Source organism: Henckelia pumila, chromosome 4 (genome assembly GCF_033568475.1).
Source record: "Henckelia pumila isolate YLH828 chromosome 4, ASM3356847v2, whole genome shotgun sequence".
In the NCBI taxonomy this organism is placed as follows: Eukaryota; Viridiplantae; Streptophyta; class Magnoliopsida; order Lamiales; family Gesneriaceae; genus Henckelia; species Henckelia pumila.
Window position 1 is genome coordinate 28,929,405 of NC_133123.1, and position 72,089 is coordinate 29,001,493.

Below are 72,089 nucleotides of genomic sequence, written 5' to 3' on the forward strand. Positions count from 1 at the left end.
AATTTTAAAATAAAAAAATTAACCCATGAGTTAATCTTCAGTCGTAAGAGATTATGCATATCTATTCAAATCAGAATATAACTACGTACCATGTCTACCATCATGATTTTGAATTTAAAGTATAATATGTAGTATTTATTCTTCAAAACAACATTTTTTTGGCTCAGGAATACACACTCTCAACTTGCATTCACAATGAAGATGAACAAAAACATTTTGTTCCAGCAGCTGAAGCCATTCCTATTAGTATTTTTATTGCAAGCATGGCTTGCGGGAGTTGATGGATATCATTTCCAAGATTGCGTTGAACAAAAACATGAGCATATCTATGTGTTCGTCGTTTATCGGCATGTGATCGCCATGTTCGTCATTGGGCCTTTCGCTCTTGTTCTACAAAGGTTAAGCTTATGCATCTCCATTTTCGATTTCTAATATATATATATACTAGGTTATGAACACCTCAAATGTTGAGGTGTTTAGTCAAGTTTGTAGATTAATAAATGGCTATCTACTATTTTGTTATTAGAATGTACATGCATGCAATATGTCTACAATCGAAAGTGGTTATGCATATATTTTATCGCATTGAACACACACACCATGTTATATTTTATATATATGTTTACTAAATCTTGTAATACTAAATTAAATATACGCTTACTTTTATAAACCATAAAAAATAGTGTTAAAGGTAACAAACATTCTTTCACTATTTACTGAGTTATAATAATTGAGAGTAAGTTCATCCATGAGGATGATTATTTTATAATTTTTAAGGTAGTTGCAGTTAAATTTTTTCCTCATCGTAAAAAATGTTGCAGAAAACATGAGAATATTATGGTTTACAAGTAAAATGTCAATCAAACTATTTACCGGGACAATATATAGCCATAATGATATGAAAAAATAATAATAATAATAATAATAATAATAATAATAATAATAATATAGCTTCTGATCAACCAAAAAAGCAAGCAAAGCTTTATATATTTTAACCTCAACTTCCGTAACTGAGAATTCCAACCATCTCCTCAAATACGTACTAAAATCTCCAAGAATTAAGGTAAGCAATCAGTACACGAATTTTACGGAATAAGTTATAAACAACACGAGTAGATTTAACTTTCGGTTCACAAAAGCAAGGCAGGAAAGTGATACAAAGCATGTCCATTTAGACACGTAATTGGTAAACAGAAATCGTCGAGTATTGTGTCATAATGCATACATCAACTGGGCCAACAGTAAATATTTTTAACAATAACCAAAATCAAAGAATGCCCATCTACATCTACATAAAATAATTGATACCAATGTCAATTCATAGATATAGAAAGGAAAAGCTCACAATCAATCATTACACGAGCAAATATTCAGATATGCAATCCCCTGTTCAATGTCATGTATAATCAAGCATTTACAGGAAAGAATGAAATCTACTACTGATTATATAAAAAAATTAATGAAGTCCATTTCTGGTAATAATCATGCACATAAATTCATTTGAAAGAGGAAATCTAGCCACACCATCATTATTGTTAAACAGAATGACATTTGACTAACATGATATAATGCAGGAGAAAGGGAATGCCCAAACAATTTAAGCATTCTTAATGATAAAATGTATTACGTATAGTGTGAATAAGAAATCAAATATAGCTGAGTAGGCTCATCTTCATCTTTGCAAGAATCCTTGATCCCATCATTTTCCAAATCTTCATCATGCCAATTATTCTTCGAATGCTTCTTCTTAAGAAGATCAGGAATATGCTTGTCTTCTGAAAAGTACGTCCCATCCTTTACTGGTGCTGTATTATGTGCATCCCATTTATATTCCATTTTCAAGTCAACCCATAGACTCGTTAAGTCTAATGCATACATATTACACACTATGCATCGATTAGGTTTTGAACAGTTAACCAACCTGAACTAAAACAGGTTGGCAGTTCATAGTTTTATCTACTGTAAGCATTGCACAATTTTTATACATGCAACTATGCCATGCATTTGACTTTCCAGATTGTTGGATCCTTGGCAGATGTCATATACATGTTCCCTCAAACAATCTCTTGCGAGCATAAGTGTTTCTTGCGTGAGTAACGAAACCAGTTCCTGGTTTATATCGCCCTTCCATCATTCTTTCAAACTCCCACTCACCACCTCCTCTCTGGGAATTAAAGAACCGATAACAGCTTTCCCAGATTCATTCTTGTCATTGGGCCCCAAGGATATTCATCTTCAAGAAAATTTGTTCCATGCAAAACATTAAGTATTTGAATAGGAGAAAAAAATGTCAGATATAACAATTTTATTTCATCACATACACTAACCAACTTTAATGTGTTACAGCCAGCATCCTCTTCTTTGGCTCTCCGTTCAGTGGCAGCTAGTTCCTCCCTCAAAGGCTGATGTTACTAGCAACATTAAAACTCTACTATAAGCAGTCTCCTTACACGAGCTAATTGCATCCACACCCCCTGTGAAAAGTCTAAAAGGCATAAAACCCCTTAAGAAATATTAATAGGCTAATACATTCCTCAGTTTTTTAAAATGTAGCACATTTCACCCCTATGTTATACAAATTCGGGCACATTTATACCCTCTCATAGGGGTTTTTATGCTAATTTTTTTAAAACATAGGATCTAACATGCTATTAATTTTACACAGGGGGTTTTATGCCTTTTAGACTTTTCACAGGGGGTGTGGATGCAATTAGCCCCTCTTTACACCATTGAATTATCAATAACATCGATTTCAGATACATGTCATAGGTAAAACCTCTAAAACTCTCTTTATACCTTCCCATAATTCATTTATAAAGTATCTAGTATCTCATTTTGATTTTGGTGCTAAAAATTAGCTGAAGATGTTCTTAACTATTGAACTAAATAAATTGATAACAAATAAAAGCTTGAACAAATCAGCTCACATCAACTAAATGCACGTGCTTGCTTATTTCTGTATTGATAACTACTAATTCCACAAAAACTCGATGTCTACTTGGGGGATTTTTACAAGGACTTGGGGGCTTGTATTTCCAGATTTTATATATCGATAATATTCATCAAGCCACCATCTGTATTTCACAAAACATTCGAACTTTAACAGAAGATTAGGCAGCAAACAACAATTTGATCATCACATTTCAAGAATACATCATATACATATAATTACCATTCCCGACAAAACCGAACTATACTTCGGCACATAAAAAATTGAATTCAAGTTTTAACTTCTAACTCTATCAATTTAATAATTAAAGATTACCTCATATACACATAGACGCACACACGCGCGTACATTGGAACTTAAACGATGGTTTGAAGCCGGTTTAACTTACCCCTGGAACGATGGTTTGGTTCACAAATGTCCTTCCTTCGTTTCTGAATGAAAAAGTAACAGAGATATGTAACCAGAGAACAAAATAAAATAAAATAAAAAAGCTTTTCAAACTTCATAGTATAATGTTGACAAAATCTGTGTAAGAATAAACAAATCCAGCCCATTAGACTGGATCCAATTCACATATGTATGTGATTACAAGAAATAATTAACGTAATGTTTATCTTAAATTGAGTTCACACTCACTGGCACAAAGGCAATCTTTCCCCTTATAGGTAGCCTTTCACTAACACAAGGAACAAGTTCGCGGAAAATCAAGGATTACCAAAAAAGTCAACATAAAAGGAAAACATACCATAACCATGCGTGGATTTACTGGTTTTACTATAGCCAATAAAGAAAATTAAATATTGATGTATATTCTTTCAATGAAAAAATTAAAAAAGGGAAGTAATTTAGAGATTAATCGAGCATTTATTCTTTTTAGTATTTTCCATTTTGTTAACCTTTTATCAACACTCACTACTCATCGTTCTCAACATTTAATAAAGATAAGTGACAAAATATTGTGCAGGCACTAAAGAAAGTGAGAATCGGAGTGTCCTTCAATACACGCATGCAGCTCCCCCAATTTCAGTTTCTTATTTGGCTCGACAAATTTCGGTTATATACCAGCTCTCACCTTGGCAAATGTAGTAGCCAAACCATCCATATCAGATAATGATCCAAGTCCTGATCCCTGGGAAATGTAAATATATATAACATGTAAAAATGTTAGAAAGATGCAGGAACCCCAAGAGACATGATTTACTTTCAGAAGTCTTCCAAATGATTTAATTTCAGAAGTCTTCCAAGCTTGTAACATCATGTGGGAAAAACAAAAGGGAAAAAGTCTACCGTAACAAATTGGTATGAAGGTTTCCACTGCGAGGAAGAAGCAGAAAGGCGGAAGAGAAGAGGGGAGAACGCCTGATTTACGGAAGGGAAACACAAACAAGAGTCAACGGAAAGGTAGATCTGGCCAACAAGAACAACGATTTACCAAAACAAGACTGTAATAACAAAGCGAAACAATAAAATTTCAAATCCCGTCACAAAACAAAACAAAGCAAAACAAAAGACATTAAAACTTTGCATTAACGGAGAAGGAGATGACATTCAGGTTGTCAAACCTTGAAACAAAGAGCCGATAAAACAACAAGCACTTGTGGAAAGCAGCATGTGGTTAAAAAAAACCAAAAAAACGATGAAACCATACCTGCACCAAGCTTTGCAATCCCAAACAGGGGAATTGGAGCAGATTCAATAAAACGCGAAAATCTCTGAAATCCCAACCAGATTCAAATACTGTTGATACTCTGTCCGAAGAAAATTCTTCCTTGCTTTACGTGATCCAAGAGTTACAGCAAGAGGAAGAACCCGAGGAAGACCCTGAAGATCCAGAGGAAGAGCCTGTGGAGATGGAACTTGAAGAAAGCCATGTGGAAGGACAAGAAGAATTAGTAGAAGTCTTAGAAATTTAGGGTTTTTATTCTTTTAATTTAATTTAATTAATTATTATTATCATCGAAAACTCCTTTTCAGTCATTTATTAATTATTATCACCGAAAATTGTTCTTTGCATGGAAACCATAAATACTTGAAAATAATGACAATTTTTCTTTGAGATTATTTTATAACGTTTAACCATTTTTAAAATTTATATTGTCATTAAGGATCATTATAATAATATTAAAATTTAAATGTTAATAATTTATACCATAACGTTTTTTTATTTTAATTATATGAAAATTATATAAAGTATTTTATTCAGATTAATGATTTTGATTTGATATTTCAATTTAATTTACTTATTTCAATGTATTGAGTTAATCTAAGCTTGCAAATATTGATTTGTATCCGAAAATGATAAAACTATCAGAGATGATACTTATTTTTTAAAAAAAATATTAATTTATTTCAATGACTGATAAAATATTTAAATTTCAAATAATTCAATTATGATATTAATTTTTTCAATATATTAAAATAACATATTATATATATACATTATATTTTTAAATGTATTATTTAAATTATGATATTAATTATTTCAATATATTAAAATAACAAATTATATAAAATAATATATGTTGGATTCTTCAGTTTTGATGATATATATATATATATATATATATATATATCAAGAAAAATGCTCATCAACAACAGCTAAACACCGTTGTCGTAGGTCCCAAAAAACTGTTGTTAAATGCAGTGTTGTTAAAAGTGACACTCATAAACAAGTAGACAACGATGAAAAAACATTGTCTTTTTGTCTACGATAATGCAAAAGACAATGATTTTGCAATAGTTTTTCACCGTTGTGTTTTTGCGCATTTGACAACAGTTTGACAACAACTTTAAATTGTTGTCTTTGAGTGATATAGACAACAGTTTTGCAACGTTTTTAAACTGATGTCTTTGGGTGCAATAAACAACACTTTTACAACAAATAAAAACCGTTGTCTTTTTCCGGATAAAAAAAAAATTAAAATTAAATACACAATTTTTCTGTATTATAAATCATTTAAAATATAAAATTAAAATTAAAGTTTAATACATAATTTTTCAATATTTGAAAATAATATTTACAACATTTTACAGTTGAATCATTTAAATTTTTTGGAACATTTTCCAACTCTACGTGAACTTGGAATTAACTTCTTGTCCTCCATGGATTCCAAGTTCTTCGGCAGACACCTCCTCTTCAAGATCCCCCCAAGCTTGGATTCCACTCCCTGGCTTGTCGGGTACTGCCAAGGTTGTGCCACCACTATCGTCGCGTGTGGCCTTATCATCTGGGGACTCTGCTTCCTTCTTTTGATGTGTTTCAGAAAATGCTTCATGCTTCTCTGGAAACCTTCGTTGGCAAATCCGAATCAATATTCCTGAATCTCTGTAAAATAGTTGCCAAATCAAAAGCTCCGTGAGCCAAAACTGACACTTAGCTTATAAGAAAATACGGTCCTTACAAAATTATAGTCAACACAAACTTATTCCAATTTAAACATGGATAATCAAACTTCGACTAATGTCTCTCACTTTTCATGGGAAAACAGAAAAATAAAAAAACTCAGCAACTCTAAGACAGGAACGCATCATAACAATCTTTTCTCAGTTGTATTAACAATCTTGAATATAAGTTTGACAATAACCCGAGACAGGAAGACATGGGTGAACAAAAAACAAACAACAGCTCATTCTTTGCTTGGTAAACTCAGAAATTTACAATTCTCCAAACAAAGATAACTATGATACCAAACAATAGGATCGACCCATGCAATCAACAGATTTCAACTTATGAATCTAGAAGTTCAATCATTTCACAAACAATGCTTACCTTTGACTTTGTATATCCTATTTAATATCCAAGAGTATAATACAAATACATGGCATCATTACGTGCAACAAATAAATAGGTAGTCCTTATTTTTTCTAATAATTTTGTGATCTTTATGCAACTCTTAAATTTCGAATATAAGTTATAAATATAAAAAAACTAGACACATCTCATGAATGCTGCCATCACATTTCAAAAATAAGAAATTTGTCTCTTGGGATGGAACAGATTTATCGAATACAACTTGCATTACGATAGCATGATTTATATATTACCATGACAATTCAGCTGTAAATTGTCTCACCTCTCTGGTCTCTTTTTCATTTTTTATCAAATCATCGAGACAATCATTGATATATTTGAGGTCATTCTGGAACTTCCGCTGCTGAGAAACTAACCATTTGGCCAATGAAATTTTTCGATAAGGAAAGTAAAATGTAGAACGATTCTCAACTTCAAAAAGTGTACCATATGCAGCCTGCAAGTAAATGTAACGACAATTATCACTAATTGACAATTAACCAGCAAGGGATGAAAGGAAGGCAGATGCAAGAGACAATTACCACTAAATAACTTATCAGTCTGATCCCAAGAAATAAACGAACATTAACCTCATTGTTTAATTACATAAAGAATTATTTATTTGTACAGGTAGTGATCGTAAGTAAAGTTATTTAATCATATTTTGAATATTTGTTAAATATATTTTTGAAAAGCAAGGTAAAAAATAAACAAATAAATAAATAAGGCCACAAATAATTATGATCGATATAATGCCGAGTTTATAATAACCAATGTTTCATCTAAACTTTGTTGTACTATAGGCATAGAATTATGTCGAAATGTATTGTTATTATATGAAAAAGGAGTTGGACAAATCAAATGCATGCTTAGCCTTATATAATAAAATGTGTTCACGGTTTCTTAGATAAAATAGGATAAGTTTAATGTGGTGAGGTCGGTTAAGATGACAGCATAGTGCTACAGACTTTAATTGACTAAAAAAATATCCATGGAGGTGGAAAAAGGTTTAAAAACTTAAATCATATTATTTTATTTTACTTTATTCTTATTATCATTATCATATATATATATAATATGGCAATAATTTATAATATTTTTTTAAAACAAAAAGAACTCAACGGATCAGGGGAATTAGGATGACAAGCAAGAATCACTGCAAAAACCAACACTGGTTCAATGGTGGTAATTAAGTTGATATAATAACCAAAAGAACCAATCTTAAGATAAATATTTAGATGTAAAATCGTTCTTGCTAAACTAAAAACCTACTAATATTTACAAATGTTAATGATTTGTGTGTGGCACAATCAAGTTTAAACTTGCAAAAACCAAAAACCCAAGCAAAAAATCAGTAGCTTTCTGGATATTGGGGACTCAAACGAAACATAAGGTTAGTTGAAACATAGTGCAGAACTCAATTATAGATGGCATCACCGGTTAAGAGGCAGAACCAGAAGCCGGAATTCTTGATGGCGAGCTTGATTCCTAGAGGGCATTTATACAAGAAGTTCCAATTCGCAAGCATGTTCATTTACACATTCAAGCAGCAACATAAGCCTAAATACAATTGAACAAAAAAAGGAGGAAGAGCACACTAGGATCAACAACTCAAGAGATGGAAAGACATAATTCTCTCATTCATATTCAGAAGAGCTGGAACTATATAAACAAAATCTGACAACCAGATTAAGCTAGAAAAACTGATAATGTGTTAACTTCTTCATAGACAAGGTGAACCCGAGAATAAACATTTTTCTTCTACCAAGAGGCAGCAAGCCTTAACTGCTCCAACTGCCCTACCATTTCAAACCATCTAAACAAAACTGCACAAATCCACAGTCTGTCAAATCTCCATCCAAACTTCTATATGAAAATCAAGAGCAAAAGGCCCAACCAAAGATTAAACAACAAGAAATAACAGAGAAATCAAAAGAGTTTATATCTCCGTCCCAAGACATATTTAACTTATAACAAGCTCGGGTTCTCGATTACACCGTATATTTTTAGCTTTACACATGGAAGCAAAAATTATGAAGCATGCCAGTTAAATAAATAGAATTCCATAACTCTGGTTGGATTAGTTCAAAATATAGGCACTTCATCACAGACCTAATGTTCAAATTGAAAGTTTTCCAGCAAAACAACATGAACATAAGATGTCCATAAAAAACATACATCTTCCAAAAGAATTTCGTGAGAAAGGATAAATATTAAAAAAAAAAAAAAAGATAACAAAATAACACTCCAAACTGGATTGTTAGTTTTGCTTATTGAAGACCCTTTCCTGCTCTTGAGCTCCAGAACACAAACTTACAAAGAGTACACAACCTATTATTAGTAAAATACCCAAAACAATCAATTAATCTTAAACACCAAGCAAAGAAAGAACCAAAATCAAACATTAACGTTCGAAAACAAAACAAATAAAAGAGCAAATAGATCAGACACTCGGAAGCTTACTGAGTCCATCCTCGACGAGATAATTGAAGGTGCGACTATCGTAGTTGTAGGTGAATTTATTGTTAGTAGCAGGGAGTTTCTGAAGGCACTGCACCGCGATTCCTGTTAAATTCCCCGTGAACTTATTGTTATGCTACCTCGAATTCCCTCCTAAGCTCGAAGTGAAGCAAATCAACAATAAAAATATCAGGTTAAGGTGGAGGTTTTTGGGTTTGGGTTGAATCGGTTTGACCCGAAAGCTAATGCGAAAAAATTAATCGGGTTTGGATAGGGTTTGGATCAAGTCGCGTTGACCCGAAACTTTTAATTATTATTATAATTTTTATACAAAATTAAGATAGATTTACTACATTTTTTATATATTGTATGTTTAAAAAAATTATTGTATATTGATATAATAGATTTTCGTCATTTAATATTTATTTTGTACAATTTTTATGTTTAAAAATAATTTTTTAATTTTTGTAATAAGTATACTTAAAATTTTATATAACTAAAAGTTCAAATTTAAATTATATATAAGTTTAGATTTTGTTATTATGTGATTAAATTAAATATTAATATTATTATTATGTGTTTTGAATTTTTATTTAATTATTTTGTTAAAAAATAAAAAATAATAAAATCGGGTTCGTTCGGGTTGATTGGGTTAGGCGGGTTATCCGGGTTTGGGTTCAGGTTAAGGTTGGGCATTTTCGGATTGGTTCGGGTTGACGAATTTTTTAAATTATTTTTGTCGACCTGACCCGAACCCACCCGACCCACCCGAATTGACACCCCTAGGTACGGTATACCGTAGTATTCAACGAATTCCGCATACCATACCGAAATTTTTGGTATCGCATACCGTACTGAAATTTTGATATGACATAAATCTATATCGTTCTTATCGAAAAATTTTGGTATACCGCTCCCTGTGCCGCCGCAGCAGGTCGCTCGCTCGCTTTCATCTTCAGAGTATAGGTTACTTTATGGATTTGTTTCTTCAGTTAAAAAGTCACTGACAAATTCTTTTCCAAAGGTAAAATTTTCTCAATTACCTTCCTTCTTTATTAATATGTTTTTTGGCTGCCACAGCAGAAAACGCCCTATAACATCTTGCATTGTTCGTGAAAATTTGTTTCTCTGAGAAAATATATTTTTCTATATATTTAAAAGGAAAAATCAGTTTTTTGGTCCATTAACTTGTTCATGTTTTGGTTTTAGTCCATTAACTATTTTAATGTGGGTTTTGATACACTAACTTTGCATTTTCAGTGTTTTTTGGTCCAACTGCATACATGTTAACTTCTGATTGGTCCAAAATAACGTGGACCAATCAGAAGCTGACACGTATGCAGTTGGACCAAAAAATACTGAAAATGCAAAGTTAGTGTACCAAAACCCATATCAAAAAAGTTAATGGACCAAAACCCAAAAAAGATAAAATACTGGACCAAAAAACTTATTTTTCCTATTTAAAACATGCATAGTTTTTTTTTAGGGAAATTGAAGTGGAGATGAATTGATTTTGTTCTATACATCCTTGCAAATGTTGTCTTCCTCGAACTATATAATTGACAATCTTACTACATCCTAGAGAGTAGAGACTATGAAGTAGATGAAGATAATTGGATATGATATTACATATTCTTATATAAAGGACACTTGATCTTTATTTTGACTTTTTTTAGGGATTGTGAGAGACGATTTCAATTAATTGGGTTAAATATTGATGTTTGAACATCATTTAACTTTGTTGATCACATGAGTAAGATTCTATAAAATCAATCATGTACTGCAATAAACCTTCTGAAAACTAAATGTACATGCAACGCCAAAAAAATTTGGTAGAGTGAAAACTTTACACATGTAGGTTTAAAGAAGGGGTTTTCTCATGTTAATTAATCTTTTACTATTTCTTTGGTTTGACCGATTAAAAGTAATGTTAGTGAATTTTACTTTATATATGCTAGTGTATCGGACACAAGCTTTATTCTTGTGTTTGTTTTTTTTTGAAGATCCAAATTTTATTAAACAAATTAACAAAAGATCGGTTTCTTGTGTTGTTAAGTTCACATAAATTGTGTGTTTGAACAAATTTCAAAATTGATAGATAAAGACTATATGAAATGGTTGGATGAACTATAATCAAGTTGGTATTATTTTAATATAAAATTGATTAAATTGTTGTGTCAAATAATTTTATTTGACACAAAATCCCAAATATTAATCATTAACTGGTATTGTTGGTATACGTTACTTACATATATGTAACACTTTTTTTGTGTTAATATTTATTTTGTAAAAAAAAAGTATGATTTCTTATAATAAATTTTTTTTAATTTTAGAAATGATATTATCGTTTAAAAAAAATTAGCAAATAATATATATATTTTAATAATAAAATAATTTTAAGCATTTTGTAAGCATCATATATATGATTGTAAGTAGGTAAGAGTTTGTAAGAAAACAAGAAAACAACCATGCATTTACTTAACTCTCTTTACACAAACTTCAAAACTCTTATAAATACTCAAGAAATTGATGAGCTAATTAAGGAAATCAATGCCATCAATATAATGCATTTTACGAAAACGGGGTTTCGGGAAAATGGAGTACTCATGAATTTGAAAGGGGTTCCGGGAAAATGGAGTACTAATCAATATAGGTAGCTGTGTTTTTACAGTGAATTAAAAATGGAGCAAAATTCTCGAAAGTGATGTGTTTTTTTAAGTAAGTAAAGTTTTCTACTTTGATTTATCGAATTCACTGTTTTAGTTTTTTGCTGATTGAGAAATGTCAATTCGTTGTAGGTCATCCATCAGAAGCTATTAATGATAATGGTCATATAAATCCCACAACACCATATATATGAGCTAATACTCAAGAAATTGATGAGCTAATTAGGTAACGGTTTGTTATAAAAACAAGAGAACAACCATGCATTTACTTAACTCCCTTTACGCAAACTTCAAAACTCTTATAAATACTAAGAAATTGATGAGCTAATTAAGAAAATCAATGCCATCAATATAATGCATTTGACGGAAACAGGGTTTTGGGAAAATGGAGTACTCATCAATATACATAGCTGTGTTTTACAATGAATTAAAAATGGAGCAAAATTCCCAAAAGTGATGTGTTTTTTAAAGTAAGTAAAGTTTTCTACTTTAATATCTCGGATTATGTAGTGACCCACGTCGTGATCACCTACTAATCAGAACTTTAGCATGCAATTAATCAATAAAATAATCTTAATCATAGTAACTGCGGAATCTTTAAATAAAACAGTACCAGGTAAGCAAAACCTAGTGGTCAACCCTGATATCCAGTCTTGGTCACCACCTAACCTCTCTCTCTCTCTGGGAGAACTACCTGCAACTGCCACATGGAATAGGGCATCCAGCCAAATAGAAAATAACCGAAAGTGAGCCTAACATGCTCAGTACGAGAGTATGAGTATACACTATTATATGCGCTTGAATGCAAATGAACTGAGTACCAAGACACTCAGGTCAAGAAACTAGCTCATAGACCGGGCCCAGGGTATATAGCACGCTGCGCCATTGCCTCAGGAGGTGGCTCATATACCCAGTGGATAATGGTGACCTGATACTAGTACATGTGTCAAACCATAAAGGTGACCTGATACAAGACTTACGTATCCAACCATCCACAAACTCGTAGGGTGAGCACCCTACTACAGGATACCTCTAAGGTAAAGGCTCAATATGCTCATGTATGCAACATACAGTCAGGACATGCTGTATATAAAAGCATATAAAACATGCAATCACATAATCCATGCAAACACATAATACATGCATACTCAATCTGGATATCTCGAATAATACTTCTGTACCTTATTAAGGAAGATCCTAGAAGCTTCCTCTCTAGGTCCAAGCCTACCATGCATCACTACAACATAAAAAACCCATGCATTACCTAGCATGTCAAACATCACCTAATAGGCTCTAAAAACTTTAATTAAACTATATTTTACTCCCTATTTTCTATAGGGAACCAAAGTCATACCTTCATCCGTCGTCAGCTCGCTGATGACGCATGCCCCAGAGCTTGGGCATAGCCTAGCTACGACCCCTGGACGCCTCGCCAGAGCTCCACCGCCTGGCTGCTACTGCGGACACTGTCCGCTAAATAAAAACTACCACCTACTCCAACTCTTAAAATAAGAGTACCCAAAAGCTCGTAAAACGAACTAACATGGGCCAAGGAGAGGATTTTGGACATTCAAAATGAGTCATTTCCGCCACTATTTATAGAGCACAATCGAAAGCTCCGATAGTGCCATCGGAAGCTCCGATTTGTGCATGGAATCCACGTTGCAGCTGGTTGAGATCGGAAGTTCCGATGTGCCATCGAAAGCTCCGATGTGTTGCATGCAGCTACGAGCTTCCAATGTGTTGCATGCAGCCACATGTACAATTATCATCGGCACGTCTTCAGACAGTATATCGGAAGCTCCGTTGCTGCATCGGAACTTTCGTTCGTACCGACAGCTCCGATCTGCACAATGGTGGCTCCGAAGTGAACACCCTTTTATTTACTATTTTTGGACCCCCGGCACCTACCCTACCATTTTTGGATATTTCGGATCTGATTTTCCACTTATTTTGATCAAATAAGGACTCCTTAAACATGTTTTGGCACTTTTAAAATTATATGTCATTTTTTAACATGTTTAAAATCACTTAATATTGTAAAATGGAACCGGACTACTACAGGTTTACTGTTTTAGTTTTTTGCTGATTGAGAAATGTCAATTCGTTGCAGGTCATCCATCAGAAGCTATTAATGATAATGGCAATATAAATCCCACAACACCATATATATGAGCTAATACTCAAGAAATTGATGAGCTAATTAGGTAACAGTTTGTTATAAAACAAGAAAACAACCATGCATTTACTTAACTCACTTTACACAAACTTCAAAACTCTTATAAATACTCAAGAAATTGATGAGCTAATTAAGGAAATCAATGCCATCAATATAATTCATTTGACGGAAACGGGGTTCCGGGAAAATGGAGTACTCATCAATATAGGTAGCTATGTTTTTACAATGAATTAAAAATGGAGAAAAATTCTCGAAAGTGATGTGTTTTTTAAAGTAAGTAAAGTTTTCTACTTTGATATCTCGGATTCACTGTTTTAGTTTTTCGCTAATTGAGAAATGTCAATTCGTTGCAGGTCATCCATCAGAAGCTATTAATGATAATGGCCATATAAATCCCACAACACCATATATATGAGCTAATACTCAAGAAATTGATGAGCTAATTAAGTAACAGTTTGTTATAAAACAATAAAACAACCACGCATTTCCTTACCTCCCTTTACACAAACTTCAAAACTGTTATAAATACTCAAGAAATTAATGAGCTTATTAAGGAAATCAATGCCACCAATATAATGCATTTGACGGAAACGAGGTTCCGAGAAAATGGAGTACTCATCAATATAGCTAGCTGTGTTTTTACAATGAATTAAAAATGGAGAAAAATTCTCTAAAGTGATGTGTTTTTTTAAGTAAGTAAAGTTTTCTACTTTGATTTCTCGAATTCACTGTTTTAGTTTTTTGCTGATTGAGAAATGTCAATTCGTTACAGGTCATCCATCATAAGCTATTAATGATAATGGCCATATAAATTCCACAACACCATATGAGCTAATACTCAAGAAATTGATGAGCTAATTAGGTAACATTTTGTTATAAAACAAGAAAACAACCATGCATTTACTTAACTCCCTTTGCGCAAACTTCAAAACTCTTATAAACACTCAAGAAATTGATGAGCTAATTAAGGAAATCAATGCCATCAATATAATGCATTTGACGGAAACGGGTTTTTCGTGAAAATGGAGTACTCATCAATATAGGTAGCTGTGTTTTTACAATGAATTAAAAATGGAGTAAAATTCTCGAAATTGATGTGTTTTTTTAAGTATATAAAGTTTTCTACTTTGATTTCTCGGATTCACTGTTTAGCATAGACAAGACCCAAGAAAACTTTGTATATGCTAGCACATTAGCACTATCCACGTGCTAGATCCAAGTGCCCATATTTTTTTCATTTGAAATGATCTCATTTAAAATAATATCATATCAAATGCTAAAAATAATGGACCGTTTGATCCCATTTGGACACTATCCCAATGAGGTAGCATAGACAAGACCAAGCAAGCTTTGTACCGTTGGATCCCATTTGGGCACTACCCCAATGGGGTAGCATAGACAAGACCCCCAAGGCTTTGAAATATAGGATTTGAGCAATCACCGGCCTGTTCTTTATTAAATTATTATCAAATTTAATTATAATGATGGTTTTGTAGAAATATTAATGGTTTTGTAGAAATATAAGAAAAATAAATTTAGAAGGTAATTGAGTTTATGCTAGCATGAAATTGAGTTAATGCTAGCGTAATATTTCTTTACTTATTTATTTTTTTTAAATAAAAAAGGGCCAAAATACGGCCACATATTGTTTTAGAACAAAAATTATTGATCCGAGGATGGGACCCTTGGATTTAGCAGAATCCGAAAGCCATATTTAGATTGAGTCAATATCTCAATACATGATGAGCATAATTAATGGGATATTATTGATGTGATAATTTATGGAGTATTGGATTTATGATTAAGATAAAACTCTAGCATTTGGATTACACTCCTTCATTTTGTTATATTCATGTGGGGGGAGTAATCGGAGTCACATAACCAAGGGGTCAGTATGTGCGACCGTCGATCTCCTCAACTCATGGTTAACTTTGTTCATTATTAATTGAAAGTTGTTAAAACAATTGTTTAAAAAAATAAAAATTTTATAGTTATATAATTAAGAATGTTTTTGACAAATATTCTATAATAATAATAATAAAAATTGACTTTGCATTTACCCCCGTTTTCTTTTTAAAAACATCAAAACAACTTTTAATTGTTTTTAAAAAATTATACTTGAAGAAATTTTTTAAAAAAAATTATTTTTCAAAAGCATTTTATAAAAGGTTTCTCAAAACACATATTTGATGTTTTCTTTATTTATAAAACACCAATAAGTTTTTTAAAGTACTTGTCAAAAGATTGTTTTAAGGTTCAGAAGGTCTGAAGGTTGCACTAAGGGCATCCACAATGGTAACACCCCTATCACCATTCTTTTGTGGTCTCCACTCCGCCACATCAAAAACCAAAAATCTCATTCAACTCTCCACTATAACAAAAAACTCAAACAACTTTTTTATGGACCCCACACTCAATTCAAATATATCAACAATCAATTTATTTTACATATTTATATATACATAATTTATATAAATAGTTTAATTTTATTAATGAACTTGTGAATTTTTTTATAGTTAAAGAAAATAAATATATTTTTTTATAAATATTTAATAATTTAATTAATAAAAAAATAAATATAATTTAAATTCAATTTCAAAATTTTGTAACGTTACATACAGATTTTTATGTTAAAAAAATAACTAGAAATTTATTTTATATATTTATTTATTACAAATAGTTCATAATATTCCGTATATGATAGTGAAAATATTCAACATTAATTAATAATTAAAATTTAGATTACATAATGCTTCAGTAGATAGTAAGAGATACATAAATTAGAACCAAGATTAAAAATAACTAAAATACATCTACTCTATTCCATGCTTCCTTTTAAGCTTTGCGCATATTTTGAGATGTATGTTAAGTTGTTCCGGTGTCATGTCATTAGTATCTTTCATAAAGATTTCATAATCCTTATGAAGTGTCTCAGCCTCTCGAGTCACCACTTCATTTTTTTGAAGTTCTATTTTCTCCATGTGAAGTTCTTTCAACTTTTGTCACCTAAGGTCCATTTTCTCTTTCCATTTTTTGGCATTTACAGCTTTCATTTTTCCATTCCTTTTTGCAGTTTTCTGTCCCATTGGACGAAGACGAACTTCACAGTCATCTACGTCAACGCTCGTATCCGGATTGGATGAGGTTGTATGTTCTTCCGACTCAGAGGTTCGAGCCTTCTTATTAGCATGACGATGTTGTGGAGCATATTTTTCACACTCTCTAAGAATTCTCCATACATGTTCATATTTGAAAGGCTTATTGTTATGATTTGTCTTCCAAATTTCATGAGCTTTGACAAGTACATCCTCATCGCTCCATCCGCTCGGACGATTATTGTATAAATTATTGTATACACCAGAAAACTCATTCACCAAAGGATGAAATAAATAGAAATGTGATTTTACCTTTTTCCAGTCTCTCTCCTTAGATCCGGTAGCGCGATGTTTGTTGTAGTAGTTTGTAATTCGTTTCCAGAATGCATGATCTTTTTGGTCATTACAGATAATTGGGTCGATGCTAATAGTGACCCATGACCTTGCAAGGAGCTTGTCTTCATCAACTGACCAAGGTGCTCGTTTTCCATCCATTTCATGTTCTTTATCGAAAACAATGTTGTCGAGTCCTAGTTGTGTTGAAAAAGTAGGAAATTGAGAACCTGGAATCGAGGATGGTGTTGCGGGTTCTTTGTATGCATCTGTATTCCTTGATTCATTCGAAGGTATGACCGATGGTTGTTGTGGAGAAAATGAATAAGTAGGGGCTGACATTGCAAATTGACTACACATGGCTTGCCAATATTCAGCTGGACATGCATAAAATGGAGCTTGAGGGCGAACATTGCTCGGAAAAGTAGGCAAACTTTGAGAACTTTGAAAATTAAGCGGATATTGTGAAATATTTTGAATATTGTGAGGGTATTGTGATGGAGCAATTAATTGGCTATTAGGACGACTCTGATAATTTTCTGATGTATTTTTTTCGGCATCAGAATTCACAGAGTTTCCGAAAGACCCAAAAAAATTTGCATCCATTTCCGATAAATTGATGGAGTGATTCTAGTGATTTTGTGTGTTACAGAATTGTATGACAATGTTCTGTGTATTTATAGGAAAATTTTATCGACAAATCAATTTTATATATTTTTTAACTATACATGCAGATAATAAAAACAAAAGAAACAAAATGTAGCACATGTGTCTGCATAACGTATATATATAATATTAAATAATATAAAATATATTATCTCAAAAAAAAAAGTCACGGACACAATAATTGACACAAAAAAAGACAAAAACAAAAGAAGAAGAAAGAAACGGTGGGAAAGTGTATGTGCAATATATAATATATAATAACATATATTTAACGTTAATAATAATAATTAAAATTTCGTTTACATAATATACCAATAGATACTACGACATGTGAAAATTAAAGAAATATTAAAAACAACCAAAACATACATAATATATGCTTGTTTTACGGATTGATATCGTGGTGTGCCCAGATATGCTCAACCAAGTCCGCTCGAAGTTGATGATGCACTTGGCTATCACGTAACTCGCTATTTCTTCGAAGGTATTCTTGAAATTTTTGGGTAGATCCTTGAAATATCTGTGCTGGTGGATTTTCTTCATCGTCTAACCAATTGAGTGTTGCATCTCCTTCATCTTCAATAATCATATTGTGCAATATAATGCATGTATATATTATATCTCTCAAGTTATTCTTGTACCAAAATCGTCCCGGACCTCTGATCATTGCCCAACGAGATTGGAGCACTCCAAATGCTTGTTCAACATCTTTTCTTGCAGATTCCTGTATTTCTTTGAACATCTTTCTTTTGGGATCCTCAGGACATGGAAAACTCTTGACAAAAGTTGCCCATTCGGTATAAATCCCATCGGTTAGATAGTATCCTTTTGTATATTGTGACCCATTCACCATGAAATTTACATGTGGTGCATTTTCCTGTAAGACAGTATTGAACAAAGGTGATTCGTTAAGCACATTGATATCATTACGCGAACCTGCGATCCCAAAAAATGCATGTCATATCCACAAGTCCGCCGATGCAACCGCTTCAAGCACAATTGTTGGAACGCCATGATCGCCTCGAGTAAACTGGCCTTTCCACGCCACTGGACAATTTTTCCATTTCCAATGCATACAATCAAGACTACCCAACATTCCAGGAAAACCATGTCTTTGTTCGTGCATTTCAAGCAAACGTTGGATATCACTATTGTTGGGTCTTCTCAAATATGTGTCCCCAAATACTTCAATCACACATCGACAGAAGTTGAACAAACATTCTATGGCAGTTGTTTCGGCAACCCGTAGATACTCATCATAATGATCGGCAGTGGCTCCATAGGCCAATTAACGGATAGCTGTGGTACATTTTTGAAGTGGCGACAAACATTTTCTTCCCGTTGCATCTCTCCTCAATTGAAAATATTCTGAATGATTTTGCAAAACATTGACTATGCGAAGAAATAATTCTCTTCGCATTCGGAATCGGCATCGAAATATATCATCGGGATATACTGGCTCATCAGAGAAGTAATCATGGAAGAGGCGATCGTGTCCGCTTTCATGTTCTCGGTTGAAATACCTTCTCCTTTGTGTTCCACTAGAAGAACTTTCATGTAGCTGAAGCATCATTTCTTCATGCTTGAGTAGCATCAATGTCATTTGATCTAATTCATCTTTCTCATTTACTTGTAATTCATTTTTCCAGAAACTATGCAAAATAGATCTCCTAGAGGAATTTGGATTTTGAGACATTCTAAATAAATGTAAATACAAAAAAGAATTATAAGATGAGTGAGAATTAGAAGACTTCATGTGTATTTATAGGAAATACTTCAACGGCTAATTTAATTAAAATATTATAAAAATTAACAAAAATTCAACAATAAAAACAAAAAAAACAACGGTCTAAAAATTTAAAAAAAAAAAGACAAAACAAACAAACAAACAAATAAATATATGTATATGTATATACATATTAACGGTAATAATATATATTATTAAATAATTAATAAAAAAAAAAGTAAAATGCAAAGTGCGCTCTGAACAGTCAGAGCGCTCACGTGGGATAGTGGGAGCTCGAAAGAGCTCCCACTGTGGATGCCCTAAGTTCGATGTATTTCAAATGTATATTTAAATTTTCAATCCAATTCTAACTTGAATATAATATTCGTGTTAATTAATGATTTCGAGTTCACCCAACAGTATATTTGAATATGGAATAAAAACAATTGTATATATATCTTTGATGACATTATTGTGGCACAATTTTTCTTAAATTTTAATTAAAACATTGTATATTGCTTCATCCGTCCCGATTATATAGTTTTACTCATTTGAAAGACACATTATATATGTATACATTTTTTATTTTATTATATTTAATGTTTTTAAAAAATAATTACACAAATTTCAAGTCGTAGTTGCGTGGGGAATTCTTCTGTGACAAACTTGTTACATCAATCATCGATTGATATGTGAGATAACTAGCGGTGGTTGGGTACGGTTATAGGTGTCAAAACTCAACCCAACCCGCCAACCCGACACGAGTCGACCTGAAAAATTTCAAGTTAAGTTTGGAGGTTTTTGGGTTTGGGTCGAATCGGTTTGACCCGAAAGCTAACCCAAAAAAATTAATCGGGTTCGGGTTGGGTTTGGGTCAAGCCAGGTTGACCCGAAATGACCCGAAACTTTTAATTATTATAATTTTTATATAAAATTAAGATAGATTTACTACATTTTTATATGTTGTATGTTTAAAAAAATTATTGTATATTGATATAATAGATTTTCGTCATTTAATATTTATTTGTATAATTTTTATGTTTAAAAATAATTTTTTAATTTTTGTAATAAGTATACTTTAAATTTTCTATAACTAAAAGTTCAATTTAAATTATATATAAGTTTAGATTTTGTTATTATGTGATTAAATTAAATATTAATATTATATTATGTGTTTTGAATTTTTATTTAATTATTTTGTTAAAAAATAAAAAAAATAAAATTGGGTTCGTTCGGATTGATCGGGTTAGGCGGGTTATCCGGGTTCGGGTACAGGTTCAGATTCAGGTTGGGCATTTTCGGGTTGGTTCGGGTTGACGAATTTTTAAAATTTTTTTTGTCGACCCAACCCGAACCCACCCGAGTTGACACCCCTAGGTACGGTATACCGCAGTATTCAACGAATACCGCATATCGTACCGAAATTTTTGGTATCGCATATCGTACCGAAATTTTGGTATGACATAAATCTATACCGTTCTTACTGAAAAATTTAGGTATACCGCTCTCTGCGCCGCCGCAGCAGGTTGCTTGCTCGCTTGCTTTCATCTTCCGAGTATAGGTTACTTTATGGATTTGTTTCTTCAGGTAAAAAGTCACTAAAATATCGTTCTTTTCCAAAGGTAAAATTTTCTCAATTACCTTCCTTCTTTATTAATATGCTTTTTGGCTGCCACAGCAGAAAACGCCCTGCAACATCTTGCATTGTTCGTGAAAATTTGTTTATCTGAGGAAATATATATTTTCTATATATTTAAAACATGCATAGTTTTTTTTTTTTTTTTGGGAAATTGAAGTGGAGATTAGTTGATTTTGTTCTATACATCCTTGAAAATGCTGTCTTCCTTGAACGATATAATTGACAATCTTACTACATCCTAGAGACTATGAAGTTGATGAAGATAGTTGGATATGATATTACATATTCTGATATTAAAGGACATTTGATCTTGATTTTGACCTTTTTTTAGGGATTGTGAGAGGCGATTTCAATTAATTGGGTTAAATATTGAAGTTTGAACATCATTCAACTTTGTTGATCACATGAGTAAGATTCTATAAAATCAAACAATTACTGCAATAAACCTTCTGAAAACTAAATGTACATGCAACGCCAAAAAAATTTGGTAGAGTGGAAACTTTACTCATGTAGGTTTAAAGAAGGGGTTTTGTCATGTTAATTAATCTTTCACTATTTCTTTGGTTTGATCGATTAAAAATAATGTTAGTGAATTTTACTTTATATATGTTAGTGTATCGGACACAAGCTTTATTCTTGTGTTTGTTTTTTTCGAAGATCCAAATTTTATTAAACAAATTAACAAAAGATCGGTTTCTTGTGTTGTTAAGTTCACATAAATTGTGTGTTTGAACAAATTTCAAAGATTGATAGATAAAGACTATATGAATTGGTTGGATGAACTATAATCAAGTTGGTATGATTTTAATATAAATATGATTAAATTGGTGTGCCAAAGAATTTTATTTGTGCAAATTGCTCAAAAATCCCCAATGCAAACATGTTTTGTTCTTCACTCCTTAGCCACCTTTTTGTACCACATTTTTTGTTAATTTGTACCACATCTTGTATGGTTTTGTACCACATCTTGTATTGTTTTGTACCACATTTTATGACTAGGGATCCCAAAGCAAAACGTGTTTGCATTTGGGGATTTTTGAGCAAATTGCCCATTTTATTTGACACACAACCCCAAATATTAATCATTAATTGGTGTTGTTACTTACATATATGTAACACTTTTTTTGTGTTAATATTTATTTTGTAAAAAAAACTATGATTTCTTATAGTAATTTTTTTTAAAATATTAGAAATGATATTATCGTTTAAAAAACATTAGAAAATAATATATATATTTTAATCATAAAATATTTTTAAGCATTTTGTAAGCATCATATATATGATTCTAAGTAGGTAAGAGTTTGTTAGAAAACAAGAAAACAACCATGCATTTACTTAACTCCCTTTACACAAACTTCAAAACTCTTATAAATACTCAAGAAATTAATGAGCTAATTAAGGAAATCAATGCCATCAATATAATGCATTTGACGGAAACAGGGTTCTGGGACTAGGCGTGCCCACTAGCCGACCACAATGCAAAGGAATAAGAACATCACTTATTAAGTCCCTTCTCAGAACAATCTTCAGAGCAGCAAGGGAATTTTGCTTCATTAAACCAATTTTCTTACACAAAACGGATAGCAATAGAGGTGAAAATGACAAAACATGATAAAAAAATCATGAGACAATACCACAATACCTCCCTGGCAACATCCATTCCACATAAATCATCTCTCGGATCTGGTTCAGTATAGCCCGCCTCTTTTGCCTCTTTCACCACTTTGCTGAAAGCTCGGGCACCCATGAAGTTGTTAAATATATAGCTTAAGGTCCCACTGCATCAACACATACACTTGGTGAGTAGACAGGTGAGTATAACGTCCTGAAGCATTTTGCTTTTTGTCCATTCAGTTGGCAGCAAGACCTAAGCTTGCATTTTTAGAAAAATTACACAGAACTAAAAGCATTTTATTTTATTGGGGTGGAGATATATTACCCCCTGGGTCCTCCCCTCCCCTGTGCATAATGATTCAAGACAAAGACAAAGAACACCAACCTGAAGATGCCTTCAATTCGCAGAATTTTATCCCCAGTCTCGAGAAGCCCTTGCAAAGTGCTAATTATCGGTAAACCAGCTCCGACAGTTGCTTCATAGAAATAATGCGTATAGGATTGACGCTGAAGAGTTCTCAATTTCAAGTACTGCACACGTGACAATGTAGAAATGAAAAAGTTAAGCATGAAATCTTGTTAAGACATCTTCCACCGACCACGCATATAAATTATAAAGCAGACATTTTCTCTGCAGAACAAAACCTTAAATGCAGACACCATCGCATAGCATACATGTACCAGTGGAGAGATGTAGCATTTGAACGAGCATATGGGAAATGAGACAATTCATAACAAAAATTGAAAATAATCAATTATTTCAGGCGCATGTATGCATTTCTTTGTTACCTGATCAAGGGGACCTGAATTAGCTTTCTTATTTGGGGTGATCACGTGTATACTCTGCACAACCAATCATGGTAATGGCTCGCCACATAAGAGTCTGCGGTGCAATCTACTATAACGGTATTAGGGATGAAATGATTCCCATGCACATGTTGAACAAATTTCTGAATATCAGCTTTGTCTTTTTGTAGATCTCTCCATATCGACAAGTCAATCCCCCTAATTACCGTCATGACCAGTTAGGCTATTATGTTCAACTTCTAAAATTAAACACACTCTGAATTTAAGGGGTGAGCTGATCAGAAACATGAAAGATTTTAGGGAGCCTATAAAATACAAAAGATTTCAGTAACTATTGAAAATATAGTTATAAGCACCCAAAATAATAAGTCAAGAGGTTAGAGGCTCTTTTAGGAAAGGGAGGGAGAGAAATTGTTTCAAGATCTCGAGACTTTTTATTTTTTGTGGCACGAGATCACAAATTGATATCATATAGGCTCCTGTAGCTGTTCTCCCTACAAATAGAAATCTATAAATTCTTTTCTCTTTTTAGAAAAACAAAACTTCTCACGACTTCCAAAACATTTTATAGTATATAGTGCCACTCAATTTTAAAACATGAAAAAGGATGGAAAAAAATTAGCTAACCACCATCTTGGACTATACAACCTCTGAAAGATCTTTAGTCAACAGAACCCCATTTTCTTTGCTTATTTTGCTTCATCCATCAAATAAAAAATTATTTCAATCGCATGATAGAAAACAATGGTCATTTTGGTTGGATATCATCATTAATGGCAAAAGGCAAAATGAAGAAGCTCTCTTAAAACTCCCAAAACTTACGAATCACTCAATAGCATAGTCCTTGATCCCATAATCCCCATTACACGCAAATCAATGTTGAACTTTTCCTTGAGGACTGCTGCCTGTACAGAGATTGACAGCCATATTAAACAAAATATAAAATTTAATATGAAAAGTAAAATGCTAAAAATGAATCATTTCAAATGTACTGTAGGGAACCAAAATGTTGATCTCAGTTTAAGATTTAAATATGCTAAAACCACTAAAACTCTAGCAAGGATAACTTTGTCCATAAGAATTAAGAACATAAAGTCATATATCTGAACTACTGTAAGTAAAACATAAGAATTTCATGTTGCCAACTTGTCCACATGGAGGGGTATCCACACATAATCAGTTGGCTGTAATTTTTGTTGATACCAAATAAATTCTCCCGTTCAGAGAGAGTTTTTTGGGTTCGCTGACTTCCATGAATATGAGCTACAGGGTCGAGTTCATCGCTATGGTGGTGACCCCAATAACACTATCTGCTTTCACAAACACTAAAATTGAATCTAATGGAGAGCAAAAACTAAAGAGTATGCAAAAACTGGTCGGTAAAACATGCGCACAATTATGCTATGGAATGCATTTTTCAACTAGAAAGTTGTGTTACTGTTGGAGTGGAACTTTACATCCAGAAGGGCCCTAAATCCAGAAGACATAATCCCATGCAAAAGAAGAGTCCAAAATTCTGGCGCTATTGGAAATAATTTATACCTGGTCCCTAAGTTGGTCAAGCAATGTGCCACCAATCAATCCTGGTCCAATAATACCCATCGATATGGTAGTTCTTGATAGATAAAATCTTGAGTGCACAGCACGTAAAGCCTTTATGCAATCTTCTTGCTTGAGAACTACAGTAATATTATATTCAGAACAACCTTGAGCTATGGCGCGCACATTGATATTGGCCTGAAAATTGGTCCACCAAGTCAGGAAATATATGCTTACATGCAGTTGAAAGAAAGTAGCAAAAGAATCTTGTTCTCCTGACTCTCGCAGATGCAAAGATTATACTATGTGGATGTTTATCAAGGATATTCCAACATTTAATAATATCATTAGATGTTAAGATGTTAGATCATAAAAATAATTTGGAACCTTGTAAATTTCCTTCCCCGACCTTTTTTTTAAGGACCTTATAAGCTCCTAACGTCTTATATTTTGGAGCACAACTGCTCCCATGCTAATTTTTCCCTACATTTCAACATATCTTATCTTCCAAACCCTCAAACATCTTATTTCATGCTTGAAAGATCTTAAAAGCTTAGTCAAACCTGATACTAGAAACAGTAATGAGTTCCTTTAATCCATATTATTGAACAACAAACCAACTTGATTTGCATGATCAATAGTTGAGTACTCGTGATTTATGGACAACATTAGAAAAATTATTCAACAGTCATAAGTTTATCAACCTTGGCAAGAGCATTAAAGAGAGTCACGCCAACTCCAGGAGTACTCGCCATTTTCTGGCCAACAGCTGCCAGAATGCTACAATTGGGAATAACTGCAATCTGCACACATTCGATAAGAATAACATAGCACAAATCTTTCAGGAAAATGAGCAACACTGTTATCAAACAGCAAACGCCTGTGGATAAATGATCAAAGACATGGGCACCATCAATTTCAAATTAGGTTTTAAATTATGCAGTTGAGTAATATTTAAGTAGGTCTTGCCTGCAAGGGAAGCCTAAAGTTTTATGGAATCCCTAACTCTTGCAAGTGATAGGACCGAATCGCAGCTAGTATGCATTGGTAAATGAGTTAACAGTAATGAGTTGTCATATTGCTAATTGTGATAGCTAAATAATAGTTAAAATCATCAACAAGGTTGAAGACTGAGATGTATCACCCCCAACATGGATACTAAGTAGCAATGCCTCTTGTTGATACAATACAGTTCTAACATGCACATCATCCACAAATAAATAAATCTCCTAAAAAAGCCATTGGGGAGAAAGATCACCAAACCTTCTGCATAGGCTAATTCTTTTAGCTGTAAACTAAAGGGAAATTGTAGGTAGGAAGTAAATGGTTATTCAGAAAGAGCAAGTAATTTTGATGAAAGTAGGTAACTTGCACAGTCGAGTTCTCACATCATTTAATATACTATCACCGAAAAATGCTGATTTACCTCACCACATACACACAGATGAACACATGCACACACACAAAAAGCTTGGCCTGAGTTGGCATGATAGATCCAAACACTTGGTTAAAGACAAACAACCTGAGAGAGACAACCCGCATTCAGTGCCTGACGAAACCTAATTTCTAAAGCTGCAGCGACAGCCTTAACCTCCTTCTCAGGAACCACAAAACACACAGAGTGCTCGCTACTAGCCTGCATTTAAGTAAATCAAGTAAGATTAATCCTCTATGAAAGTGCTTGCAAATTAAAATCAGAGAAGAAAACATGTATACCTGGGATATCATGATTACATTAGCTCCAACATCCTTCACAGCGCTGAAAATGTCACTAGCCCAGTTAGGTATATACCAAAAATACCGAAAATAATTATCTATATTTAAAAATTATAATAATGATTTGTATTGGGCTCAGTTAGGTTTTCAATTTTTATTTTGTGTTGGGCTTAGCCTTTAAACAGTCCAATTGTAGCCTCAACAAACACAGAAATCTCTTCAGCTTCGCCGTGTACTCGTGTTCTTCGATTCTGATTTCTCTTTGACTTGCCCTAGCCCTAAACTAAGCACAATAAATTTTATACACTAATCGACTTTTATATTTTGCAAGAAAAGGTAGCGCTTCGTTGTTTTGTTATTTTTTCTGGAATGGAGCTCTGTACCGCGATGTTTCAGTTTTAAAATTTTGTTTCCCCTTTGATGTTTATTTTAACAGCTTTTTGCTCAAGCAGGGGAGGATTCTTGGCTTTTTTTACCATGCTTCGGGTTCAACGGAAGGAGATTTTGTGATATAGTTGGGATTTGTTGCTTGCTTTTGAAGGTAATTTACAGTAATTTTAATTTTCAATTGCTTGTAAAATTGATTCATGTCAAAATTTGTCATTTCTTACCCTGGCGGTAACAATTCTTCTAATTACCCATCATTAATCGGGTTCAATCTATTTAAAATCAAGCTTTTGTTTGATATATCTAGAGAGGGGGAGGAGGAATGCAAGTGATATTGTTTGGTGGAGTTGGGGTCGGCAGATGCATTGCTTTCAAAGCATGTTTTGTTTTGAGATATAATTCCATGTTTTGTTTTGAGATATACTTCCATGTTTTGCTTTGGTTCCTATGCAAGATTTGATGTTATTTTCATCACTTCCCACTGTATTTTAACCTCCCTTATTATTATTCGTTTCAACATGATTTTGAAGTTGATTCTTTGACTTGAATGAACAGCATGGACAGTCGAAATGTTTGCTGGAATTAATTTGGATAAATCATGTTATTTATGGCTGCCAAGTGAAATTTGAGGTATGAGTTGGATTTAATTTGGTTCTGATTTTTTATTGGCTAGCTTTCGATGGACCGGAGAATGATAAAATTAATCGTTCTTCATTTATTGTAATTTCAGCATTTCTATAAGAAACTTTCTTTCTTTCTTTTTTGATGGTCAGAAGTCATCAGCTTCATTTTGATATGATTTTGATGTGAGTAACACCAATTTTTGTTCTTTTTTTTGTTGTAATTTCGGTATGGACGACATTATATCAATATCATACCGAAATTTCGGTATACCGAATTTTTTCGATAAGAATGGTATGGAATTTAAGTCATACCGAAATTTCGGTATACCGACATTTGGTATACCGAAATTTCGGTACGGTATCGGTATTCTTTTTTCGGTACGGTATACGGTATTCTTTGTAAAGTTCGGTATACCGTACCGACCTAGCCCTAATTATAACTAGCATTTTGGCTTGGGAAATACTAGTTTTGGCTATGGTTTATGCACAGAGATTTATCTCTGGGAAAACATTATCGTTTTTCTAACTATATCACTCCATATTTCAGTATCCTTGCGTTGTGCTCTTGTTATTTTTTATTCTACTGCATTTCGGTGGCCTTTATCTTACCAGTAGCCTAACAATTGGTCCGACCTGCCATGGCCACCACTCGTTCTGAGGTAAGGATCGAGATTCTCGAAAAATCAGTCGCCGTGCTCCAGGACGAGATGGGCTCCGTCCACAAAAAGCTTGACTACATCACTTCTATTGTGGAGCAGTTGCTGGCAGAAAGATTCAAGGACTTCGGCCACCAACCTGGCTCTCATGAGTCCCATGACGCAGCCTTTGCCCAACATGAATCATCGAAGAAGAATGAGCAGTCTCTGAACATATGGGGTCTGGGTGCATTTACGAGCGAGAAGGAGATGGAGAATGAGGAGTTCACTGAAGCACTTCATCCGGAAAAATTTTCCCGAGAAAAACAATCCGGTCGGGACAATGAGATGGAAGCAGAAGATGGGGGGAAAAGAGCCATCAGTCGAATCGAATTACCAGGAGTTTTAGGGATTGATCCTGGAATGGTCGATCTCGGTGGTAAGGTCTCCACAGAGAAATGGCAAAAGAGTGATGTAAAGCAAAATTTATCTGGAGAATCCATGACCTCGCCGGAAGTGAAGAAGGGGGAAAATGTCATCGAACCACCTCAATTCGCGAAGCTTGGTTGGGAGAGAACAATGATGAACGGGAGTGACTGGGTAGTCACGCATTGGGAACGACGCCAGGTTGACTTAATCAAAAGGTACAGTGGTCGAAAAGCAACGAATCCATACGAATGTGTTTCTGCGTCGATGAGGGAGACGCTGTTGAGAGGCGGTACCGAGGCGGTTCTTCTGCAAATGGTGATTTAGGATAGATGACGGCAACAAGCGATTGGGTCATATGATTGACAGGCCTAGAGATGAATTATGGGGTGGGATATGGGCCCAAAACTCACTTATAATTATTAAGGCCCAAGATTTGGGGATTGAAGGTGATCTGAAAAGTGAGGGAAAAGTTTGGCCATTGCAGCCATAATATTGACATTGCTGTGTTGGGCTCAAACTGGCCCATCTACCGGGCCCAATCAATACAGTGGGCATTTAACTGAGACCAATGAATGTTTGATTATGGGCCAACTCACAGACCAATTAGAGAAAGAGAAAGGAAGGGAAGGCGCAGGGTCATCGGACCTGCTCCAGATACTAGGGCACTCCACGACCAGTGTTGGAGTGGGAATGCAGAAGTGATGCGAAGTGAATTAGAGATTAAGCTGGTCGAACGAAACGGAAAAAAGGATGAGAAGGAATTCAACGATAAAAAAACTGCAGCATTCTTGGAAACGCCTTTGGGAGGGAATCGAATTCTCGAGTTGGACAGGAAATTGTAGGAGTTTATCAATGTCATCAAAAGTTTTACTATAATTAATATGTGGGCTGAAGATTATCCTAATGATTTTCCGTATTTTGGTAATATGTTTTTCACCCTTGACTTTGAGATAGTTGTGTTTGATGTTGGTTGGAAGGACACAGAAATCAAAAGATTCCAGTTTCAAGTCTCAGCCTCGAGGACAAGGCTGATTTTTGAGTGGATGGTATTGTTCGGGACTATATGTGTATGGGCTTTAATATATATTGGGCCTTAGGCCCAAGAAACTCAAGCCCATAAAAGTATCTAGACGCTTGAGGGAGAGCAATAAAATGTGGGGAGTGCAGTTTGTTAGGCATTCGGTTGTTCTCTTTTGAAAGTTGTAACTAGCATTTTGGCTTGGGAAATATTGGCTTTGGCTAGGGTTTATGCACAGAGATTTATCTCTGGGAAAACATTATCCTTTTTCTTACTATATCACTCCATATTTCAGTATCCTTGTGTTGTGCTCTTGTTATTTTTTATTCTACTGCATTTCGGTGGCCTTTATCTTACCAGTAGCCTAACACGCCCAGTGCCATAATACTGTAGAAACAGATAGTAAAGACTATTGAGAATGCTATTCTTTGTTTTGGAGCTTTTTTACAAACCTCATAGAAAATGGAGATAGAATACAGTTAAAGATAGGTTTTGTTGATCCATTAACTCTTTCGTTGCTTGCTTGAGAAGATATTCATTCCATGTAGTGAGGCAAACATAGTAGAGGATTAACATATTCCAAGCCATAAGCCATTAACAAACAGCAGAATTAAAAAGTTTGGTAGAGCTCGGTGCAGACCCAGCAGGGCTGGGAGGCAAATGGTACCAACCACCCCCTAATAACAAAAACAAATTTGTTATATGCAATTCTTCTAAAATAACCAAGCCCCCCCCCCAAACAACACTGCGCGCGCCGATTCTTGATGCCCTCGTTGCAAATTATGGGCCACCCCTGTTTACGTTAAACAAAATGACGGCACCACTCTTGTAAGTGGGTCAAAACCACTGATATAAAGAAAATCATTTCTGCCAAAAACTACTTCTAAGACATTTAACATGCATGACATACCGATGTGTATTGCACGTAACATTGCCTTGAGGTTAGTAATATCCTCATGCAATCGAGCTAAGAAATTAGCCAGTTCATCCCCTTCAAGTAGATCAACTGCCGTCAACTTGTGCTTTTCTAAAACAGCTTCTAATGCAATTACATAGGAATCATCCCGAGCCTGTGCCTTGTATATGAGATCATACATCATGTCAGTCACCTTTGACATGGCAGAGACAACAACTAATTTTCTCTCTGACTCATCCTTAACAATGATGTTAGCAACATTTTGGATCCTTTCAGAATTTCCCACGCAGGTGCCACCAAATTTATGAATACACCAAGTGTCACCCTTCGGAAGTTGAGCTTTTTCAACAGCTTCATCCAGTAACATATCTAGAAATATAGTCATCATCCGGGAAAAATATAGTTCAATAGTGACACTAGATTCTGTTATGAGTTTGAATCCGTATGTAAAGATGGTAAAGAAAAAAAACCTGCACTAGTAACTGATGCAAATATATTTTGCTTATATGAATCTTTCCCTTGTAACCGTGAAAAATGAACTGTTCTGTGGATAAAAATAACATGAATCTTCAGCTAATGCATAGAGATTAGAGAGTAGAAAATAATTTAACAAACATCCATAAAAAAAACTACAATTCTACAGCTTCCAAAACTGTTTACAGATAAACAGTGAGGTAATTAATAAGAAGATAACCAGTCAAAAAAAATTAAAATAATGAGAAGATAAAACTACAAAACCAACTATCACGCTGGAACGTTAAAATAAACTGAAGTGTTTTTTTTCCTTGTTGCTTCCCTGAATAATGGAGACAGTAAAACCAGAAAATATAATAAAGAAAAACTAGATAAGCTATGCCAATTTCAAAGTAACTTTGGAGAGTCATGTCAATGCTTTGCTAGTTCCGAAAGGTGGTTGTAGAAAACAAGTATTTGATCTTTTTGTTTTTCCAAGTCTGAACTGATAATGGGATAGACGACGAACAAGAATTTATTGTTAGTGAGTGATTTATATCAACCAACAGATGGTTCGACTCAAACTAGCTAAAACAGAATCCTATCAATTGTGGTAAACTAAATAAACCCAGGGGCGGGATGGGGTACACATGGATATTGGATTGGTTCATTACAAATAAAAATAAATAAAAATTAATATAATTAATTATAATAAATAAATAAATACTAATAGAAACATATTAATAAAAATTTTAATTATTGATTTTATATATGTAAATTTTATATAAAGTAATTAATACAAAAAAATTCACAACTTTTATTAAAAAATACATTTATCACAATAAAATTTAAAATAAAATATTAATTTTTCAGGCCCGCGGGCCAACCTGCGCGGGTCACGGGTCTAGGCGGGTTGGCCCATATAGGCCCACCTTTTTTTGGGTTGAAAAAATTTCAACTCAACCCACTTAAATTGTGTGACGGGGCAATTGACGGCTCTAGGTACACACAACAGTTCTGAACCGAACAAAATTTGGACAAGATGTAATTTGTAATGTTCTATAAATTGGAAAATAATCAAATAACCACTATAGAGAAGCTATCTTAAACTCGCGAGAAAGAATGAATATGAAAGAAACTGGTGTTTTAGGCAATTCAAGAAATAAACCACAAAAACAGAGCATATATCTTTCTTTCTAAAGTTCTGGCTGTGCCATTCACAGTAAAAATATTTACTATATCTAAAAAAATGAATTGCATGATCACATTCATCAAAATCAAATCTCTAACCGTGCCATCCACAGGAAAAATATTCACTTTATCAAAAAAAAAAAATAATAATAATAATAATAATAACAATCGCATGACCACATTCACCAAAACATCTGTTCAAGGACACGTGCACATTTCGTACAAACATTATTTAACTTGGTACCCCAACGGAAATACCTACCCATGGGGTAATACCCATGGGATAATACCCATGGGTGACGTGGTTTGTTGTGATGTAGGGTTCACAATCAATGATTGGACCAATCAAATACTTTCACACCACCCATGGGGTAATACCCCATGGGTAGGGTCCAGTTGAGCCAACCGTGGGAAGGAAAAAGCAGCGTCCCAGGTGGGGGTTATGCAGACACTGAATCTCTGATAAATAACATATTTATTTACCACTTTCAAACCCCCAGAACATAAAGTGAAATCTTTAAGCACCCAGAAGTGTCCGGGTGAGGAACTGAAAAGAATCGAACAAACGAACAGAAACGAAATGCCCAACTATTTTCCAGCCAAGAAACACAGGAGTTGGGTACCTGGAGAGTGGAGGGCGTTGGAGGAGAGTAAAAGGGTGGATCTTGGCTGGTGGAGCCAATAATTTGTCGGGTTTGAAGAAGTGGCATGATGAAAGATTTTGTAGGGAAGAAGAAGAAGTGAATGCCATTTCCCTTCTCCTTCGTTGGCGGTTGGCGTTTAGTTTTGCGGCTGCTTGTTTTACAGTAAATACAGAACAGAGATGGATTTCGAGTAGTGATGACTGATGAGTCTGATGGTGATTTCCATTTTTCTGTGTATGCCTATGTGTGTATTAGGCCATCTGGGGGCGCTATTTTTTGCGCCAAAAGAGCGCCCCCACATTTTGCAGCACCATATTTCGCTCAGGCTTTTGGCATGCGCCAAATTTGGTGCAATCTTTTCTTTACGCCTGCGCGAAATTTGGTGCAATCTTTTCTTTCTTTTTTTGTTAAATTTTTTTAATACTTTTTATTTGTTTTTATAATTATAAATAATAATTAAATATTTAATTTATTATTTTAATAATTAAATATTCGAAAAAAATTATTTTAATTATTTAGAATATTTAATCAATAAATATTTATTTTAAATAATAAATAATATTTATCAATTTTAATAATTTTCATATATTAATTTGTATTATCTATAAATTAAGTTATATAATAATAATTAAATCATAAACTTAAAATTTATTATTTATATGTATTAAAAATAAAATAATTTTTTAATTAATAAAAATATTAATTAAATAATTTGTAAAAATAATTATTCAAGATAAATTTTTTTTATAAAAACAATATTAATTATATATTTTGTAAAAATATGTTGAATAAAAGTAATTAATATATGTGAAATAAAATGAATATTTCGGAAATATTTTTTTTGGTGTAAGATTTGGTGTAAATGGATTGAAGATGTATGTTATATTTGGTGCAAAAATTACACTATTTTATTGCAAAACTTGCACCAAAATAGTGTTTGTGGTTGAAGATGGCTAGTATTTACATATGTGTGTGTGCAAAACTTGTAATTCATTTGCATCCAAAAACTAGTTAAAAGACAATTAATTATCCCACGAATGTACCTATAAATTTTTAATATACTAAATAAATAATTTATTTCTTAAAAATAAATAAATAATTCGATCAATTATCCTTTAAGAAAATAACTACTATTTAATTTAGCATATATAATACAAGAACATCACCATCAATTTTTTTTTTTTTACTAGGGCATCATATATTAATCATATGAAATTATGATAAATTTTTGGGTTTATTTAAAAACGCTTTCCATCATATCGACCTTACTATATGATTTTACTATATCGAAATAACATTTTTATATTTTATTTTTCTCTCTTATCAATTCTAACAAAAATAATAATTTTTATTTTAGTTTTTTTTAATATTTTTTTTTTTACAATTTGCGAAACATGCATAACATGTGCCCAATCCGTAGACACCGATCCTTTGAGTGCAATATTATGCATCCAAAATAGTTGATCTTTCTAAAAATTATTATTATTTAATTTAAACTTACAAAAAAATATGTAAATATGTGCTCTTATTGAAGGGAAACAAACGAATTCAAAAGGTCCAATACAATAGTCAATATGTAAGCAGCTTACGCCTTGCAAGTTGCATTAACGGGCACGACAATAACAAATGATTTTAGGTAAAGGTTTAATGATGGTTGGTGATTTTTTTTAGTTGGTTTTTCGCTTTTAATTATTGATAAAATAATAGGTAGCGGTGGTTTTGTTTTTATCAATCGTTGTTCCGGACGTGATATGTGCTTAAAGTTGAACTAATTATAGTTATTTTTTAAAAAACAATTTTTATGAATCTCTCACAAGTTAATTTAATGACCCGCATAGCAAACCCGATTAGTTATTTTTTTAAAAACAATTTTTATGAGTCTTTCACAAGTTAATTTAATGTCCCGCATAGCAAACCCAATTTATCTCATGAGAGATTATTATTTTTGTATTAAAAATATTATTTTTTATTACAAAAATACGACACATTATTTTTGCGTTAAAAATATTATTTTTTATTACAAGAATAGACCATGACGTATGTCACATATATAAATCTATAAGTTATTCGCAAAAAAAACTATTTCTTTTATTGAATAGGTAATCTTTGAGACGATTCAATTCAATCCGTATCAATAATGAAAATTAATATTTTTACATAAAAAATAATATATTTTATGGGACAATTTTTTTTTTTAAAATAAAAAATAGCGAAGAAAAAAAATTATGGATCAAGTTGAATAAAAAATTCATTTCATAAAACTGATTTGTAAATTGGTCTCGTATAACAGTTTTTGTGTTTTTTCTGTAAATTATGAAATGATATCGAGTAGTTTTTTCTATAAATTATGAAATGATATCGAGTAGAGGTCTTTTGTTATACGATTTTCACGGATTTATATCCGTGAGAAAGTCGATCCGGCCTATATTTACAAACAAAGTTATGTTTTTTTGCTGTAATATGTTTTCATGTATTGGAAACAAAATAATTGTATCACAAAATTGACATATGAGACTATTTTATATGATTTTTTGTGTAAAAATTAAATGATTAAGATAGATGAATGGATAAAGAAAAATCAACTGGTTTATAAATCTAAAAGAGTTATGATTATATTATGAATTATACCTAAGCATTTCATGATAGATACAGATGAATAAATTAAATATACATTTTTTGCAAATTAATTTTTTTAAAAAAAGTGGACAATTTATATTACACCAAAGATATAAAAATTAGTTAATCTAAAATCAATTTGCTTTACAAGATATATAATATATTACACCAAAATACACAGTTGATAGATATAAAACGTTCTTAGTTTATAGTAACAAATACTAGGACCCCAAGGGGTATTGTTCGAGTTTATAGAATATGTAAACTCTTGTTAAATTCTCAGATCATAGAAAAAAATACCATGTATATTTTAAAAATTATAAATTTCAACTCAATATTTGAATCAAATAGATTTTAACTAAACAAAACTGGTTAAATAAATATAGAATTGGAAAAAAAAAAAAACTAAATATAGAATTGAATACCGCTAAGACATACTCTCACGTACGAATAACAACTATCATCTTTATTTACAGTCTAGCTGGCTCGAATGGACTAAATTTGAGGTTAATACAACATTATACAATTTTGCAGGGAATCGTTCTCAGGAATTTGAATAATCTGAATCGCCGACACTCTGATCTGCTGGATAAGAAATGAAAGATGAATCATGTCTGATCATGGAGATTGTAAACCCGTACCCGCTATGCATATGATTCTAATGTTTCATTTCCTTCTTATTGATTGAGTTTCTATGTTACACTTTAGAATCTCAATAGTTCTGCTCAGGAATAGTGAAATCCTGTGAGTGGACCGAAACAAGATGACACGAGAGCTCTTGCTGTTTAATTGAGTTTGAGGTGTCTAGAGAAACTATATATATTAATTTGATGTCATCGTGTAACATTTTGGAATTCTAGAAGCACCCCTAGCCTGTCCCAAATTCCCAATGCGGCAGATTTCGAGCGTAACTAAATTTCAAAGGCAAAGGGTTTGTGCTGCAATATCGTAATCTGTTAATCTAGCTCCCCATTTACAGAATCATGTTACCATGTCATCGTTTTTGCTAAGGTCTCATGTTCTTGTTGTTGGTGGCATCGGTGTTTCCGGCCCCTCTCCATTCTAGAGATTTAAGAAATAGTAATAACCAAGGTGATGTCCTAATTCTTTTAGTTACACACATACTTCAATCGTTCTAGATTTCTCAGTAATAAAAGGTGGTAGTTGTCAACGATTGCCTGAAAATGAGGTCGTGCATACGAGACATATATGTTTGAAATCTATCTCTTAGCAGATTTCTCATTCAGATATAGAGTTTTAAAATGTATATGCATGATGTTTAGCATTCAATTTCATCATTTGATTGAAGGATGATCAGATCAAACGTTGATATTTTTACCCACGTTTTTGTTTAGGGGCATGGGCATGGAAGTGTTTGCTGTTCATTTTAATAGATGTATTTTTCTTGATTTGCACTATTCTGCATGTTGAACATGTTGGCTTGTGTCGCTAATAATCTTGTGATTAAAACCGAAGAGAGGCACTGATCTTGGTGAATCAGGCAAAAAAACAGAGAGAGTAATTAATTTGGCTCTATGGCCAATTGAGATCAAGTCTTTAAGTTTGATACATTAATCTATAGGTTAACGAGATCTCGAGTTAAATGCCATCAATATAATGCATTTGACAGGAAACGGGGTTCCGGGAAAATGGAGTACTTATAAATATAGGTAACTGTGTTTTTACAATGAATTACAAATGGAGCAAAATTCTTGAAAGTGATGTGTTTTTTAATGTTGGTAGAGTGGAAACTTTACTCATATAGGTTTAAAGAAGGGGTTTTATCATGTTAATTAATCTTTTACTATTTCTTTGGTTTGATCGATTAAAAGTAATGTTAGTGAATTTTACTTTATATATGCTAGTGTATCGGACACAAGCTTTATTCTTGTGTTTGTTTTTTTTAAGATCCAAATTTTATTAAAAAAATTAACAAAAGATCGGTTTCTTGTGTTGTTAAGTTCACATAAATTGTGTGTTTGAACAAATTTCCAAGATTGATAGATAAAGACAATATGAAATGGTTGGATGAACTATAATCAAGTTGGTATGATTTTAATATAAAATTGATTAAATTGGTGTGTCAAAGAATTTTATTTGACACATAACCCCAAATATTAATCATTAATTGGTGGTGTTGGTATACGTTACTTACATATATGTAACATTTTTTGTGTTAATATTTATTTTGTAAAAAAAAAACTATGATTTCTTATAATAATTTTTTTAATATTAGAAATGATATTATCGTTTAAAAAACATGAGCAAATAATATTATATATTTTAATCATAAAATATTTTTAAGCATTTTGTAAGCATCATATATATGATTGTAAAGTAGGTAAGAGTTTGTTAGAAAACAAGAAAACAACCATGCATTTACTTAACTCCCTTTACACAAGCTTCAAAACTCTTATAAATACTAAAGAAATTGATGAGCTAAGGAAATCAATGCCATCAATATAATGCATTTGACGGAAACAAGGTTTCGGGAAAATGGAGTACTCATGAATTTGAAAGGGGTTCCGGGAAAATGGAGTACTCATCAATATAGGTAGCTATGTTTTTACAGTGAATTAAAAATGGAGCAAAATTTTCGAAAGTGATGTGCTTTTTTAAGTAAGTAAAGTTTTCTACTTTGATTTCTCGGATTCACTGTTTTAGTTTTTTGCTGATTGAGAAATGTCAATTCGTTGCAGGTCATCCATCAGAAGCTATTAATGATAATGGCCATATAAATCCCACAACACCATATATATGAGCTAATACACAAAAAATTAATGAGCTAATTAGGTAACAGTTTGTTATAAAACAAGAAAACAACCATGCATTTACTTAACCCCCTTTACTCAAACTTCAAAACTCTTATAAATACTCAAGAAATTGATGAGCTAATTAAGGAAATCAATGCCATCAATATAATGCATTTGACGGAAACAGGGTTATGGGAAAATGGAGTACTCATCAATATAGGTAGCTGTGTTTTTACAATGAATTACAAATGGAGCAAAATTTTAAAAAGTGATGTGTTTTTTAAAGTAAGTAAAGTTTTCTACTTTGATGTCTCGGATTCACTGTTTTTGATTTTTTGTTGATTGAAAAATGTTAATTCGTTGCAGGTCATCCATAAGAAGCTATTAATGATAATGGCCATATAAATCCCACAACATCATATATATATATGAGCTTACTCAAGAAGTTGATGAGCTAATTAAGTAACAGTTTGTTATAAAACAAGAAAACAACCATGCATTTACTTTAACTCCCTTTACACAAACTTCAAAACTCTTATAAATACTCAAGAAATTGATGAGCTAATAAAGGAAATCAATGCCATCAATTTAATGCATTTGACGGAAACGGGGTTCTGGGAAAATGAAGTACCCATCAATATAGGTAGCTGTATTTTTACAATAAATTAAAAATGGAGCAAAATTCTCGAAAGTGGTATGTTTTTTTAATTAATTAAAGTTTTCTAATTTGATTTCTCGGATTCACGGTTTTAGTTTTTTTCTAATTGAAAAATGTCAATTCGTTGCAGGTCATCCATCAGAAGCTATTGATGATAAATATTGGGTACTCCTATTTAAGAAAAGCCGAATCTGAGCCAGACGCTCCCTCTCTCCGAAGAATTCGTCTGGTTCTTCTGGAAAAGACTAATGAACATGTTGAACTCCAAGAAACGGCTCGGGACGTCGGCGGAATCCGACACCGTGATGCAGGAGATCCTGAACATGCTCACGTTCGACAGCGGCGAAGTGGGGTGGGCTGTTTTTAGCCGAGGAAATACCTACCCATGGGTATTACCCATGGGTGACGTGGAGTGTTGTGATATAGGGTTCACAATCAATTATTGAACCAATCAAATACTTTCACACTATCCACGGGGTATTACCCCATGGGTAGGGTCCAGTTGAGCCAACCGTGGGAAGGAAAAAGCAGCGTCCCAGGTGGGGGTTATGCAGATACTGAATCTCTGATAAATAACATATTTATTTACCACTTTCAAACCCCCAGAACATAAAGTGAAATCTTTAAGCACCCAGAAGTGTCCGGGTGAGGAACTGAAAAGAATCGAACAAACGAACAGAAACGAAATGCCCAACTATTTTCCAGCCAAGAAACACAGGAGTTGGGTACCTGGAGAGTGGAGGGCGTTGGAGGAGAGTAAAAGGGTGGATCTTGGCTGGTGGAGCCAATAATTTGTCGGGTTTGAAGAAGCGGCATGATGAAAGATTTTGTAGGGAAGAAGAAGAAGTGAATGCCATTTCCCTTCTCCTTCGTTGGCGGTTGGCGTTTAGTTTTGCGGCTGCTTGTTTTACAGTAAATACAGAACAGAGATGGATTTCGAGTAGTGATGACTGATGAGTCTGATGGTGATTTCCATTTTTCTGTGTATGCCTATGTGTGTATTAGGCCATATGGGGGCGCTATTTTTTGCGCCAAAAGAGCGCCCCCACATTTTGCAGCACCATATTTCGCTCAGGCTTTTGGCATGCGCCAAATTTGGTGCAATCTTTTCTTTACGCCTGCGCGAAATTTGGTGCAATCTTTTCTTTCTTTTTTTGTTAAATTTTTTTAATACTTTTTATTTGTTTTTATAATTATAAGTAATAATTAAATATTTAATTTATTATTTTAATAATTAAATATTCGAAAAAAATTATTTTAATTATTTAGAATATTTAATCAATAAATATTTATTTTAAATAATAAATAATATTTATCAATTTTAATAATTTTCATATATTAATTTGTATTATCTATAAATTAAGTTATATAATAATAATTAAATCATAAACTTAAAATTTATTATTTATATGTATTAAAAATAAAATAATTTTTTAATTAATAAAAATATTAATTAAATAATTTTTAAAAATAATTATTCAAGATAAAAATTTTTATAAAAACAATATTAATTATATATTTTGTAAAAATATGTTGAATAAAAATAATTAATATATGTGAAATAAAATGAATATTCCGGGAATATTTTTTTTGGTGTAAGATTTGGTGTAAATGAATTGGAGATGTATGTTGTATTTGGTGCAGATTACACTATTTTATTGCAAAACTTGCATCAAAATAGTGTTTGTGGTTGGAGATGGCTAGTATTTACATATGTGTGTGTGCAAAACTTGTAATTCATTTGCATCCAAAAACTAGTTAAAAGACAAATTAATTATCCCACGAATGTACCTATAAATTTTTTATATACTAAATAAATAATTTATTTCTTAAAAATAAATAAATAATTCGATCAATTATCCTTTAAGAAAATAACTACTATTTAATTTAGCATATATAATACAAGAACATCACCATAATTTTTTTTTTTTACAAGAGCATCATATATTAATCATATGAAATTATGATAAATTTTTGGGTTTATTTAAAAACGCTCTCCATTATATCGACCTTACTATATGATTTTACTATATCGAAATAACATTTTTATATTTTATTTTTCTCTCTTATCAATTCTAATAAAAATAATAATTTTTATTTTAGTTTTTTTTAATTTTTTTTTTTACAATTTGCGAAACATGCATAACATGTGCCCAATCCGTAGACACCGATCCTTTGAGTGCAATATTATGCATCCATAATAGTTGATCTTTCTAAAATTTATTATTATTTAATTTAAACTTACAAATAAATATGTAAATATGTGCTCTTATTGAAGGGAAACAAACAAATTCAAAAGGTCCAATACAATAGTCAATATGTAAGCAGCTTACGCCTTGCAAGTTGCATTAACGGGCACGACAATAACAAATGATTTTAGGTAAAGGTTTAATGATGGGTGGTGATTTTTTTTAGTTGGTTTTTCGCTTTTAATTATTGATAAAATAATAGGTAGCGGTGGTTTTGTTTTTATCAATCGTTGTTCCGGACGTGATATGTGCTTAGAGTTCATGAACTAATTATAGTTATTTTTTAAAAAACAATTTTTATGAATCTCTCACAAGTTAATTTAATGACCCGCATAGCTAGACCTGGCCACGGTCCGGGTCGAACCCGCCGGGTCCGGGTTGGCTTTTAGCCAACCCTTAACCGGCCCGCCAATGGCCGGTTCCGGTCCGGGTCGGTGAACCGCGCGGTTCCGGTCCGGGTCCGATTAACTTCCGGTTCAGGGTCCGGGCTAACCCGTGCTATTTTTAAAAAAAATAAAAAATTTGCAGCGCCCCAGCGCTGCCAATGCAGTGTTGGGGCGCTGCACCTTCGAAATTTTTTTTTTTTTTTTAAATTTTTAAACAGATTTTTAATAAGACATATTCATTAAATAATTTCAATCAAATATTTCATATCTCCATAATAAAAATCTATTACATTTATTAAATAAACAATATATTAGAATTTCAACATCTTAATATCTTATGACTTAATATTACAAATCTATTACATTTTATTCTATTTCACTCGCATTTCCTCCCGTCGTAGTTCCGGATGTTCCTTCGGTATCATCTTAGTCTTCTTCATCATTTTGAATATGTTGTGTTCGAGTAGCGGCTTTTGACCAATCATTGAGCAAACATTGGGCTTCCAAATTTTCCGGCCTTAAGCTAGAACGTCTCTCGTCCAATGTATTTCCTCCAATACTAAATTTTTGCTCCACTGCAATTGTTGAAACCGGACAAGCTAGAATTTTTTTTGCCATTATAGCCAAAATTGGATATATTTGTATTTTTTGCGACCACCATCTCAAAATGTCAAAGTTTTCCTCATCTGTATCACTAAAACCAAAAATAGTGGTAAAATAATTTTCAAGTTCCTGACTGGAACTTGAGGATCCTCGTGGACGTTTCGTCTGTTCCCTTAATAAAGGTTGTGCTTTAATAAGTTTAGAAGTAACATTACTAGTTGCAGTGAATTGTGTTTCATGTGAAACAATTTGTCCACCATATTTGATGTTATATTCATTATAAATATCAAATAAATGAGTTTTAATATTAAACAAAATCAATGAGATAGAAGGAATCCTTTTTGCAATATGCTCCAAAGATTCATAATATAATGTTAACATGTCGCTTAAGCCATCTAATTTAAGTCTAGGATCTAAAACAAAAGCACATAAAAAAATTTCAGGAATGAGCAAAAAATATTTTTCCCAATTTGCTTTTATGACGAGAATACATTGAGATAAAGCACTATAATTAGAATTAACATGTTCATGAAAAATACAAGCAATGTTGCAACAATGTGTTAAAACTAAATGCGAAGTAGGGTAATAAACACCGGATAATTAGTCACTAGCATCATTAAAAGCTTTTAAATTTCACAAATACTAGTGCATATGTTCCATTGATTTGAAAACAAATAAATATCACGAGCTTGAACAAATTGATGAAAAAATGTACATAATAAATTTTTATATTCAAAAGAGGATAATAACAATTTATATGTTGAATTCCAACGAGTTGGAACGTCTCATGCAAACCGCTTAGGCTTCATACCATTTACTCTACAAAATTTTCCCCATTGCTTCATAACTTGGGGGCGCGTCCATAAATAATGAATAGCATTTCTAATTGGTTGAATATGTGTGCCTAAATTTTTTAGCCCATCTTGAACACACAAATTTAAAATATGACATGTGCATCTAATATGAAAAAATTTACCTCCTAGTGATGGTTTACATATTTCAATAAGCTCACTAATACTAGAAGTATTTGCACTAGCATTATCAAAAGACATTGAAAAAACTTTGGTAGTTAGACCATATTCTTCTAAAATAACAAATATAAGTTGCGAAATATGTGTGATTCGTTGAAACATCTATATGCAAGCAACCTTTTTTGAATGTTTCAATTATTATCAATCCAATGACATGTAATACCCATATATGAACAACTTTCCAATGATCACTCCAAATATCAGAACACAAAGAAACTTTATTATTCAAACTATAAAATTCCTTAATTAATTCTTTTTTTTGATCAACGACTAACTTTTTCATTGTGCGTTTGAGACTATTTCTTGGAATACGTCTAATAGAAGGATTTGCACTTGTAGAAAGCCAATTTTCAAAAGATAATTTATCGCTAAAACTAAAAGAAAGTTGTTCAACCGCAAAAAATTTAGCCGTTTCTTCTCTAAATCTAGCTTCGTTATATTTAAATAGTTGAGATTCATTATCCGATTGAGAAGAGAATGCTGGAATTTGAGTTTGACCACGATCAATACCAATTTCCACCGGATGATTTTTCTCGATATGCCGCGTCAAAGTTCCATAACCACCTCCTTGTTTAAATTTGTAACATTTTGAAAAATATTTGCATTTGGCTTGCAAATCACCGGAGGAAAGCGTCACCTTGTCGAAGTGTTTGGTGAAGATATCGGATGTCGGCAAGGCACCGCTCGAGTTTGTCTTTGAGAGGCCGCCGGATCGTTCATACTTTCTTGACTTGCATGATGACGTGGTGGTGGTGGTTGTTGTTCAACTTGTTGTCTTTGTTGCGCCTCTTGTCGAATTTCTTGAATTTCATCATCGGAATATTCAAGATCAAATCCATCGACATTTAATTGAGGATACTCGACCTCGGGTGATATGATGCTCTTTTCCTTTCCTTTTCCTTTGTCACCCCTACGACTTGATCCCGCTCCGGACATTTGTAATTGTATAAATATGAAAATAAATCAACAATTTACAATAAACCAATAATCGAAACTTGATATTTTTGATAATTCAAGAAATTAAAAGGAATTGAGAATAGAGAGAATGAAGAGAGAATTGTGTAAACAAAATGAAAGGAGGTTGGGGGTATTTATAGATAACAAATAGGTTTTAAAAAAAATTCTGGTTGACCCGGCGGGTCCGGCATGCCGACCCGCCGGGTCGCGGGTCGGGCGGGTTTCAACGGCCACGAAATCGTGGCCGTTGAGAGATCCAACGGCCACTTGCTAGTGGTCGTTGGATCATCTGGCGCCCCGATGGGCGCCACGTGTCCAACCCGCCGGGTTGGACGGTTCCAACCCAGCGGGTCGGACCCGTTCAACCCGGCGGGTCCAACCCGCCGGGTTGCCGGTTTTCCTAAGGGAAAACCGGGACCGGACCACCTAGTGGCCGGTCCGGTCCCGGTTCCGGGTCGGGCCCGTTGACCCGTTTCCGGGCCGGGTCCGGGCCCAACCCGGCCCTTGGCCAGGTCTACGCATAGCAAACCCGATTAGTTATTTTTTAAAAAACAATTTTTATGAGTCTTTCACAAGTTAATTTAATGTCCCGCATAGCAAACCCAATTTATCTCATGAGAGATTATTATTTTTGTGTTAAAAATATTATTTTTTATTACAAAAATACGACACATTATTTTTGTGTTAAAAATATTATTTTTTATTACAAGAATAGACCATGACGTATGTCACATATATAAATCTATAAGTTATTCGCAAAAAAACTATTTTTTTTATTGAATAGGTAACCTTTGAGACGATTCAATTCAATCCGTATCAATAATGAAAATTAATATTTTTACATAAAAAATAATATATTTTATGGGACAATTTTTTTTTAAAATAAAAAATAGCGAAGAAAAAAACATTATGGATCAAGTTGAATAAAAAATTCATTTCATAAAATTGATTTGTAAATTGGTCTCATATAACAGTTTTTGTGTTTTTTTCTGTAAATTATGAAATGATATCGAGTAGTTTTTTCTGTAAATTATGAAATGATATCGAGTAGAGGTCTTTTGTTATACGATTTTCACGGATTTATATCCGTAAGGAAGTCGATCCGGCCTATATTTACAAACAAAGTTATGTTTTTTGCTGTAATATGTTTTCATGTATTGGAAACAAAATAATTGTATCACAAAATTGACATATGAGACTATTTTATATGATTTTTTGTGTAAAAATTAAATGATTAAGATAGATGAATGGATAAAGAAAAATCAACTGGTTTATAAATCTAAAAGAGTTATGATTATATTATGAATTATACCTAAGCATTTCATGATAGATACAGATGAATAAATTAAATATACATTTTTTGAAAATTAATTTTTTTTAAAAAAGTGGACGATTTATATTACACCAAAGATATAAAAATTAGTTAATCTAAAATCAATTTGCTTTACAAGATATATAATATATTACACCAAAATACACAGTTGATAGATATAAAACGTTCTTAGTTTATAGTAACAAATACTAGGACCCCAAGGGGTATTGTTCGAGTTTATAAAATATGTAAACTCTTGTTAAATTCTCAGATCATAGAAAAAAATACCATGTATATTTTAAAAATTATAAATTTCAACTCAATATTTGAATCAAATAGATTTTAACTAAACAAAACTGGTTAAATAAATATAGAATTGGAAAAAAAAAAAACTAAATATAGAATTGAATACCGCTAAGACATACTCTCACGTACGAATAACAACTATCATCTTTATTTACAGTCTAGCTGGCTCGAATGGACTAAATTTGAGGTTAATACAACATTATACAATTTTGCAGGGAATCGTTCTCAGGAATTTGAATAATCTGAATCGCCGACACTCTGATCTGCTGGATAAGAAATGAAAGATGAATCATGTCTGATCATGGAGATTGTAAACCCGTACCCGCTATGCATATGATTCTAATGTTTCATTTCCTTCTTATTGATTGAGTTTCTATGTTACACTTTAGAATCTCAATAGTTCTGCTCAGGAATAGTGAAATCCTGTGAGTGGACCGAAACAAGATGACACGAGAGCTCTTGCTGTTTAATTGAGTTTGAGGTGTCTAGAGAAACTATATATATTAATTTGATGTCATCGTGTAACATTTTGGAATTCTAGAAGCACCCCTAGCCTGTCCCAAATTCCCAATGCGGCAGATTTCGAGCATAACTAAATTTCAAAGGCAAAGGGTTTGTGCTGCAATATCGTAATCTGTTAATCTAGCTCCCCATTTACAGAATCATGTTACCATGTCATCGTTTTTGCTAAGGTCTCATGTTCTTGTTGTTGGTGGCATCGGTGTTTCCGGCCCCTCTCCATTCTAGAGATTTAAGAAATCGTAATAACCAAGGTAATGTCCTAATTCTTTTAGTTACACACATACTTCAAGCGTTCTAGATTTCTCAGTAAAAAAAGTGGTAGTTGTCAACGATTGCCTGAAAATGAGGTCGTGCATACGAGATATATATGTTTGAAATCTATCTCGTAGCAGATTTCTCATTCAGATATAGAGTTTCAAAATGTATATGTATGATGTTTTAGCATTCAATTTCATCATTTGATTGAAGGATGATCAGATCAAAATTGATATTTTTACCCACGTGTTTGTTTAGGGGCATGGGCATGGAAGTGTTTGCTGTTCATTTTAATAGATGTATTTTTCTTGATTTGCACTATTCTGCATGTTGAACATGTTGGCTTGTGTCGCTAATAATCTTGTGATTAAAACCGAAGAGAGGCACTGATCTTGGTGAATCAGGCAAAAAAACAGAGAGAGTAATTAATTTGGCTCTATGGCCAATTGAGATCAAGTCTTTTAAGTTTGATACATTAATCTATAGGTTAACGAGATCTCGAGTTCAATGCCATCAATATAATGCATTTGACGGAAACGGGGTTCCGGGAAAATGGAGTACTCATAAATATAGGTAGCTGTGTTTTTACAATGAATTACAAATAGAGCAAAATTCTCGAAAGTAATGTGTTTTTTAATGTTGGTAGAGTGGAAACTTTACTCATGTAGGTTTAAAGAAGGGGTTTTCTCATGTTAATTAATCTTTTACTATTTCTTTGGTTTGATCGATTAAAAGTAATGTTAGTGAATTTTACTTTATATATGCTAGTGTATCGGACACAAGCTTTATTCTTGTGTTTGTTTTTTTTAAGATCCAAATTTTATTAAAAAAATTAACAAAAGATCGGTTTCTTGTGTTGTTAAGTTCACATAAATTGTGTGTTTGAACAAATTTCCAAGATTGATAGATAAAGACAATATGAAATGGTTGGATGAACTATAATCAAGTTGGTATGATTTTAATATAAAATTGATTAAATTGGTGTGTCAAAAAATTTTATTTGACACACAACCCCAAATATTAATCATTAACTGGTGTTGTTGGTATATGTTACTTACATATATGTAACATTTTTTGTGTTAATATTTATTTTGTAAAAAAAAACTATGATTTCTTATAATAATTTTTTTTAATATTAGAAATGATATTATCGTTTAAAAAACATGAGCAAATAATATTATATATTTTAATCATAAAATATTTTTAAGCATTTTGTAAGCATCATATATATGATTGTAAAGTAGGTACGAGTTTGTTAGAAAATAAGAAAACAACCATGCATTTACTTAACTCCCTTTACACAAACTTCAAAACTTTTATAAATACTAAAGAAATTGATGAGCTAAGGAAATCAATGCCATCAGTATAATGCATTTGATTGGAACAAGGTTTCGGGAAAATGGAGTACTCATGAATTTGAAAGGGGTTCCGGGAAAATGGAGTACTCATCAATATAGGTAGCTGTGTTTTTACAGTGAATTAAAAATGGAGCAAAATTCTCGAAAGTGATGTGTTTTTTTAAGTAAGTAAAGTTTTTTACTTTGATTTCTCGGATTCACTGTTTTACTTTTTTGCTGATTGAGAAATGTCAATTCATTGCAGATAAGCTATTAATGATAATGGCCATATAAATCCCACAACACCATATATATGAGCTAATACTCAAAAAATTGATGAGTTAATTAGGTAACAGTTTGTTATAAAACAAGAAAACAACCATGCATTTACTTAACTCCCTTTACGCAAACTTCAAAACTCTTAAAAATACTCAAGAAATTGATGAGCTAATTAAGGAAATCAATGCCATCAATATAATGCATTTGACGGAAACAGGGTTCTGGGAAAATGGAGTACTCATCAATATAGGTAGTTGTGTTTTTACAATGAATTACAAATGGAGCAAAATTCTAAAAAGTGATGTGTTTTTTAAAGTAAGTAAAGTTTTCTACTTTGATGTCTCAGATTTACTGTTTTTGATTTTTTGTTGATTGAAAAATGTCAATTCGTTGTAGGTCATCCATCAGAAGCTATTAATGATAATGGCCATATAAATCCCACAACATCATATATATATATATATGAGCTTACTCAAGAAATTGATGAGCTAATTAGGTAACAGTTTGTTATAAAACAAGAAAACAACCATGCATTTACTTAACTCCCTTTGCACAAACTTCAAAACTCTTATAAATACTCAAGAAATTGATGAGCTAATAAAGGAAATTAATGCCATCAATTTAATGCATTTGACGGAAACGGGGTTTTGAGAAAATGAAGTACCCATTAATATAGGTAGCTGTGTTTTTACAATGAATTAAAAATGGAACAAAATTCTCGAAAGTGATGTGTTTTTTTAAGTAAGTAAAGTTTTCTAATTTGATTTCTCGGATTCACGGTTTTAGTTTTTTTCTGATTGAAAAATGTCAATTCATTGCAGGTCATCCATCAGAAGCTATTGATTATAAATATTGGGTACTCCTATTTAAGAAAAGCCGAATCTGAGCCAGACGCTCCCTCTCTCCGAAGAATTCGTCTGGTTCTTCTGGAAAAGACTAATGAACATGTTGAACTCCAAGAAACGGCTCGGGACGTCGGCGGAATCCGACACCGTGATGCAGGAGATCCTGAAATGCTCACGTTCGACAGCAGCGAAGTGGGGTGGGCTGTTTTTAGCCGAGGAAACTACGAGATGACGAAGGGAAAAGACGACGTCTTGCTGCCTGTTTTGGACAATTACCCTCAATGGGCACACAAGATCGATCATGTCGACAAGTTTGTGTACATTCTGGACGAGGAAACATGACGGGTGCGATCACTGCAATAGCCTGATTTTGCCGAAGCACGCCGGGTACGAATCTGAGTTTATCGTTTGCTCGGAAGTCGATGGATCAATATGTTACGTATCGCTGCTGCACTGATTGAGGCATCGTATGAAACAAAACGCATGGCCGCTATTTAATTTGATCAACACACGTAATGAATATTTGTACATTTTATTATATTTTAATTTAATTAAAGAATTGTGTAAAAAATTTATAAATAATTGAATATTTATCTTTTGAGTTGCGTGAAGAATAAATTATTTATATTATTTTTATAAGATAAGGTATAATTTTTTAAATAAAATGTTCATAAGTCCAATATACAATTAGAATAATATTTATATATATTAATAGTTGTTCATTTAACCAATTTAAATTTCACACGATTTATATCATTTTTTTAACAAACTCAAACGGTTTATATCAAAAGAAACTAATTATTATTGTTTTTATAATATATAGTCATTATTAGAGCACTTAAATAGCTCTAATTTAATTTAATTTATATTAAAATACAAAATTCTGTAATATGCTTTTTTTTTATAAAAATTGAGAAGTCTTAAATACAAACAAATTAAGTCCAATATAAAAATTAGAAAGTAGGGAGAGTAAAAGTTTGAAACCAAAAAAAAAAAAATAAAAATGGTAAATTTAAGTGGGTAATAATAAACATAAATTTACCTCATGGTTTCCTCTTTTTTTCCTTTCTTTTATCTCAACATAATCAATAATTTGTTCAATTGCTTGCGCAAGCATGTAACAGTTACGAATTTACAACATTTCATCCGCGAATATTATGAAGTAAGAATGTTTTGCTCTTTTTTTCGGTCAAGGAGAAGTTAAAACTCAAAAGTTGACCGCATTTTTTTCCCATTTAAATTAAAAATAATTAAATGATTGAACTAGATAGACATACAAGGATACCCATTTTGGGAAGAATAGTCTCAATGAATAAAAGGCAATGGCATAAAATTTCTAATCCTGTTCAACAAACTAAATTAGGCAAGAAATTTAGAGCAAGACGGTCTCATTTTATTCTAACTCCTAGCAAACCTGGACCATTTCTTTTCCTTCCAAACCAACTCAAGACATCTTGGCTAGACTTCCAGAAGTAATATTAGTTCTGTTGTCGACTAATCACAGTCATCTTAATAATTGACCTTAGGTGGGTCAACAATTTTCCAAGCAAAGCAAATCCTCTCAATGAGGTGACAAATTGGGAACTTCGGTCAATCTCCAGAAAGTAATTGAACATACCTTAAAATCAATGAGATCAGCTGTTTTCTTGAAGAAATAGGCAGATGTATTAACTACTGGGGTAGTAATTGCATCAGTCACAATACCGCGACCCAATCTTTCACCTGGACAAATTAATGTAAACATAAAGAGAAAGTACAATCCACGGCAATAAAGAAAATCGATCCTCCTAATCCAAGATGGACGTTCAAACAAATAATGCAAGAGACCTCTTACAATGCATGTAGACTTCAATGTTAACCCCATATATAGAATCTTGCTCATGTGATCAGCAAATTTGAATGATGTTTAAACTTCAATGCTAACCCACAATTCTTCGAAAGTCAAAATCAAGATCTAGTGTCCTTTAATATCATAATATGTAATATCATATCAAACTTCTCTATATGCCATGCATCAATTCCTTTTAACTTTGATTACCATAAGGAATGATACTCATGGAAGTAGTCAACTGATTTATATCCCAAAAGGTATATACACATAATGAGGTTACGTGCCAGAAAATGGTTGGTCAATTCAAAAAATTAAAATCAACTTTTAGTTCGTACGAATGACTGCCAAAAATATTTACTTATCAATTAATGACCATGCAACATTAGTAGAAGGTAAAAAGACAGGAGTAATTAATCATCAGCCATCTCTTAATGTTCAGTAGTACTCTTCACTAGTATACTTCTATAAAAATGAATTAATTGAGGCAGATAAGAACACACAAATTCATCTAAGCATTAGATAATTAAATAATTGTATAGCTAAGTGGCAGGTGCGAGTTCTTCAAGCGGGGTGCTACCGATCGGTATGGCTGAGGCATTGGAGGCAAGAGAAGTAGAGGTCGGAAAAGTGAAGTATGTGGAAATGGTCTTTCAGAAGACCATGAAAATCTGGTTTCGAAATCGAGAGACTCAAGAAGTTCCAGACTATTGCCTTCCCCCTCCGTCGTCGTCGTCGGGATACTAAGGTGCTGGTGGCTGGGGAAAGTCGCTATAAGCGCTAGTTTGGGACAACCAGTGTTGAGGACATCTTCCAACCAGAAGGTCACTACAAGAAAATCTTAAATCAACAACACTTAAAAGACAACAATTTTATCATAAAACTGTTGTCTTTTAATTTTTGACAACAATTTTAAGGAAAATGTTGCCATTGAGCCTTTTTTCAAGTCAAAGACAACATTTTTTGAAAAATTGTTGTCTTTGATTAAAAAAACGCTTAAAGACAACAATTTTTAGGGTCAAAGACAATAGTTTAAAAAACTATTGTCTATGTGAGTTTTTTTAAGGTAAAAAACAACAGTTTTAATTAAAATGTTGTCTTTGGATTTAAAAAAAAATCAATAAATTGAATATAAAATAAGAAAAAATTAATTAAATTAAAATTAAAATTAATAAAAACATGCGACGTTCCCTTTGAGTTTCTTCTTCTATTTCATTCCCCAACAACCACAACCCCGTCGCGATTTGAAATTTTATTTTGCAAATCACTTCGGATTCCTTGGCGCCGCTGTAGCCCTTGTATTCTCCTTGCCCAAAAATTGAAAAAGCGGTTTTTCCCCAAACCACATCCCGCACTCATCCCCTTGCCCAACCTGTCTCTTTCTCGAATCCGGTCGTTCACTGTCGGAACTGGTGCAACGACCTTGGGCGAAGGTAGCTCGTGGTCTATAGCTTAATTTCAAGCCTTGAATCGTCAAATTACAGCAAGAAACCGTGTTGTTCGAACAACTTGTTTGCGCAATTTTGGTAAACGCAGTTTCTTCTACAATTCATTCAAGTGTTGGTGGATTTCGTAGGTTTTGGGCTGTGGATATAGTTTTTATTCAAACCCTATGTGAGAGCGTATTTGGGACTTTTTTCTTTTCATTTATACAGCTAGTTCGAAATAAGCTAAAGTGTGTTATAACAGCATGGTTTGGTGTGCAACAATCTGCAATCTTTTATTTTCTGGTGGACTGTTACTTCTGGGTTTTCTTGTATATGGATTTGATTTACCAGTTTGCATTTTGCTGTAAAATCTGGTTTAATTCTTGTGATTGCTTAAACAGGGCTCGGATAGGACTGCTTGATGATTGGAATTCCTCCTTATATATGTGGCAGCATATTGAGTTCTCATCCTGGAACTCTACGCTAATATGAATTTACAAAGAAGCTTTTCTGCTCAAGGATCAGAGCGTCAGATATATTTTTCATTTTCTCTTTATGAAATAACAACTCAAAATCATGTTAGTTTAGCATGATCAACCGTACACAGGTCTTGGAATCAAGTTATGTTAATGCATACATTTTTTGGTATTCTCTTGGATCACAGCTTGGACAAGAGTTGAATTTATTTAAGCTTCTTTATGAAAATTGTGCAGTTCCACTTCGGAGTTTGTTAGTTTGAAAATCCTCTAATTCTATTTAACCTCATGCCTCATTATATTACGTGTGATGCCACTTTGTGCATGCTTTAGTCATGTACCTAATCAAAATTTTGTGGCCTGATTATGCAGTTTACTCAAAAGTTTCCTTGTGGCATGCTAGATTTCCAAAGAATATGGGATTTACACAAAAATTTTAGTCAACGATATTTCTTTGCCCTCTACTTTAGTTCTGTTGTCACATATATATGCCAAAGTATTTCGAAAAATGCATTGATTAAATGTCTTACATCTGCAGTCTGAACATAATCATTTACCGCATCTGACTGGATTTCAGTTTTTAGTCTCAGTTAATCATAATTATATTTACTTTGCTTTGATCGGTTTTACTTGCTTTGCTGAGAAAACTTGATTCATGTGATTAGACAAGTCAACTCCAGCTGCATTTGAGAAGCATTCTGGACGTGAAACGGCTAGGAAATGGAAGAATAATATATGGGTTATTGTTGATGGAGAGAAGGTTCCTATATTTAAGACGGCCCTGCTCAAGTATTACAATGAAGCATCAAAACATGCAAATGGATCTCAGAGATCTACTGGAAAAATCGGTCATCGTGATGAGTTCATTCGATGCAGTCAGTGTAACAAATTGCGCAGGTTCCGACTTTGCAACAAGGACGAATGCTAGATTTACCATGATGCTTTCTTAAGCATGAACTGGACATGCAGTGATATGCCTCATGACAAGTATGCTCTTGTTTACCGAAATTTGTATAATATTTACATGATGGCATATCTAAATTTCAAGCCACCTCTGGCTCTAAATAATTTATCTAACTATGGCTGATTTTCGAATTTTTGTGTTTTATATGTTGGGAAATTTTATTTGTAGTCTGAAAGTAAAATTTAATGCTTTGTATTGGCTTTAAATGTTGGGAAATTTTATTTGTAGTCTGAAATTAAAATTTAATGCTTTGTATTGGCTTTAATTTGGCAGTGGAATGACCTAATTTTGTTAATATATGGATTAGATATGAATTTTCTACTGAGACATATCAAAATCATGTTCAGTGTTTGTGGTCATGAACATACGAACTGTATTTTGAAAATATGGGCATTATACTCTAAGAATTAGGAAATACTTTTCAAATAAAAGTTATAATCCTTTAAGTTTGCAGTAAAATGTCTTTGGAATCGCCCAATTTCGATTTAAATTGAGCGGGATATGATAGTTTTTCTAAACTTGATCCTGTGTAGTTATGTTTCTCTAGTTCATGTCTAGGCAGTGTGTTGTTGTGACAAAATTTTCAAATTTTTAGCCACTTTATATAGTAAATCTCATTATAATATGTCTCAGATCAAGGGATTTCCAGGGGGAGATCACAAATGGAGCATTTTGGTATTGCTAGCATAGGTTCATAATCGTGAAGTTCCTTAACTGGAAAGTTCTTCAAATGTTATGATTTCATCATTGCTTATTTTTTGCATTTGTCAAGCATTGATGATTTAAATGCATCATGTTTGTAGGTATCCTATATATGGTGGCATGCAAGACTAAAACTACATTCACTTTGGATTCTTTGGACTGAGTTTGGAGATCAGCGACAACAAATGGCCCAACGCTAATGAGGTTTGATTTCTGTTTGAATATTTTTAGATGATATGCTTAATCTTATCTGGATTTTTGTTTAGTCACATTTTTTATTCTACAAGGTCTAAACTCCCTGCAGATTCCACAGAAATAATGCTTGTTTCTGATAATGAATTGAATTTCATGGTGGCTCTAATTTTTTCATCAATATTTTTGTTTTGGAAGTGGTGGTGTTTTTTTTCCTCCTAATTTATTGGACTTTTTTTTCTTAGTACGTGATTGAAATTTCACTATGAAACAAAAAGGTGGGATTTAGGTGTACAGAGAAATTATTTAATGAATATTTTTATGCATCTCATGGCATTCAGGAAATTATTCAAGTTAGTTTACATTGATATTTTAGCTGTTTATTAGCTTGAATATCTGTGAACATTATCTCTTACATATACTTTCATAGAATCCTGTTGAGATAGAAGGATTGAAGAATGCACACATTCGATATGGAGCTGTTGTTGTGCAATACCTATCTTGGTTAGACAATAAGGTATATTCAGAATTATATAATAGGCTGGATACATTAGGTTTATTTTGTGTCACAGGATTGTGTTTATTGGCATTTGGTAACAACTCTGACGTGGAACATTATGCTTTAGCTCCTTTTTCCTACTCTTTAGAGGAAATCATAATTTTCATTACCACAATTGAATTTGAAATTGAAATCCTGCTTTAATGATTGTGAAAGCTTCGATATTTTTGGATAGGGGTTTATATTGAAATCCTCATCTTCAAAGCGTTATGTACGTTCAAGCGTCAAAAATAGTTTTATCTTGGTGGAAAATATTGAGTAGGAGAAAGAAAATATCATAGGCTTCATCCTAAATTTACACATTCACCTTTTTGACCTAGTATTGATGTATTATAATCTGCTCCCTAAATTTGGTGTCGGTCTCCAACAGTGCTATGTGCGTGTGAGCAATAATTGTTTTTAAAAATAGTGAGATTGCACAATAAATATATTTGGTACCAATAGAAAGTTTTTGGACTTTCTAACTTGCATTTTAGGACTCTGCTCTGTCCATGGCACTATGTAGTTGAATCTCATGCTTCTATAACATGAGATGTCAATCATAAGAAAGATGAAAGAATCGAAATTTTCACAAGAATTGTTCCTTGTATGATAATGCCAATATCAGTTCAAGAAATTATTTTAATGCTCAAATATTTTTCCAATCAGTTATTGATTTTCTGTCCCACAAGCTTTGCGATATTGTCAGCTGATAATACTTGTCAAGCTGGGTAATATCTCTTGGATATGATGATAAATTTCATTGTTTTGAAGAAGAGCTGGTTAAATGTGATTGCTTCTAGACATAAACAGAAAATATCTGATTGTGATCTGATTTCATATGATTGCTTCTTGATCTGACATATGTGATACAGGATGTACGCTTTTTTGTTGAAAGCAAGAGTTTTCAAGATTTTTTATTATAAAAAAAACCTACTGATATACTATGTTGATTACATGTTTCTGTATCCTCAGATTCCGGAGATAAGTGATATTTATGGTGCTTCTGGTTACTTTCTGGAAAGTGATAGCAATAAGAAACATCATTTGTAAGTTTGTTGTTCCATTCACAAGTTATTAAGTTAATCCCTTGTATCTTAGCGTTAGTTTTAACCTTGGCATCTTTTCTCTGAACCTGTTGCATGTGTATCAATTACTTTTCATTTCCTTTCCACTTCATTAAACACACTCTCCTGATTTTCGGATTTATTCTGACCATGTTAAGCTAAAATAGATATTGTCCAATAGATACTGATCACAAATTTTGTACCATCGGTTGAAGCTTAAGCTTTAGAATTCCAATTTCACTGCCTAATTTGTCAAGCTAAGACAGCTTAAAAGAACTTCAAAACACGTATTCTTCTTGAAGAATCTCTCTCAAGATCGGCAGTCGGCACTCTAGAAGAACTATGCATGTTGTGTAATGATGAAACTGGACTAAGCTTAAAAGTATTTGCAAGTAATGCACTATTTTTTTTCCTGGATGGAGCTTCAACCTTTTTCTGCTGTGTAGCTGGTGCCTGCCTAAATTTTGTCATTGTCTTTTTTTGTTTGATGTGTAGACCTGAAGTGCACACTTTTTTTCTGGAAAGGGTTAAAATTTAAACGAACTTAAATATTTCATAGGCATTCAATTTGATTCTGGAGCGCAGGTGTGTAAATGAGCATTTTTTTCTTATGTTTTAATTGTGTCTTATTCTTTCACAGAACCTTCATCCTTATTTTTTCCAAGTTGATTTCCTTGGTTTAATTTAATTTAAACCAATGGCAGATTCTTCAAGTGACTACTTTGTACATCCACAGCTTTTCCCTGATCGTGAAGAAGTAAGTTCTCAAACGATTAAACATAGTTATATTGCATTCGCTTGCTGCATCAATCCTATGTATCGTCATGTTTAGGTCTCATGCATGCATTCGACCTTCCATACTTAAACCCCAAAGGATCATCAATAATTGTTAAGAACTCCTCAGGTGACCAATAACCGTGTCTGTGCATATGAATCTGATAAATATGCTCAAATTGTTGATAAGTCTGTTACTGCAACTTGGATAAAGGGAGGAGGATCAAAACATATCTTTATAAAAATTTTATATATTTAACTTGAATATGAGTTCTTTTTTTTTGTGAAAGGAAATATGAGTTTTTTTTTTGGTAGTTAATTAGACATATATTTTTTTGGTGTTATTACATTAATTGTTTGATTATTACATACAATATGCGCATTATTTTTTGGGGTTGTTCCAGAATTAACAATGTTATAATTTATTTTTGGTTAACGTGAACTAACATCACTTCCAACAATTATGGCTAGTGTTTGTTTTCGCAGGCAATTGCAAGGACAGAGAAATTAGATCAAGAAGTTACATATGAGTTTTTAGTTAATCTAAGATTTTTATGTTTATGGTTTTTGTTGTATTTAATTTATCATGCATACTTTAGAATTTTATGTTTATTTCATTTGATTGGTTGCGTATGAAATTTTAAGAATGTTGTAAATATTATTTTGTTACGTTAGAAAATTGTATAATAATTTTATTTTTATTTATTTTTATTTTGAATGATTTATTATAATTTTTATTAAATTTTTTTTTATTTGAAAAAAGACAACGTTTATTTTCAGTTGTCATAGGGGGTTCAAAACTGTTGTAAAAGCACGTGTTGTTAAAAGTCACGCTAACTGTTGTCTTTGAGAGAAAAGACAACAGTTTCACGCTCAAAGACAACAGTTAAAAATTGTTTTCTTTGAGAGAAAAGACAACAGTTTTTAAATGTTGTAAAATTGTTGTCTTTTCTCTTAAAGACAACAGTTTTTAACTGTTGTCTTTGAGCGTGAATTTTAACAACACGGGCTTTTACAACAGTTTTGAGCCCCCTACGACAACTGAAAAAAAATGTTGTCTTTAGGAGTTTTTCTTGTAGTGGGTGTTCTATACCTGATGCTCTTAGCAGAGCAGAAAGAGCTCAATAGGATTATTAAGTCCGATGAGTACAACAAAACAGACGTTCCCCTTGGCCTCAAGCCTCCGAGAGAGAGATATACGTTAGACACAAGACAATTAATAAAGATCTTGTACTTTTTTCATCATTTGAATGGTCATGTTTGTACTTCTAGCAACTTTCATCTTCTGCTGATTTCGGGCACTCTTGGTGCATTAGCTACTGGTCTTCTATTGGTTTTGTCCGTTACTGGTTGCCTCGGATACTGGTTTTGATCATATACTGGTTTTCAGTGGCTACTAGTTCGAACTCTACTGCATTTTAGTATTGCTTTGGAGCACTTCACATTTAAGTAGCGTTGTTTTCAGTAGCATGTTCTTTTGCTTATATCTATTGATTCATTAATTTCTGGGCAAAGTGATGAATATAAAAGGTTTAGCCCTTTGTCTTGGATTTCCATAGAATTAAGAATCATTTGATTTCAAGTTCCTATGAGAGAGATATGATCAAAATACCCAACTGTATCCAAAATTCTGCTCTGCAAAATTCACCGCAGAACTAGAAAATTGAATGTCGTTTATCAGTCTTTTATGCTCCGATTCAGAACTTGACTTCTGAATATGATTTGTATATCTTTGTCTTATATTATTCGTAACACATACTAAATAATTTCATTTGGATTATTGAGTTGCAAGATATAACCCAAATACCAGAACTGCTCAGCGGTTACTAGTTTCTATTTTATGCTCAGTCGGTTCAGCTCCAGTAGCATCTTTAGACATCAGTTTGTTCTAGATAACGCCCGATTTATTCCTACTGGTTTGAAATATGACTGCTTAATAATTTTGGCCGCTGATCATTTAGATCATCAAGCTATGAGATATCATTAAAACACTCCAGCTCGCCAGAAACTAAGTCTGCTGGAATTTTGTTTCACAAGCTTATCACTTCTAAATGTGATGTATGACCTACACACTTACGTAAATATGTTAGAAACACAATAACAAGTAAAAATACAATGTTAACGTCTCTACTTTTTTTAGTACCGAATTTTTAACGGGATAATGTTAGTTTATATTTTTAGCATATTTTTTTGCTTTTATACATAGATATAGAGATAGGTATGCAAAACAATCACCTTATTAAAAAAAATTAAATTTTGTTTGATCACTAAAAAAAGTAATTTAATTATTTTTTTTAATTTAATAGGATTTATATATATTTAAAACTTTTAGATCAAATATTTTATCACTCATAATATTATTTTTTTAATATTCAATATTATCTCTATCTATACTTTATTTAACCATATCTTTTTTTTTTTAATTTAGTGATTAATGATATTGTCTTTAACTACTTTTAGAAATTAATTTTGGATGGGAAGATGATCTATTTCTATTTTTAGCATACTTTTATATAAATACACACACAACAAAAAAAAAATCACACACACACACATATATATAGATTCTTTATAGATATAATAGTAAAAAGTTTTGCTATATATGTTGTCCATTCACCGCGTCCGTTCAATGTGTTCATCATGAGATGACATTCAACCATTGGATGCACGATTAATCACATCCAACAGTTGAGTATTACCTCATGGTGGGCACATTGAGCGAGTATGAGTGGGCATCATAGCGAAATTGTAATAGGGAAGTTCTATGCTACCCCAAAGGGCACTGCCCTGGGGTGACGTGGCATAATATGATTGGTTAAAATCAGTGAGCCCCACGTGGGACCCACTGATTTTAACCAACCACGGGTTACCACGCCACCCCAAGGGCACTGTCCTTGGAGTGCCCTTGGGGTGATATAGAACTTTCCTGATTGTAATACTAACATTCTTAATGTACGCGTTGCATGTTTACAATTTATTTTTCTTAACAAAAAATAAAATGATTAGAAAAAGACATGATGTTTTTATTTGTGCACACAAAAACGCATTATTAAAAAAAAGAAAAAAAAAGGAAAACAACATTAAAAAAAAAACAATTTGCTCAAAAATCCCCAAATGCAAACATGTTTTGCTTTGGGGTCCCTAGTCATAAAATGTGGTACAAAACAATACAAGATGTGGTACAAAACCATAGAAGATGTGCTACAAATTAACAAAAATTGTGGTACAAAAAAATGGCTAGAGAGTGCAGAGCAAAACATGTTTGCATTGAGGATTTTTGAGCAATTTGCACTTAAAAAAAAAGAAGCCGATAGAAATGAAAAAAACAACCAAAAAGAAGGGAAAAAATAAAAAATAATAATAAAAAGACACGTCAAACCTACAAATATTTTTGTCTCTATTAAAGTAATTCTTAATGGATAGTATTAGATAGATCGACGTAGGGACGTCAGAAATGCACTCAATTTGTCAATTCGATATGAATCGATCCAAAAAATATCGGGTTATTGTTGGGATTTTGGTTTAGTTAAATCGATTAACCCGAGCTAAACCGAAAAATTTAATCGGGTTGGGATTGAGTCAAACCGGATTGACCCGAAATGAACTGAATTTTATTTTTATTATTATTATTATTATTATTATTATTATTATTATTATTATTATTATTATTGTTTAATAAATATTTGCTATATTTTTATATGTTGTATTTTTTTAACAAGTTTGTTGTAGATTGATATAATAGATTTTTTTCATTTAATATTTAATTTGTACAATTTTGATTTTTTAAAATAAATTTTTTGTAGTAAATATACTTTAATCTTTCTCCAACTAAATTTTTAAATTTAAATTATATATAAGTTTAGATTTTATTATCATATGTTTAAGGTGAATATTACTATTATTATTATTGTGTGTTCTAATTTTTATTTAATTATTTTTAAAAAATTAAAAATAAACCGGTTGGTTCGGGTCGATCCGATTAGTCGAGTTAGGCGAGTTCGAGTTTGTTATTTTCGGGTTGATTCAGATTTAGGTTCAGGGATGATTCGAGATAAGAAATTTTTAAATAATATTATTATTAACCTGAACCGAATTCACTCGAATTGACGTCCTAAGATATTTATATTACTAATATGCTACAGAATAAGGTGGGAATTTAAATTCAATCTATATTTTAATTAAAAACAATAAAATTAATCGAACTATGAATTTCAAAAGTCATTAATGTAACCGTAACTTAATATAATTTTAATACTTAATTGGAATTATGAAGTTATTGTTATAAATTGATTATTTGAAATCTATATATATATAATAACTGAGTTTTTGCCAAATATAGTAAAATCCCACCAAAAATTTTTAGCTAAAAAAGGAAAAAAAACACTACTTATTTCTATTTATATTTTAAATGCAAAGAAACATATTTCAAATCTTTTCATACCATATATATATATATATATATATATATATAATAAATAAAAATATTTTACAGATATAATTGACTCAAATTTACATAGTTTATAATATTTTTATTTGCTAAAAAATTTGCACATTAAAAAGTAGATAAATAAATACAATTATAATAATAAATAAATTATCATTTTAAAATTTTCTTAATCACTCTATAAAAATTTATTAATTTTATGAATCTGTATTTATCAAATAAATGCTTTAATATATAAAATATTTAAAATTTTTGTCGTTGAATTTTTAAAATGAATTACAATAGAAGATTTAATATACGAAATGAAATAATTACCTAATTTACTTTTAAAATTTAAAAAGTCTTTCAATTTCGGAGATTGAATTTTCTTAAATAGAATACAATATTATAATTAATAATATGAAAGATTGAGCACGGATTGAAATAGAGCATTATTAACAGAAAATTTTTATTCCTTTGCATATTTACCATATTTATTAGGTTCAAATTTGATTCATAATATATATATATATATATATATATATATATATAATTTGATTCATTTTAAATGTTAAAAGTAAATTATCAAAAAAAATGTACAAAATAACTAAATCTTTCGGCCGAAAATTAAAAACAATAAAATAACCAAAATAAATAATATTTCCAATTTTGTTTGATCCCAATTATCTTCTATATCTATATATATATATATAATAAATGAGTTTTTGCCAAATCTATATATCTATATATATATATAATAACTGAGTTTTTGCCAAATATAGTAAAATCCCGTCAAAAATTTTTAGCTAAAAAAGGAAAAAACACTACTTATTTATATTTATATTTTAAATGCAAAGAAACATATTTCAAATCTTTTCATACCATATATATATATATATATATATATTAGATAAAAATATTTCACAGATATAATTGACTCAAATTTACATAGTTTATAATATTTTTATTTGCTAAAAAATTTGCACATTAAAAAGTAGATAAATAAATACAAGTATAATAATAAATAAATTATCATTTTAAAATTTGCTTAATCATTCTATACAAATTTATTAATTTTATGAATCTGTATTTATCAAATAAATGCTTTAATATATAAAATATTTAAAATTTTTGTCGTTGAATTTTTAAAATGAATTAAAATAGAAGATTTAATATACGAAATGAAATAATTACCTAATTTACTTTTAACATTTAAAAAGTCTTTCAATTTCGGAGATTGAATTTTCTTAAATAGAATACAATATTATAATTAATAATATGAAAGATTGAGCATGGATTGAAATAGAGCATTATTATCAGAAAATTTTTATTCCTTTGCATATTTACCATATTTATTAGGTTCAAATTTGATTCATTATATATATATATATATATATATATATAATTTGATTCATTTTAAATGTTAAAAGTAAATTATGATAAAAAAATGTACAAAATAACTAAATTTTTCGGCCGGAAATTAAAAACAATAAAATAACCAAAATAAATAATATTTTCAATTTTGTTTGATCCCAATTATCTTCTATATTATATATAAAGCTGAGTTTTTGCCATTTTTAATAAAATTCCGCCAAAACTAAATTTCTAAAAATGTCAATTATTTTGCTAAAAACGGAAATAAGGTATGTTTTGTGGCCATATTTGCATAGCCGAAATTATTGCTTCAATTATTAATCAATTACATCATATTGGCATCACCAAAATTATTGCCGAAATTAAAAGATTTATTTAACATGATGTAACGGAAGTTTTGTGGCCACAAACAGAAATAAAATTTCCTTTAAGAAAATTTATATTTATTCAATTAATGAAATCAATTACTTCATATTTGGATCGTTGAAATTATTTTCGAAATTATAATATTTAAAAATCACCATAATTTTACTCCACTCTTAAAAATCATTTTTTAATATTCGTAAAAAAATCACGATTAGCTATATATATATGTGTAATATTTGCATATATTAATAGTTAATATATACATATAGATCATTCTGTAATACCCGATAAATGTTACATATACATGATTTGCTTTCCAAAAAATATAAAAATCATCCTTTATTCAATTAACGTACGTGCACCTTTAAAATTAAAAACATAAATTAATAAATATTCAAAAATACCCGATAAATGTTAAATATACATGTATATATATATATATAGAGGTGTCAAAATGGGCTAGGCCCATCGGGTTGGCCCGCCCCGCCATACAAAATAGGTGGGTTGGGTTGGTAATTTTCCAACCCGTCTTAAAGGTGGGCCGGCCCGCACCGCCCCGCCTAATGATGGGTTGGGATGGGTTGCGGGTTGGCCTGCCAAAACCCGCCAAATTACACGTAAGTCCGCCGGGTTGGCCCGCCCGCCACTTAAAATAGGTGGGTTGGGTTGGGATTTTCCCAACCCGCTTTAAAGGTGGGCCGCCCCGCCCCGCCTAATGGTGGATTGTGACAGGTTGTGGGCCGACCCGTCCCGCCAGCCCGTTTTGACACTTCTATATATATATTACAGAATATTGCTAATTTACCATATATGTATGCCCATATTTATATACAATATGTATCATATTTGGATTACCAAGATTAGAATATTTAGCACGATATTTAAGGATATTATATAACCATTTAAATTTAGACCGGAACATTTATAGACAACTTCATGATTTTAGCATTTCATCCATGATTTGCTTTCCAAAAAATTTAAGAATCATCCTTTATTCAAAAAATATCACGCTTAAGATACGAGAAATGTTAAATATAATTGTATATATATATAATTTCGCCAAATTTGCAAAACTTTATATACGTATATATCATTTTATAATACGTGCTTTCCAAACAATTGAAAATTTCACCACTATTCAAAAAATAATGGTGATTTTCCTGCACAATTAAAAATTCTAATTCTAAAACTTAACAAACACACAAAACATTTCCAATATTGATTTTAAGAAGGTACCGTTTGTTTGACATTTTATTAATCTATGTATAACTTATCTTATCTCATCTCACGTTTTTTTTGTCATATTATATATCCATTCATTAATTATATATCTTATATCAATCAAATCATTAATTATTTATTCTACATCAATCAAATCATTAAATTTAAATTACTACATTACCCTTTATAAATAATAATATTCATATTTTATTTATTATTAAAAGGTCAAAATGGTAATTTACTATTTTTATATAAAATTTAATCAATCAAATCAAACATACTATAATCTATCAATCAATTCAAATATTATATTAACTATCATTTCTTATTTACTTTTTATTACAATATATTACTTATCTTTACATTATTTATCTCATCCTTAACTTCAAACGGTACCGATATATAAATAAGGTTCAACATATTGTTGCATAACTTTCGAACTAACAGACGACAGATCAACTAAAGGCAAGGGCACGAGTTCAAATATATATTTATTTTAGTATGTAAACTGTAAAGATTTGGAGGGTTTAAGATATATATACAAAATCTTATAAAATCTTTGCCATATTAGCGTACGTAACTATACATAAATATATCCATAGATTGGTTACATCTATACAAAAATATTTTTTCGGCATAGAAATTTTTGTGTGCGTACGTAAACGGGTTATGTAATTGTATTGAAATTTGTTGATGAGTTCTTGAATAATGTAGTTCTTTCTTCATGTTAATAATGTAGTTCTTTCTTCATGTTGTTGGCGGAATTTCTTTACTATGGGTTAAGATAATGCTAAAAGTACAACAAATATCGTGTACAACGATATGTACAACAATTATATCATGAAATTTTATTTTTTATTTTATCGCGAGATTTTGCATTCAATGTAAAGTGAGATTTCGATATATTTAATTTTTGCATTGTGTTGTAAGATTTGTTGTACAAAATTCGTTATACATAAAGCATTGCTCTTAATATTATAGGGTTGACATGATAAATCATGAGTTATTAGATCTTCTATTATGGTAATACCCTTAAGGTATGTTGAAATAAACCGCAACTGTGAGCTTTCTTAGCGTTTCCTTCCCTAGATCTCTGCACAAATTTTTCATCTTGCCATTTGTTGAACAATCAATGCTTGAAAAAATGTCTAAGAACAGATTGATGGAGCAGGATTTATGCTAGCTGGATGTGACGAAACTTCATCCTCTCTCGCCTGAGGTTATTTCATGTCAGGATACAATAAACATAGGTTAGCTTGTGTATTATACTTTGAACATCTCTATGCACACAGTATGATTGTAGTACGTTACATTTTTCTATTAGCCTATTTACTTATCCCAAATTTTTATTTTACTGTTTCAGACACGATTTTCATGTGGCTCACGTGAAGTCAACAATTGTGAAATATATCTCTGGTGTCCAGGTATAAAAGTCATTCCTTTAATTTGTGAGAGTATAGATGTTGTGAGAATCTCTTTAGTTGATGTGTTCATATATAAATCAAAGTTTTTGAAATTTAAAATGATTTCTGCCTTCACTTTAAAAAAAATTGAAACGTACGTAATATTATCATCAAGCATGGATATGCCAATGCAAAAATATACAAGTGCAAAGATGGCCGATGCCCTCGACCCATGTGCTACAAGTGAGTCCTTCAAAGTCATTTTATTTTCTTGATGTTAATTATTTAGTCTTTACTGTTGCTAATGTGTGTTTCATTACAGGGCGTATGGAAGTGGGAAAGAAGACAATCCAATGTGAGATGAGCCTGGTTTTGAGAACCGCAAGATGAAATTTCTTAGGCACGTTTCTTTCATCGATTGCCCGTTAACGTTTCGTGTGGCTATTATTTGAAAATATGATATGTTTTTCTGTGTTATCAATTTGTGAACGATATCTTTTAAAGATTTCAAGCATGTTTATATTCGCAAAAAATTTGTTATGTTCTGGTGATGCCTCAGGGATATGATATTCTCATGGCTAAGATGATTAAAGGTGGGGCGATTATGTAAAATTTTTATAAATCTATAAATGATGATATATCAATTTTTAACTCAAAATTTAAAATTTGTTTGAATGTTATCATTTTTGTTTAATTTCACTAAATTTTTGTGTGTTCATATATATGTATGATAATATTATTTTTTGCAAACATAACCGATATTATGGCTCGACTTACTAAAAATATAAACTATAATTAAATATCTATGTTAATTATATTATTTTATTTAATTTCGATCATAATTTTGTGTTTTTGTATTGCTTTTTTATATTTAGTCATTACTATTTATTATATTAAATAAATATAATTGTTTTTATATAATGTTACGTTTTTTTAATTTTTTAAAGAGTATCGTTGTAAATATTTGGTGTACTTAGGGGTGAGCATTCGGTTAATTCGGTCAAAAACCGAACCGAATTAACCGAATTGCGTTTTGGTTAACCAAATCGAATTTATGCTAAAAACTAATTTAACCGATCGAATTAACCTATTTTTTTTAAAAAAAATTAAATAATTAAAATTTTTATAAAATTAATAATTTAAATATGATATTTTTATCATTATGAAAATATATTAAGATTAAAAAATTAAAATAAGAAAAACTAAGTAAAATATTAAATATAAACACATTAAAAATATATTATAAATTATATATAAGGCCTAATAAAAAATTCAAAATTTAATTATTTATAATTCGGTTAACCGAACTGACCAATTTTTTTTTAAGAAAACCGAAAAACGAACCGATTTAACCAAAATTTTCTAACATAAAAATCGAATTTCCGAATTAACCGAACCAAATTTCTAAATTCATTCGGTTCGGTCGGTTAATTCGGTGTAACCGAAATTTTGCTCACCCATAGGTGTACTGACATTTCATAAATCGTTGTTATATATATCTTCAATATTATAACCTTGATATATATTTATTTAACATATTCTAAAAATAATAAATATTTTTAGTCAAATTTATTCATCGACAATGACAAAAAAAATTGAATTTTTTGAAAACTATTAATTTTTGATAATGTTGATAAAAAAAAATATAGATATTTTTATAGATATTTTTTTGTATTATATTTAAGTAAGAGTTCCATACAATTACGATAAAGAAGTCAATCTATCCACACAAGATTGATATCTCCATTTAAGAATTATATCAAATGAGACAAACATTTTTGATATAACAATTTTTACAATAATATTTAAAATTTAAATATATTCATTATATCAACTCAATAATTTTATAAATTTTCAAACACAAATTTTCGTGCATCGCATGGGTGAAATACTAGTTTTGAATAAAAACAAACAATTGTGTATCTTGATGAAATTACTTTTGGTACGATTTTTTTTTTTAATTTTATTTAAAATAGTAAACATATGCATACGATGTATACACATAATTAAATTTTTTTATCAAAGATATTTTTTATATTTGTGCATAAAATATTTTTATATAAAATATAATTAGATTTGAGTAATTTATATTTAATGTTATGTTTTTTATTATTATTTTTTGACTATTTATGTTATTTAAAATAATTATGATAGTTATAAAATAAGGTTGTTTTGGAAATAAATATTGGTATGTCACACCTGGCTTCTCCAACACTCTTCAGTCCCATTATCATTCACTGGAGGTTTCGAAGGTAACCCGCTCCCTCCGCCGCCGCAGCCAGCCGCACGCCGCTCGCTCGCTCGCTTTTCTCTTCCGAGTATAGGTAACTTTATGAATTCGTTTCTCCAGTTAAAAATTTCACTAACAAATCGTTTCTTTTCCAAATGTAAAATTTTCTCAATGATTCTTCCTTCTTTATTAATTTGCTTTTTGGTTGTTATAGTAAACTAAGAACCGTGTCTGGGTTAATCGGAGATGTTCTGGGTTTTTATTGGTCCAGTTTTTTTGGGAGAAAGATGTTCCATTTTAAAGTAGTACGTGATGTTCGAACATAACGTTCTAGTTTTATGTGCCATGTATGAAAATCGTGTTTAAAAATGTATGAAATTTTAGAAGGTACCGAGTTCACGATTGTGATAGGTTTAGTGTTGCGAATGTAGCAAAAGATTGACATCTTCTAGTTTGCGTTAATCCAAAATAGCCCCAGAGATGTTGGTTTAAAATATGTGCGCCTGTTTTACTGGTATGGTTTACAATTACTTCTTTTGATGATTTTTTTTTGCAGAAATATTTTCGTTACTCCGTTTCTATTTTTGCCAATCTCTGTTTTTTTTTTTGGAATATTGTTTTCATGGATTACTTAAGAAAGTAGATTTTGATGTGTTTCTTGTTGATGTTATTTGGACTTGCTGTAGTGGGAACTTGGCTTTGTCATCTGTTGCTGGAATTTTCTGTTGCCGATTTTGGGTTTTAAAGTGTTGATTGTCGAATGAATAGTTCTCTGGTGAAGAAGGTATGTTATCTTCATTTGTCGTTTGAAGTTGCTTAATTCTGGAATTTGCGCTGAATTGATTAGACCTTTTGTTATATTTGCACTAACGGTGGTTATTTATGAGAAGCATGGTGGTGACATTGATGCCGACAAGGAGGAGTTGGAAGATAGAATCAGTAAATTACCAGATGATGTCACCTCTTTGATTATCTCGCGATTAGATAACATAGAGGCTGTTAGGACAAGCATCTTGTCTAAGAGATGGTGGCATGCTTATGCATTTAAAACGGAAGTCAGATTTTCTTGCTGTGAAATGGTTGATAAAACTCCTTGTTATATGAATTATCAGGGGGAAAAGTTGAGCCAATTACAAAGGGAATTTGTCCAAAGAGTGGATACCTTTTTACAGCTTCGTTCTGGTTATAAAATAGTGTCCTTTGATCTAGTTTGTTGTTTTCATGGATGCTTCTTGGAAAATTTGGGAGGATGGATTGATTCTATTGGCAGAGCAGGAGGGGAACAGCTTAATCTTGTATATTGTTGTCCTTACTATGTGACTGGGAGTAACTCTCCCGTTTTTTCTTCTGATTCTCTTCATGAAGCCTTATCGGTGAAACATCTACGTTTGCGGGGCTGTTCTTTCCAAGTATCAAATCGAAATGCTCTCACGGTGATTGAATTGGAAAGTGCTATTTTCACTTCTGAGCAAATAGAGTCCATCTTATCGAATTGTTCTAGCCTCACATCATTGAAATTTAAGTATTGTGCGCTCCCTCGCAGGCTACTTATTCATGGTTCTGATCAGTTAAAGAGTCTGACAGTATATCACTGTGCATATGTTGCAGAGATGGACTTGTCTGCCATAAATTTAGTTGATCTTGAATTATGTAATCTCAGTATTGTGAAACTGACTTTTACGTGTACACCGGTGTTACAGAATTTATTCATCAGATTTTATCACTGAGTAGTACCTCCTTGTGTATTTGGAAAAGTTGCCAAAGATCTGCCTCAACTTAACTGCATGTTTTTTCGAACTAAAGCTCGGTTCTTTGAGGTGTGAGAAATCTCTTTGCATGCTATCATTTCTCTATTTCCCTATAGATGTGAAAAAAGTATTTAATAGAGTAGGTTTTGCATTTTCTCAGGGATACAATATAGCTGGAGTCGTCAACAATCTTTGCAACCTAAGACAGTTGGCTTTATTGTTAGAATTCACCAACGAGCTCGATCTACTAGCAGTTGCTGCAATCCTGGATGCTTGCCCCTTTCTACACAAGTTCCATCTATCAATAGTATTTATCACATAATACCTTTCTCCACATGATAATGTATTTTGCTCTTTGAACATCTGTGGTTGATATTTTAATTGGTTCTTGTCCATGTAGATGCATCCATCGACGTTTGATGGAAAACGAGCTGAGAAGACAGAGGTTAGGTGTCACACTGAGTTGAAAGAAGTGGAATTTAGTGGGTTCACTGGGACGAAAAACGAGTATGATTTTGTTTTGTACATCCTTGAAAATGCTGTCTCCCTCGAACAATTGACAATCTTCCTACATCCTAGAGAATATGAAGTAGGCGGAGATCGTTGGATAGTGACTCCACATAGCAATCCAAGGGATGACAAGAAGAAACAAAGAATTATTCGCGAGAGGTTGAAGGAACTGACTATTTCTAAGAATGTTATTATTACCGTCGTCGTGTAAGTAGCTAACATTACTTCAGTTGACTACTGCCATGAGTATCATTCCTTCCATCCATTTAGTCGAAGTTAAAAGGAATTGATGCATGACATATAGAGAAGTTTGATATGATATTCAAGGACACTTGATCTTGATTTTTGACTTTTTGAGGGATTGTGGGAGGCGATTTCAATTAATTGGGTTAACATTGAAGTTTGAACATCATTCAACTTTGCTGATCATATGAGCAAGATTCTATAAAAACAATTAATTCAATAAACCTTCTGAAATTAAATGTGCAACGGAAATTTGTAGAGTTGAAACTTTGCTCATGTAGGTTGGGTTTTCAATGTTAAATCTCTTGCTATTTCTTTGGTTTGATCGATTAAAAGTAATGTTAGTGAACTTTACTTTATGCTAGCGCACTACACAACACAAGCTTTGGTGATTCTTTTTCTTGTGGTGTTTGTTTTTTTAAGATCCAAATTTTATTAAACAAACAACAAGCCGGTTTTTTGTTGTTGAGTTAACATAAATTGTGCATTTGAACAAATTTCTAAGATTGATACATAAGACTATATGAAATGATAGGATGAACTATACGCAAGTTGGTACCATTTTAATATAAAATTGATTAAATTGGTGTGTTAAAGATTTTTATTTGACATAAAATCCGAAATATTAATCATTAACTGGTGTGTATGTATGTATGTATGTATGAAATTTCTCTTTTAACTCTTTATTTTATTACCTTTTGATTTTTGAATGATTTTGTGATTGAAATTTTACCCATGATATTGAGATTTTTGAAAAAAAAAATTAAAATTAAAACATGAGAAAATTATCAATTCGCAATCGAAAAATATAAATATAAACAATTTATTTATATATATATATTAGAGATGATTAGACATTTTTTAAATTTTACTGTCTTAATTCTTTTTTAAAAATATTTTGTAAGTACAAGATATATGATAATCGTAGGTAGCTATTTGTTATGAAACAAGTACAAGCACCATATATATGATGATTGTAGGTAGCAATTTGTTATAAAACAAGCAAACAACCATTTTC

General features: G+C 31.9%; 3 protein-coding genes, 3 long non-coding RNA genes and 1 pseudogene across 15 annotated transcripts; 3 read left to right on the forward strand and 4 right to left on the reverse strand.

Annotated features, from left to right (window-relative positions):
- Window positions 1-1,442: 1,442 nt before the first annotated feature.
- LOC140863722 (uncharacterized) lies at window positions 1,443-4,817 on the reverse strand. 3 transcript variants are annotated; one of them, XR_012144009.1, is made up of 5 exons: window positions 4,599-4,817; window positions 4,238-4,309; window positions 4,023-4,079; window positions 2,328-3,381; window positions 1,443-2,233 (listed from the first exon to the last, which is right to left on the reverse strand). It is a non-coding gene; the product is annotated as an uncharacterized lncRNA (long non-coding RNA). The 3 variants fall into 3 exon arrangements; XR_012144011.1 differs by having other exon boundaries at window positions 2,322-3,381; XR_012144010.1 differs by having other exon boundaries at window positions 4,238-4,357.
- Window positions 4,818-6,019: 1,202 nt separating this feature from the next.
- LOC140894465 (uncharacterized) lies at window positions 6,020-9,322 on the reverse strand. 2 transcript variants are annotated; one of them, XR_012153836.1, is made up of 4 exons: window positions 9,204-9,322; window positions 8,178-8,300; window positions 7,024-7,197; window positions 6,020-6,275 (listed from the first exon to the last, which is right to left on the reverse strand). It is a non-coding gene; the product is annotated as an uncharacterized lncRNA (long non-coding RNA). The 2 variants fall into 2 exon arrangements; XR_012153835.1 differs by lacking the exon at window positions 9,204-9,322 and having other exon boundaries at window positions 8,178-8,608.
- A 13,532-nt stretch (window positions 9,323-22,854) lies between these two features.
- Window positions 22,855-27,252, reverse strand: LOC140860747 (bifunctional aspartokinase/homoserine dehydrogenase, chloroplastic-like; annotated as a pseudogene).
- Window positions 27,253-27,490: 238 nt separating this feature from the next.
- On the forward strand, window positions 27,491-30,874 carry LOC140863329 (uncharacterized). The gene is made up of 4 exons (XM_073266687.1): window positions 27,491-27,516; window positions 27,617-27,721; window positions 28,123-28,197; window positions 28,949-30,874. Exon 4 carries the CDS (start codon window positions 29,096-29,098, stop codon window positions 29,576-29,578), a length of 483 nt encoding a protein of 160 aa, XP_073122788.1. The 5' UTR covers window positions 27,491-27,516; window positions 27,617-27,721; window positions 28,123-28,197; window positions 28,949-29,095; the 3' UTR covers window positions 29,579-30,874.
- A 190-nt stretch (window positions 30,875-31,064) lies between these two features.
- LOC140863328 (bifunctional aspartokinase/homoserine dehydrogenase, chloroplastic-like) lies at window positions 31,065-33,586 on the reverse strand. The gene is made up of 3 exons (XM_073266686.1): window positions 33,456-33,586; window positions 31,659-31,732; window positions 31,065-31,557 (listed from the first exon to the last, which is right to left on the reverse strand). The coding sequence occupies exons 1-3, from the start codon at window positions 33,581-33,583 to the stop codon at window positions 31,070-31,072; spliced, it is 690 nt and encodes a 229-aa protein (XP_073122787.1). The 5' UTR covers window positions 33,584-33,586; the 3' UTR covers window positions 31,065-31,069.
- Window positions 33,587-52,645: 19,059 nt separating this feature from the next.
- LOC140865512 (uncharacterized) lies at window positions 52,646-58,211 on the forward strand. 7 transcript variants are annotated; one of them, XR_012144621.1, is made up of 7 exons: window positions 52,646-52,939; window positions 53,242-54,303; window positions 55,084-55,186; window positions 55,605-55,691; window positions 56,688-56,761; window positions 57,420-57,536; window positions 58,025-58,211. It is a non-coding gene; the product is annotated as an uncharacterized lncRNA (long non-coding RNA). The 7 variants fall into 7 exon arrangements; XR_012144620.1 differs by having other exon boundaries at window positions 57,484-57,536; XR_012144619.1 differs by lacking the exon at window positions 55,605-55,691 and having other exon boundaries at window positions 53,242-53,447; window positions 53,982-54,303; window positions 57,484-57,536.
- Window positions 58,212-70,248: 12,037 nt separating this feature from the next.
- Window positions 70,249-71,265, forward strand: LOC140865846 (uncharacterized). The gene is made up of 3 exons (XM_073270649.1): window positions 70,249-70,387; window positions 70,479-70,625; window positions 70,719-71,265. The coding sequence occupies exons 1-3, from the start codon at window positions 70,355-70,357 to the stop codon at window positions 71,037-71,039; spliced, it is 501 nt and encodes a 166-aa protein (XP_073126750.1). The 5' UTR covers window positions 70,249-70,354; the 3' UTR covers window positions 71,040-71,265.
- Window positions 71,266-72,089: the final 824 nt, after the last annotated feature.

Bases quoted from the DNA above. Each gene is read 5' to 3' on its own strand.
- LOC140863329 (XM_073266687.1), top strand. From the start codon at position 29,096: ATGGAGAATGAGGAGTTCACTGAAGCACTTCATCCGGAAAAATTTTCC.
- LOC140863328 (XM_073266686.1), bottom strand. From the start codon at position 33,583: ATGGCATTCACTTCTTCTTCTTCCCTACAAAATCTTTCATCATGCCAC. The intron at 31,733-33,455 runs GTACCCAACTCC...TTTTATCCACAG, and splicing joins CAACGCCCTCCACTCTCCAG to AACAGTTCATTTTTCACGGT. The intron at 31,558-31,658 runs GTTTTTTTTCTT...CTATATTTCTAG, and splicing joins TGCATCAGTTACTAGTGCAG to ATATGTTACTGGATGAAGCT.
- LOC140865846 (XM_073270649.1), top strand. From the start codon at position 70,355: ATGTTTTTTCGAACTAAAGCTCGGTTCTTTGAG. The intron at 70,388-70,478 runs GTGTGAGAAATC...GCATTTTCTCAG, and splicing joins CTAAAGCTCGGTTCTTTGAG to GGATACAATATAGCTGGAGT. The intron at 70,626-70,718 runs GTATTTATCACA...TTGTCCATGTAG, and splicing joins ACAAGTTCCATCTATCAATA to ATGCATCCATCGACGTTTGA.